Source organism: Enhydra lutris, unplaced genomic scaffold (genome assembly GCF_002288905.1).
Source record: "Enhydra lutris kenyoni isolate GAN:26980312 unplaced genomic scaffold, ASM228890v2 scaffoldscaffold88, whole genome shotgun sequence".
Classification (NCBI taxonomy): domain Eukaryota; kingdom Metazoa; phylum Chordata; class Mammalia; order Carnivora; family Mustelidae; genus Enhydra; species Enhydra lutris.
The window spans coordinates 569,434-636,972 of NW_019154172.1; the positions used below are offsets into that span (position 1 = coordinate 569,434).

Consider the following 67,539-nt stretch of genomic DNA (forward strand, 5'->3'; position numbering starts at 1 on the left):
ATAACTCCATTCTGTATGGAAATAAACCCTGTCCTGAGGGAGTCAGATTTTAGACCAGAAGGGTCAAGTAGAAGGCTTGTAAAGATCTTCTGCTGTGAGCTAGGGGCTGCCTAGGTCCCATGCCCAAGTTTGTAGTTAGAGAAGTTCTCAAGAAAGCCATACTCATAAATACTCCAAATCACAGACCACTCACACAAGGAAACAGGTATTAAATAATATAATATATGATGAATATTGCTTTTTATTGCTTTTATTCCATAATTTTTTTAGAATTCATAAAGACATAAAGCTCAAAACCAAATTATCCATTGCTTTCTCCAAATCATTCTCTAAAAATAACTTAAGCAACTCTTCAGGGTGGGGGTTGGAGCTTATGCCTCCTCAATGCCAAAACTGAAACAGCTCATCTGGAATAAAATCAAAATTCACCGCTATGGTTTCAAAGGCCCTCATTAGGTATCCTCAGTACCTAGGAAAAGTCCAGTTTTCCTCACCTCAGGGTTTAGTGTCTGCCATCTCAGCCCACAGGCTTCTTCAGGGTCCCTGGCTCTTTGCATCTTTTGTCTTCTGATAAGTGCTGGGGTCTGCCAGAGAGCCTTCCTTGACTCCCTACTTGTCTTCTGGTTTACTTCACTTCACCAATAACAGTTGAGAGCCCTTTTTGTATTTGTTCACCTGTTTCTTTTTAGTCTTTCCCACCAGAAAATAAGCTCCATAAGGAGGGGTTTTGCCTGCTATGTTTTCTGCCATGTTCCCAGAATTTGTCATAACCACCACATATACAAAGTGCTCTATAGATACTAGTTGAAGGAATGAATGAATGGTGAATCTGAGCATCTGGAGATAGCCACTATTAAACATTTTAGCATTGTGCATGTACATATGTGTATACAAACAAAATGGAAATGTGGCTTTGCTTTTCTTTGTAATGATTGAGTAATAGCTTATTTTGAAGACATCATTTACTTAAACTCTCTTCTTTACAACCTAATCAAAAGGAAATATTAGAATAATATGAAGGCAAGTACTCATTTCTGGAGTACTAAGTTTAGTAAGTTAAGTTAAGTAAGTTAAGTAAGCTAAGTTTAAGGAGTGTCCCAATTCCCAGTGGTTTCCTGATATGTACCTCCATCCCAGCTCCAAACGGATCTATTTATAATGTTAATTTTTCCATGTGCCTGGGGCTCATGGCAAAAAGACAGTGGTTCAATCTCTCCCCTGGAATACTATCCTCTACCCTTGTCCAATCTGTTCCCTGAACCCACCCAGGACCTCACACTCCCTGTAGCACAGGGATAAGCTATCTTCTGAGATAGGGAAAGCCCTCTTCACACCCTCTGCCTTCCCCCTCCCCCATGAAGAATTAACCAAGCATCCTCACATGGGCACCCATGACTTGCATTCAGATGCTGACCTCACATGGGAGGAATCTGCCTCTCCCCAGCTCTTGACAGTCAGTCCCAGGACAGTAGGCCTTGCTCAAGGAAGTCACACCGGTCTTATGGGTTTCTAGGGGCTTCTATCTGCCAGATCTGCCTCCCGCCCTCTGATTCACAGCATAATGAGAGCTTTGAGGGGAGAGAGTGTGTGTGAACCTTTGGCCACTGGGCAAAGCTAGGGTGTGAGGAGAAGGGTGGATCGGGGAGCTGAGGGAGTATATGTGTGCAGGGGACAGGTTGGAGAAGCCTCAGCATTTTAGGGGTTCAGAGGTCCCATGCTCTGCCCTCAGATTGCCCCATTTAGGAGCCAGAAATAGATGTATATGGGGGAGATTCTCTCCATGTCTGTGTGAGTGATCTCATAGGCCGCGGGTGCACATGATGAGTCTGGGTAACTGTCCAGCCCCCGCCCAGTGTAATGAGGATGAGCTCATATCCCATGACACATGGAAGAGGCCTTGACCCTAGCTCTTCCCTAACCCAGGAAGGCCCTGGATATTTCTCTCACAGAGGCAGAAACTGGCTGGGTTCTCTTTCTCTCTGAGGGAGACAGTCCATTTGAATTATTGCTTAGGTATAGGGGAAGTATTGGTTACAGCATTTTACTGCCTTGGAGGGAGGATGTCAAGGATAGCTCTTTGTAAACTGGCAGTATGGGGTGATGGCAGATGGTCCAAGGCAGGTGACTATGGTCCCATCTTAGATAGCCATGTCTAAACTGTTTCCTGGTGAGATAATGCCCCCACTCTCTAAAGCCGCTAAGTTGTCCTTGCTCCCCATAGGCCTCCTCCTCTGACCAGGTCACTGCCACTCACATCATCTCCCAATCTGCCACCCTCACTGATAGGCTTCCCACATGCCCTGATCCCTCCTTGTCTGCCTTCGCAGCCTCCTGAAACTGACCTCCTCTCCTCATTCTACTCTTGAGCCCATCTGCTGTTCTGCGAGCAACTAAGGCGAGGAAGGGAGAAGAGAGGGCCAAGAGGCTGATTCTTCCTCCCTGTGCTCTGGGTTGGCTAGGGTGATGTTCTCCATTAATCATCCTCTGGCTTCCCCTCCTTGTCCTGTGGGATTGCTAATTCCCACTTTCAGTCCCCAGTGCTAATGGCTGTAGAAAAGCAGTCACAGTTCTGCTTTTGGAACAGTAAGAGGAGCAAAGGCATAAAAGGCTAACAGTAGTGGAGAAATACAGATGCTCAATGCCCTCCCCCTCCAGCTGGCAGGGTGTCCTCCTCCTTGGGCTCACTGTTTGGGCAATCACATTCTTTGTAGTTAAACCTCTGCACCAGGATGCAGCAACGTGCCTGAACTAAGGGGACTTAATTCATAGGGAAGGCCTCATCTGGTGTCTGGTGCACAGGAGCTTCCTAACACAGCCTGGTACTGGCAAGGGGGCCAAGCCCCTGTAGTGACAGGTGGGCACTGAAGTCTGGAGAGGAGACATGAGTTGCCTAAGGACCCACAGATGGTCTTCAGTTGAGTTGGGCTGAAACTCACATGACACTGATCTCCATGTAGTGGACTCTCTTCCCCAGTAGGCTGTCTCCCCAGGTGCCTGAGTGTCTGGTGGCAATGACAGGTTGCATGAGATAACCTCAGATATTTTCCAACTTTGTGAGTCAGCCATTTACTGACTGATCCTATTGTGGTCAATTCTAAGTTTTCTGGAAGAAATGCCAGTCTTCTCTGGCTCAAATTCAGCCAAAATGTGCTTGGGTTGACCCTCATTAGTCCAGCTCTACTTCCTGGCTGGTGCTGATGTTAATTTTAGCCTAATCCAACCAGGAGGATGTTACTGTTGAAGGAAGGGCACTGGCCTTGAAGTAAGACAGGCCCAGGTTTGAATCTCACTGTACTTCTTGTTATCTGGACAAGTCACATTTACTCTATGGTCTTTAGTTTCTTTGCCTATAAAATGGAGATACAATTACCTCCTTTTCTTCCTGTAAGGATCTGGTGAGGGAATACATATGGCTAGCCCATAGATTGCACTCAAACTGGCTGCTTTGAAATGCAGTGTGTTACTGGCCTAAATATAGAGTTTAAAGGATGCAAGTTATTAAAAAACTGTCAGCTTTAAGTTTCTCATTTTGCCAGTGGGAAACCTGAAGCCCCAAAGTCCCACAGTACATGGGAGTAGAGTGGAGACAGAAGCCAGATCTCCTGATTTCCCATTTGTTCCTTCTGGCTGGCCTACTCCTGAGCCTCAGGTGTTGCTTCAGCTCAGCCTAGGAGATTGTGCATGTGAGGCCCCATGAAGACTGATTGTGTTCCCTCATACTGAGCTCACTGAAGAATCCAAATGGGAATGCATTCCTATGGCATGATGGTTCCTGGAAGAGCCTGGGGTCCTGTGTGGGCAGGGGAGAGGCAGCCAGCAGAGAGGCAGCCATTGGAGTCTAAACTTGATGTGGACAAAAAAAAAAAAAAAAAAAGGAATCCAGGTGACAACTGAGGAGTATACAGACAGCCCCATGAGGCCAGTGATGGATGCCAAATTCTCCGCCAACCACAGAGAATGCAGATGATGGGCAAAGAACATTTGGTATAAGACTTAACCCCAGCTGTGTGCAGGATCTGAAGGCAGTGCCTAGAAGAACACATCTTGTAGAAGGCAGAGAAGAAGAGTGACAAGGCTACAGGTAGAAGGAATAGGGAGGGATATCACAGAGCAGAGACAAGAGTCAAGTGCAGAACAAAAAGGGAGAGAGAGACCAAGCCCAGCTGTGTACCCTCCTGAGAAGGGGTGCCAATGGTCAGACAAGTCAAAGGAGGCAGGGACACCTCAGGACTTGGCCAACCTCTTGGTTTTACACTCCCTACCCTTCCGCCTCCCCTACTAATTAAGGAGTGATGGGGGTGGGAAACACCTGACCCTGCATCAGCTGCCTCCTGAGAGGAGTAATTGCTCTTAAAATGACTTTTGAAAGGGGTTGCATATATAAGGAGTATGTGCATGCACACGTGGGTGTGTAGGAGTGTATAGGAGTGTGTGTGAGCATGTGCAGGTGTGTGTGGTGGGGGTGACTTGGCAACATATCTGATCCTGGAGGAGAGGCTTTCACCAAGAGGAGTTAGTGCCTGCATTTCTCTGCGTCTCTTGGGTCCTGTTGAGCCCCTGTAAGCAGCCCCAACATGGCCTCTTTCCAACCTCATCTGTAATCTGTGTTTGTGAACAGTTCATCATGAAACTGTCCAACTGCTCTAGGCCTCCAGATGGGTTGGTGTGGTCCAGACTATATAACAATGCCTATTCTGTCCTCCTTGAACCATGCCTTCTCACTTACTATCTCCAGCAAACCAGGCCACAGTGCAGAGTCAGGGCAAGTGTTGGCATCTGGGGCCCCAGTGGGGCCAGTGTACTGGTGAGAGCCTTGGCATGCCACCCTACCCTCCCAGTCAGACAGGGAGATACAATAGCTGACCTTAGAAAACCCTAGATTTGGGGGGCACCCCACTTCTGCTCTCAGGAAAGTCCCATCTGATAGAACAACAGGTACAGAAACTGAGAGATGGGTGTACTCTGATGCCATGTCATGTGAGCACTCAGCTACCTGACCTGTGCATGGATGTAAGTGAGAACATACCAGGGCTATAAGAGCCTCTCTGGGGAGAATGTGAAGGAAACAAAACCCATAAGTCCTGCTGTGTATGAGACATAGTGCTGAATACTCCTTATCATCTAACTTAATCCTCCGCACAATACAGATGAAGGGACGAGACACAGAGTAATATAACAACTGGCCAGTGGTCCCACAGCTGACAAGCGCATCAAACAAGGAGTCTCTGGTCCCAGACCAACCTCTCTCTCCACCACTGAAGACAGAGATGCCCATTGAATATGATGGATATGGGAATCCTGTTGCAGTCCCACGAGGAGCCCACTGTTGTCACAGAGGAAGACCAGAGAGCTGCAAAATGGAGACAGGCAAGATGAAAACTGCAAGTGTTATTTGCCTGCTATTCAAGTTTTACTGGAAAGCCTGCTTGGCGTGGGATGGGGCAGGAAAGGGAAAGAGAGGTCAGAGGGCTTTGAGGGAGAAAGGTAGGTCCAGGGCTTCTCCTTACAGGCAAGTTCTTGCTTGCTGGTCTTCAGCCTTGCCTCCTCTCTCCCCTATGCCCTGGCCTCTGGTGCTTCTCCTCGGAGCCTGTGGACCCCGTCACCCCAGAGCTAACTCCCTCCCCAGTAAAGGATCTAGGCCTAAGATTTGGTGCTGGAGGGGCCTTCATAGTCAGCAAGTCCAGCCCTGGACTTGGAGCTCTGGTTTGGAAAGAATGACACAGTCTAGAGAGAGGAAGGATCATACTAGGGTCAGTGACAGATTTGGGCCAAGCCCAACTCTCCTGAGTTCACTTTTACTCATCTTTATGCCTTTGTGCATCCCATTCTCTTTGCTGATACACCTTTTTCACCTGCTTTATTGCTTTTTTGTCTGGCTGCTATTTATTGAGAGGTTCCCATAAGTGCATGTTCTAGGTACCAGGGTCACAACATCGAACAAAATAGGTGAATATCCCCACCATTCTAAAGCCATCATTATGTGCAGGAGGCAGACAACAAGCAAAATAAACATACACCCAGAGTATAAAGCATGTTAGAAGTACTGTGTAGAAAATAGGGCAAAAAAGAGGTTTGTGGAGTGCTAGGGGAGGGGGATGTGTTTTATTTTAAATGGAGTAATCAGGACAGACTCACAGCAACAACATGATGAAAATAACATCAGTGTGAGGATGTGGGGAGAGGGAAGAGCAGGGGCCATGTCCCTGAGGCAGGAGCCTGCCTGGCACGTTCAGGAACCAGCAAGCAAGCCAGTGTCTGGCAGGCCTGTATCTGGGCATGTATGAACAAGGGACAGAGATGTAAGAGATGAGAGTGCAGGAGCGGGTGATGGTGGGCAGTGCAGTAAATCATGCAGCAGCTTGGGCTTTCATGGTGAATGAGCCGAGAACCACAGGAGAGTGCTGTACAGAGCAATGGCATCATCTGACTTACTTTGAAAGGGGTCTTCCTGCTAAGGATGCAACAGGTTGAACCATAAAAGCCAGTTGTATTAACATAGTAATGGCTTCGAACTAGGGGGATAGAAGTAGAGGCAGGGAGAAGTGGTCAGATTACAGATGTGTTTTAACAATAGAATCAGTAAGAGTCTCCAACAGATTGGATAAAAGGTACAGATACGGGACGCCTGGGTGACTCAGTGGGTTAAGCGTCTGCCTTTGGCTCAGGTCATGATCTCAGGGTCCTGGGATCAAGTCCTGCATTGAGCATTGCGTAAGGCTCCCCACTCTGCAGGGAGTCTGCTTCTCCCTCTGCCTGCCATTCCTCCTGCTTGGGCTCTCTCTCTCTCTCTTTCTCTCTCTCTCTCTCTCTCTCTCTCTCTCTCTGTGTGTGTGTGTGTGTGTGTGAAATAAATACATTGTTTAAAAAGGTACAGATGGGAGGAGACAATGACTCGAAAGTTCTTGGTCTGAATGGATGTAAAGATGGGAGCTTTCATTCACAGTGACAGGGAAAAACCATAGGTTTTGTGGAAAAGATCAATAGTGAGCGCTTTGGGGTGTGTTAAGCTTGGGATGCCCATTAGACATCCAAATAGACAGATACACCAGTCTTGAGTTCAGAACAAGGATTCATGCAATGGTTGTAAGTTTGGAATCACCAGTGTATAAGTGGCATTTAAATAGTGAGCCAGGATGAGATCATCATGGGAATGAATACAGACAGAAAAGAAGAGAAGCTCAAGGACAGTCTCCTGAATCACTCCAGTATTAAGTGGTCAGATAACAAGAAACAAGTGAAGAAGACTGAAGAAAACTGGGGAAGAGATCCAGTGGAGTAAGAGATCCAGAAGAATGGGATCTGCCCATTCCCCACGTGGAAACGTGGCCATGGAGGGGAATGGACACCTGGGGATATGCTGTACAGATGAGAACGGAGAATGTCCACAGTGCTGGGCAACATGGAGTCTGTTGGTGACATTGACAAGGCAGCCAAAGGCAGCAGTGAGGATGAAAGCCAGATTGCAGTGACTTGAAGAGTAAAGGAGAAAAGGGAACAGTGAGCATAGACAGTATTTCCAAAAAAATGTAGTGAGGAGAAGAAAATGAAGAGGGTAGCAGCCAGTGCTGACTCTCTTTCTCCAGCTTCTAAACCCCACACCTGCTTTCACCCTTCCTCTGCTGGGGAGCTGTCACTGACAAATAATAATCCATGAGGCCCTGGCTGTGCTACAGACTGTGTTCATCTCAGGCCTTCACCCACTCCCAAGTTCCTACTTGTGGAGGGTTTGCATGGAGCCTGGGACTTTCTCACTTGCTCCCTATTCCTGAGGACCTCTTCTGCAGATGTCCCCACAACCTACTTCTGTACATCAGCTAGACCTCTACTCAAAATATCACCTCTCTGAGAAAGTTCCTTCTACCCTACCTAAAATAGATCACTCAGTGCACCATACTATCTGTCTCATTATAGCTCTCATTGCTTTCTGGACTTACACTATTAATCTATGTGCTTGCTTCACTAAAATGTAAGTTCAGGAGAGTGGAGCTCCTGACTATGTGGGCTTCCCAATTTCTCTGGCACCTAGGACCATGCTTGGCTCATAGTCCCACACATCCATCAGCTTCCTAAATACTTCTTGAGGGAACAAAACTATTCATGTTAAAAAGAGGTAGCTGCATTTTCCCATAAGTAAATTTAACATCTAATATCTACTCATCTTTCCCAATGACAGAAAACTTCATCTGTTCAAAACCTGATAAACTAAGCCAAGTCTGTGTTAACCTCAGGCAATGTAAGATCTCCTCTCCCACTCCTGCTCTTACCCCTCAGATTTATTTAAGCCTGCTTTCTGAAAGGTATAGTTTGACGTCTGCCATGAATCCCAAAAGCCTACTTAGAAACTTAAGAACGTCTGTTTTGAGGCTCTAGCCCTAGACCCTTACCTGGAGTGTGTGTTACAGACTAGAGTAGGGTGCTTTGTGGGAAAGAAAGGATGGGGTTGCAACATTCCAAAACTCTGCCTCTCCCCCATGTCATCTTTCCTTTGTTGGGCAGTGCTGACATTTATTTGGGGCTCAAACAAATGGTTGGTAAAACAGAATGAAGTGCCTCTTCTGGTGAAGGTAAGGTAAGAAAGAGCAGATTTGGGGTGCCTGGGTGGCTCAGTGGGCTAAGCCTCTGCCTTTGGCTCTGGTCATGGTCTTAAGGTCCTGGGATCGACCCTGCATTAGGTTCTCTGCTCAGCGGGGAGCCTGCTTTCACCTCTCTCTCTCTGCCTGCTGCTCTACTTGTGATCTCTCCCTTTGTCAAATTAATAAATAAAATCCTAAAAAAAAAAAAGAAAGAGTGTATTTACCCCTCTACCTTAAAAAGAGTTAAAAAGAAAAAAAAAAGACACAATACATGTGGCAATGGAAGTTAAGATACTAAACACATCAGGCAATGAAGGAAAAATAGACTTTTTCAGAACTTAAAGTTGAAATAATACCAGCAGACTCTGAACTATGGGAAATGTTAAAGCTTCAGGATAAAGGGAAGTGACACACTATGGAATTATGGATTCACGCAGCAGAAGAAAGAATCCTATAAATGGTAACTACCTGTATATAAACAAGAGTTTTGCTAACTGTTTAAACCTACTTAAAGAGTAGATAATTATTTAAAGCAATATTGAAAGCAATGCATTATGAGAATATAATCTGTATATATATAATGCATATGTATAACATGTAGAAGAGAAATGTATCATATCACTAGCAAAGGGGTCAGAAGGAGAGAAAGGGAATCATATTGTTTACAAGTTCTTACACGGCCAAGTGAGGGGTATAATGTGAGGGAGGCTGTGCTGAGTTAAAGATCCATTCCATAAATCCTAATGTAACCAAAATCACACAGCAAAGAGGTATAGAGAATAAGTCAAAAAATAGAGATGAACCAGGATTATATAAAAGACTCTGTACAAAATAAAACAGAAAATAAGTAAACAAGTGTCAGGACGTTAGATTTAAACTCAACCATATCAGTAATCACATTAAAAGCACCAATCTAAATAAATACTCTGACTAGAAGGCACAGATTGTCAGATTGAATTTTAAGACTTGACTATATATTAGCTGGAAGGAATCCATTTTAAATAAAAGGACACAAATAGGTTAAAAGTAAAGTGAGGGGATCAGATATGTCTAGTCTCCACCAATGAAAAGAAAGCTGAAGTGGGTTATTGACTTCTAAGTAGAATTTAGAGCAAAGAATATCATTGGGGAAAAAAGGTTATTTTTTAAAAAAAGATTTTATTTATTTATTTGACATAGAGGGAGAGAGAGATATCATAGTTAGGCAGAGAGGCAGGCAGAGAGAGAGGGGGAAGCAGGCTCCCTGCTGAGCAGAGAGCCTGATGCAGGGCTCGATCTCAGGACCCTGAGATCATGACCTGCGCTGAAGGCAGTGGCTTAACTCATTGAGCCACCCAGGCACCCCTCAACTTGTCAAATATTTAACAAAGAATTATGGAAGCTAGAAAAAGAAAATCATTCTTAGGGGTTTTCACAATGCCTTCAGAAACCAGTAAGTTTTGTTGAGGCTCATATGTGCAGCCTTCCTTCCAGGGATGTTGTCAAGGTCAGGACAGATAGCAGCCATCTGGGCTCTTTTAAAGGGAATCCAGTTATCAATTCCAGGCAGGGTTCCAGTGTTTTGGCCATTCTCTTGGAGTATGTTGACCATCTAGTGAGTTAAGTCTTTTTCTATTTAGTAAATTTTCTCTTCCATATATGGTATAAATAATATCTTACCTGGAAAGGTAGCTGTGACTCATGGTTGACATACTTGTCTTTTTAAATTGCAGATCTATTATATATTTTTAAAAAAATCAGTCCTTAGAGATAATGTAATTCTTGATTTGTGCACTAAAATAGAGTTTGTAGTCTAATGAGTTCTTTTCCTTCCAGGGTCAGCCTTTACAACATCCAAGAACTTGTCTCTCAGCTCCTGGGTGTCCTTTTCATCCAGTTTCCCAGGATTTCAGCACCCCCAGCCCCTGACTGCACTGGGTACCAGCACAACATCCATAGTAACCCCCATTCCTCACCCTATACAGGGCTCGTTGCCACACTATGGCCGACTTGGGATGCCTCTGAAACCATCGGGTTTGCCAGCTCAATGCAGGAGAGTAGCCTGACATTCCCCTCATTCCACATGCCCTGGTACCATCACTACTTACAGCAAGGGTCCTATGCTGCTATCCAAGGACTGCACCATTCCTCTGCTGTGATGACACCATTTGCATGACTCTTCTAAACCTAGGAGAATCCAGATCTAGAATGTGCAAATGGGTATAGAAATACGGGGCAGGGTTGTGTGGGTGGGATGTCATGGGTTAGAGCAGGAGCTCTCCAGGAGACATGGGACCTATTAAAGAGGAGAGCAGGACTCACAATTAAACCTACTGCTGAGGGAGTGCCCCACAGACTGGGAGTCATGTGTAGTTTGGGGACAGCTTAAAAGGTCATTTTTTAAAGATTAAGAGGCAATTTATGAAAAGGATATAATAAATCTAAGTGTTTATGCATCTAACAAGAGATTTCCAAAATATGTAAAGTAAAATTATTAGAATTACAAGAAAAATAGAGGAATTTATAATTATGGTCAGAGATCTCAATATGACTCATTTAATATCTGCCAAAACAAGGGCTATAAAATCAGTAGAAATATAGAAGACTTGAACTGCACTGCCCAACAAATTAACCTAATCGATACTACTGATTACTCCAAGCAATGACAGTAGAATGGATTTTCTTTTCAAGTGGACATGGAGTATTTATCAAGATGGAGCATACTCTGGTCCATAAAACAAGACTTAATAAATTTAAAAGGATTCAAGTCATACAAACTATGTTACTTGACCATAGAGGAATAAAATTAGGAATAATAGAAAGATCTTTTTAAAATCTTCCAACATGGGGCACCTGGGTAGCTCAGTCATTAAGCATCTGTCTTTGGCTCAGGTCATATCCCAGGGTCCTGGGAGGGAGCCCCGCATCAGGCTCCCTGCTCGGTGGGAAGCCTTCTTCTCCCTTTCCCACTCCCCCTGCTTCTGTTCCCTTTCTCACTCTGTCTCTCTCTGTCAAATAAATAAAAATATCTTTAAAAAAATCTCCCAACATTTGGAAAATAATAATTTAAAATAGTTATAACTAACTCATGGATCAAAGGATAAATCAAAAGGGAAATTAGGAAGTCTTTTCAACTGGAAAATAGAAACAACATATCAAACATTTTTAAATGTAGCTAGAACAGCACTTAAAAGAGAATTTATAGCATGAAATGTACATATTAGAAGAAGAAAGATTTCTAATTAATGGCCTGGGCCATCATCCTAAGAAACAAGAGAAAAGAAAAACAAATTAAATTCAGAGAAAGCAAAAGAAAGGAAATGATACAGATGAGATCAGGCATCAGTAAAATAAAAACTGAAAGCAACATAGAAGACCAATGAAACAAACAAACAAACAAACAAACAAAAATGGTTCTTTCAAAAGATTGATAAAATCAATAAAGACACCAGAGTGGAGCATAAGGAATAATACAGAGTGCATGGGGAGATGGAGAGGAGAAGGGAGTTGGGGAAAATCGGAGGAGAAGACGAACCATGAGAGACTGTGGACTCTGAAAAACAATCTGAGGGTTTTGGAGGGGCAGGGGTGGGAGGTTGGGTGAGCCTAGTGGTGGGTATTATGGAGGGCACATGTTGCATGGAGCACTGGGTGTGATGCATAAACAATGAATTCTGGAACACTGAAAAGAAATTTAAAAGATAAATAAAAGTTAAAAAAATATACTAGACAGACTGAGCAAGAAAAAAAAAGAGAGAAGACATAAATGACCAATACTAGGAACAAAAGAGGTCATCTTATTACAAATTCTATAGGTATTAAAAACAATAAAGGTAGACTATCAAGAACTTTATCACAATAAATAAAATGCCATAAAAACTTTATGTCAACAGATAAAATATATTTCCTAAGAGACAAAAACTAGCAAAGTTCATTCAAAAGGAAATAGATAATCTGAAACACTCTAAATCAGATAAAGAAATTATATTTTTAATTAAAAACCTTCCCACAAAGAAATCTCCAGGCACAGATGGTGAATTCTGCCAAATAATGAAGGAGGGGCACCTGAGTGGCTCAGTCAGTTAAGTGTCTGCCTTTGGCTCAGGTCATGATCCCATGGTCCTGGGGTAGAAGTTCCCCACTTGGCTTCCTGCTCAGTGGGGAGCTTGCTTCTTCCTTTCCCTCTGCTGCTCTCCCTGCTTGTGTTCTCTGTCTCTCTCTCTCTCTGTCAAATAAATAAATAAAATCCTTTAAAAAAATCTAAGGAAGGAATTAAACCAATTCTCTCATAAAGTGCTCTAGAAACTGAAGGAAAGGGACTACTTATTTTATAAGAAAAAAAAAAGACTATAGACCAATAACCTTCATTAATATAGAGGCAAAACTTAGGCATCTTGAGGGAAGAGTCAAGATGGCGGAGAAGTAGCAGGCTGAGATGACATCAGATAGCAGGAGATCAGCTAGGTAGTTTATCAAACCATTCCAAGCACCTACAAATCCAACAGGAGATCGAAGAGAAGAAGAGCAGCAATTCTAGAAACAGAAAATCAACCACTTTCTGAAAGGTAGGACCGGCAGAGAAGTGAATCCAAAGTGATGGGAAGATAGACCCTATGGAGAGGGTCTGGCTCCCTGCAAGTGGAGGAGCAATGAAGCACAAAATCAGAACTTTTAAAAGTCTGCTCTATTGAGGGACATCACTCCAGAGGATAAGCCGGGGTGAAGCCCACAAGGGGACAGCATGGTCTCAGGTCCCAAAGGGTCACAGAAGGATTGGGGGTGTCTGAGTGTCACAGAGCTTGCAGGCATTAATTAGAGCAGGGAAGCTGGCTACAGAGATAGAGCCTAGGAGTGAGCTCTCAACTCAGGGTTACCTTAAATTGTAAAGAGTGAGGTCACTGCTCTTTGAGAAGGGACCCCACAAGATCTGGGGACACCCCCCTGGAAGAGCAGTAGAGATCTGCAGGGTTTGGAGACTCTGGGTGGGGCTGAGTGCCAGAGACAGAGATGCTTGGTCACAGGCTGGGTGAGCTCGGAGCGCAGCCAGAGGCCAGGGAGACAGGAGTGATTGTTTTTCTCCAAGGGCACACTGAGAAGTGGGGCCTGAGCTCTTGGTTCCTCCAGGCCAGAGATTGGGAGTCTTCCATTCCTCCAGAACTCTATGGAGAGCATTCAGGAAACAAAAGCTCCCGAAAACGAACCCGAGTGGATTCTTAGCCTGGCCCCTGGTAAGGGTGGTGCAATTCCACCTTGGGCAAAGACGCTTGAGAATCACTACAATAGGCCCCTCCCCAAGAAGATCAGCAAGAAATCCAGCCAAGACCAAGTTCACTTACCAAGGAGAACAGTGGAATTCCAGAGAAGGAGAAAGCAAAGCATGGAATTCATGGCTTTCTCCCCATGATTCTTTAGTCTTGCAAAGTTAATTTTTTAAAATTTAATTATTTCTTATGCCAAATTGTTTTCAACTTTTACTCTTTCCACTTTTAACATTTTTAAACTAGTTTATCTTAATACCTTTCATTAAAAAAAAAATCTTTTGAACATTCACTATTATAGTCATATTTTATCCTTCATTGTATCTAACTTTATTTTTTGTATACACACAGGGTTTTTTTCTTCTAAAAAATTTGGGGTACAAATTCTTCTAATAGATCAAAATATACCCTAAATCTAGCACAGGGCTTTATTCTAGTCTCCAGCCTGAGCAAATTCTCTCCACTTTCTGTTTCTTTATTCTTCCAACCAACTTATCAACTCCTTTTTAAGAAATTTTTTTAAAAATTGTTCATCTTTATAGTCATATTCCATCCCTTCATCGTGTTTGCCCTTATATACGTTTTCATTCTTTAAAATTTGGGAAGGTAGTTTCTTCTAAAGACCAAAATAATCCCAAAATTAAGTGGGTGACCCTGTTCTATTTACCAATCTAATATATATATTTTCTTTTTTACATATTTTCTTTATTTTTTTCTTTATTTTTTTTCTGAGCTACTTTTTACCACCTTTCTTCTGCCCATGATTTGGGGTCTCTTCTGATTTGGTTAAAGCACATTTTCCTGGGGTCTTTGCCACCCTTTTATATTTTATTCACTCCTTCATATATTTTTATTTGGATAAAATGACAAGGCAGAAAAACTAACCAAAAAATAAAATAAATAAAATAACAAGAGGCAGTACTGAAGGCCAGGGACCTAATCAATATGGACATTAGCAATATGTCAGATCTAGAATTCAGAATGATGATTCTCAAGGCACTAGCTGGGCTCTAAAAAGGCATGAAAGATATTAGAGAAACCCTCTTGGGAGAAATAAAAGCCCTTTCTGGAGAAATAAAAGAACTAAAATCTAACCAAGTTGAAATTAAAAAAAAAAGCTATTAATGAGGTGCAATCAGAAATGGAGGCTCTTACTGCTAGGACAAATGAGGCAGAAGAGAGAATTAGTGATATAGAAGACCAAATGACAGAGAATAAAGAAGCTGATCAAAAGAGAGACAAACAACTACTGGACCATGAGGGGAGAATTTGAGAGATAAGTGACACCATAAGACAAAACAACATTAGGATAGGTGGGATTCCAGAAGAAGAAGAAATAGAGAGGGGAGCAGAAGGTATATTCGATAGAATTATTGTAGAGAATTTCCCTAATGTAGTGAAGGGAACAAGCATCAAAATCCAGGAGGTGCAGAGAACCCTCCTCAAAATCAATAAGAATAGGTCCACATCCCATCATCTAATAGTAAAATTTACAAGTCTTAGCGACAAAGAGAAAATCCTGAAAGCAGCCCGGGACAAGATGTCTGTAACATACAATGGTAAAAATATTAGATTGGCAGTGGACTTTTCTGCAGAGACCTGGCAGGCCAAAAAGTACTGGCATGATATATTCAGAGCACTAAACGAGAAAAATATGCAGCCAAGAATACTATATCCAGCTAGACTATCATTGAAAATAGAAAGAGAGATAAAAAAGCTTCCAGGACAAACAAAAACTAAAAGAGTTTGTAAACACCAAACCAGCTCTATAAGAAGTATTGAAAGGGGTCCTCTAAGCAAAGAGAGAGCCTAAAAGTAGTAGATCAGAAAGGAACAGAGACAATATACAGTACTAGTCATCTTACAGGCCATACAATGGCACTAAATTCATATGTCTCAATAGTTACCCTGAATGTAAATGGGTTAAATGCCCCAATCAAAAGACACAGGGTATCAGAATGGATAAAAAAAAACAAATCCCATCAATATGTTGTCTACAAGAAACTGATTTTAGACCCAAATACACTTCCAGATTTAAAGTGAGGGGGGGTGGGAAATAATTTACCATGCTAATGGACATCAAAAAAAAAAAAAAAAAAAAAAGCTGGGGTGGCAATCCTTGTATCAGATCAATTAGATTTTAAGCCAAAGACTATAATAAGAGATGAGGAAGGACACTATATCATACTCAAAGGGTCTGTCCAACAAGAAGATCTAACAATTTTAAATATGTATGCCCCAAATATGGGAGCAACCAAATATATAAACCGATTAACAACAAAATCAAAGAAACAAATTGACCATAATACAATAATAGTAGGGGACTTTAACACCCTCCCCTCACTGAAATGGACAGATCATCCAAGCAAAAGATCAACAAGGAAATAAAGGCCTTAAATGACACACTGGACCAGATGGACATCACAGATATATTCACAACATTCCATCCCAATGCAACAGAATAGAGACTCTTCTCTTGTGCACATGGAACATTCTCCAGAATGGATCCTATCCTGGGTCATAAATCAGGTCTCAATCAGTATCAAAAGATTGGGATCATTCCCTGCATGTTTTCAACCACAATGCTCTGAAGGTAGAACTCGATCACAAGAGGAAATAATGGAAAGAACCCAAATACATGGAGACTAAGGAGCATCCTTCTAAAGAATGAATGGGTCAACCAGGAAATTAAAGAAGAATAGAAAAAAAAATTATGGAAACAATTGATAATGAAAGCACAATGGTTCAAAATCTGTGGGACACAGCAAAGGCAGTCCTGAGAGGAAAATATATAGTGATACAAGCCTTTCTCAAGAAACAAGAAAGGTCTCAAATATACAACCTAACCCTACACCTAAAGGAGCTGGAGAAAAAACAACAAAGAAAGACTAAACCCAGGAGGAGAAGGGAAATCATAAAGATCAGAGCAGAAATCAATGAAATAGAAACCAAAATAAATAAATAGATAAATAATAGAACAAATAAAGAAAACTAGGAGCTGGTTCTTTGAGAGAATTAATAAGATTGATAAACCCCTGGCCAGACTTCCCAAAAAGAAAAAAAAAAGGACCCAAATAAATAAAGTCATGAATGAAAGAGGAGAGATCACAACCAACACCAAAGAAATACAAACAATTGCAAGAACATATTATGAGCAATTATATGCCAAGAAATTTGACAATCTGGAAGAAATGGATACATTCCTAAAGACATATAAACTATGACAACTGAATCAGGAAGAAATAGAAAACCTGAACAAACCCATAACCAGTAAGGAGATTGAAGCAGTCATCAAAAATCTCCCAACAAACAAGAGCCCAGGGCCAGACAGCTTTCTCAGGGAATTCTACCAAACATTTAAAGAAGAATTAATTCCTTTTCTCATGAAACTGTTCCAGAAAATAGAAATGGAAGGAAAACTTCCAAGCTCATTTTATGAGGCCAGCATTACCTTGACCCCAAAGCCAAACAATCAAATCACATCCCATCAAAAAAGAGAATTACAGACCAATATCCTGGATGAACACAGATGCGAAAATTCTCACCAAAATACGAGCCAATAGGATCCAACAGTACATTAAAAGGATTATTCTCCATGACCAAGTGGATTTATTCCAGGGCTGCAAGATTGGTTCAACATCTGTAAATCAACCAATGTGATACCATACATTAATAAAAGAAAGAACAAGAACCATATGATACTCTGGATAGATGCTGAAAAAATATTTGACAAAGTACAACATCCTTTCTTGCTCAAAACTCTTCAAAGTGTAGGGATAGAGGGCATATACCTCAATACCATCAAAGCCATCTATGAAAAATCCACCACGAATATCATTCTCAATGGAGAAAAACAGAGCTTTTCCACTAAGGTCAGGAACACGGCAGGTATGTCCATTATCACCACTGCTATTCAAAATAGTACTAGAAGTCCTAGCCTCAGCAACCAGACAACAAAAAGAAATTAAAGGCATCCAAGTTGGCAAAGAATAAGTCAAACTATCACTCTTTGCAGATGATATGATACTATATGTGGAAAACCCAAAAGACTCAACTCCAAATCTGCTAGAACTTGTACAGGAATTAGTGAAGTGTCAGGATATAAAATCAATGCACAGAAATCAGTTCCCTTTCTTTACACCAACAACAAGACAGAAGAAAGAGAAATTAAGGAGTCAATCCCATTTACAATTGCACCCCAAACCATTAGATATGTAGGAATAAACCTAATCAATGAGCCAAAGAATCTATACTCAGAAAACTATAAAGTACTCATGAAAGAAATTGAGGAAGACACAAAGAAATGGAAAAATGTTCCATGCTCCTGGATTGGATGAAAAAATATTGTGAAAATAATAAATAAATAATAAAATAAACAATCTACACATTCAATGCAATCCCTATCAAAATCCCAGCCACTTTTTTCAAGGAAATGGAAGAAACAATCCTACAATTTATATGGAACCAGAAAAGACCTTGGATAGCCAGAGGAATATTGAAAAAGAAAACTAAAGTTGGCAGAATCACAATTCCAGACTTCAAGCTCTATTACAAAGCTGTCATCATCAAGACAGCATGGTACTGGCACAAAAATAGACACATAGATCAATGGAACAGAATAGAGAGCTAGAAATAGACCCTCAACTCTATGGTCAACTAATCTTTGACAAAGCAGGAAAGATTGTCCAATGGAAAAAGACAGTCTCTTCAACAAATGGTCTTGGGAAAATTGGACAGTCACATGCAGAAAAATGAAACTGGACCATTTCCTTACACCACACATGAAAATAGACTCAAAATGGTTGAAGGACCTCAATGTGAGACGGAATCCATCAAAATCCTTGAGGAGAACACAGGCAGCAACCTCTTTGACCTCAGCCGCAGCAACTTCTTCCTAGGAACATCGCCAAAGGCAAGGGAAGCAAGGGCAAAAATGAACTATTGGGACTACATCAAGATCAAAAGCTTTTGCACAGCAAAGGAAACAGTCAACAAAACCAAAAGACAACTGACAGAATGAGAGAAGATATTTGGAAACATCATATCAGATAAAGGGCTAGTATCCAAAATCTATAAAGAACTTATCAAACTCAATACCCAAAGAACAAATAATCCAATCAAGAAATGGGCAGAGGACATGAAGAGACATTTCTGCAAAGAAGACATCCAGATGGCCAACAGACACATGAAAAAGTGTTCCATATCACTCAGCATCAGGGAAATACAAATCAAAACCACAATGAGATATCACCTCACACCAGTCAGAATGGCTAAAATTAAGAAGTCAGGAAATGACAGATGCTGGTGAGGATGCAGAGAAAGGGGAATCCTACACTGTTGGTGGGAATGCAAGCTGGTGCAACCACTCTTTAAAACAGCATGGAGGTTCCTCAAAAAGTTGAAAATAGAGCTACCCAATGACTCAGCAATCACACTACTGGGTATTTACACTGAAGATACAAATGAAGTGATCTGAAGGGTCACATGCACCTGAATGTTTATAGCAGCAATGTCCACAGTAGCCAAACTATGGAAAGAACCTAGATGTCCATCAACAGATGAATGGATAAAGAGGAAGTGGTATATATATAAAATGGAATACTATGCAGCCATCAAAAGAAATGAAATCTTGTTATTTGTGACGATGTGGATGGAACTAGATGGTATGATGCTGAGTGAAATAAGTCAATCAGAGAAAGACAATTATCATATGATCTCCCTGATATGAGGAAGTTGAGAGGCAATGAGGGGGTTTGGGTGTTAGGATAGGAAAAAATGAAACAAGATGGAATCAGGAGGGAGACAAACCATAAGAGACTCTTAATCTGACAAAACAATCTGAGGGTTGCCGAGGGGAGGGGTGTAGGGAGAGGGTGGTGAGGTTATGGACATTGGGGAAGGTATGTGCTATGGTAAGTGCTGTGAAGCGTGTAAACCTGGCAATTCACAGACCTGTACCCCTGGGGCTAATACACTATATGTTAATAAAAAATATATAGAGGCAAAACTTAAAATTTTAGCAAATCAAGTAAAAGAACATGTAAGAAGGATTAAACAACTCAATCAATTAGGGTTTATCTCAGAAATGCAAGATTGTTTTAACACTCAAAAATCAATCAATTTAACTCACCGTATTAATGGACTAAAGAAAAAACTATATGATCATCTCAACAAATACAGATATTTTTTCAAAATCCAGCACTCATTTTTGCTAAAATCACTTAGCAGAGTAGGAAGAAAATGAACATCCTCAAGTGACAGGAAAAAAAGAAATAAAATGTATCCAAATGGAATTTACTTGAAACCATTAAAAATAATAAGAAGAATGCAAGATTAATATAAAAAATTGTGTTTTTATGTACTAACAGTGAATAATCAGAAACTGAAGATAAAAAATACCATTTACAATATGATCAAAACATAAAATATGTTGGAAAATATGACAAAATATGTGCAAAAGTTGCTCACAGAAAGCTACAAAATTTAAAAAAATTAAAGATGACCTAATAAATGGAGAGGTAATTTAAAATTTATGAACTGAAACCTCAATATTGTTAAGATTTGCATTCCTTTTTAATTTAATCTATAGATTTAATTCAATACCAGTCAAAATTTCAACAGGCCTTTCTTTTCTCTTTTCTTTTCTTTTCTTTTCAGTTAGTAGAAATTGGCAAGTTTTTTCTAAAATTCATAGGGAAGTGCAAAAGACCTAGAATAGCTAAAACAATTTTGAAAAAGAACGAAATTAGAAGACTTACATTATCTGGCCTTGAAACTTACTATACACTATATAAGACAATAGTGGTAGCATAGACAAATAGATCAGTGGAACAAGATAAGAATTCAGAAATAAATGCAAGCAAAAATGGTCAGTTGACTTTTGACAAATATGCACAGACAGCTGAGCAGAGAAAGGGTAGTCTGGAGCAATGGTATAACCTATGCTGTCCTCCATACTTCCTTCCCCTACCCCCACAGAGAACCTAGAAGGGAAGGGAAAAAAAAATCTTTGTGTCCTAAGATTAGGCAGCAATTTCTTAGATATGACACTAAAAAACAAGATTCATAGAGAAAAAAATGGTTCCATTTGATTTTATCAAAACTAAAAACTCTTTGAAACTGTTTGAGAATAAAAAGATAAGCCCCAAACTGGGGAAAATATGTGCAAATAACTTATCTGATAATGGACTTGTATCAAGAATATATAAATTTCAAAAACTACTCATAATTCAGTAATAAGAAACCAGAACTCAATAATAGAGGCAGTATTTCAGCAAATAATTCACTAAGGAAGATACATGGAGGCAAATGAGCAAATAGATGCTCAATGTCATTAGCCATTAAAGAAATGTAAATTAAAGTCACAATGAAATAGCACTATGTATACATTAGAATGTCTAAAACTAGAAAAACTGAGCATACAAAATACTGGCAAAGATGTGCTGCGGCTGGCATTCTCACATAGTTCTGGTGGGAATGTAAAATGGGACAACCATTTTGGAAAACAGTTGGGTGGTTTCCTTTATTTTTAAGATTGTATTTATTTATTTGGTAGAAAGAGAGAGAAAGCAGGAGTGGAGGGGAGGGGGAGAGGGAGAAGGAGAAGCAGACTCCCTGCTGAGTGGGGAGCACAAGGAGGGCTTCAATCCCAGGATCTTGGGTGGTTTCTTAAAAAGTAAAACATACACCTACTAATAACATAGACATTTTGCTCCTACAGCTTTATCCAAGAGACATGAAATATATGTCCATCCAAAGACTTGTCATGAATGTTCACAGCAGCTTTATTTGTAAGAGCCAAACCTGGAAACAATTCAAATGCCCATCAATAGATTAATGGATTAAAAAATTGTGGTGTATCCATACAATGAGGGCATTTACAACTCAGCAATAAAAAAGAATGAATAATTGATACATGCAACAACTTGTTTGAATCTCAAAGTCGTTTTGCTGAGAGAAGCCAAACATAAAAGAGTATATACTACGGGGTGCCTGGGTGGCTCAGTGGGTTAAAGCCTCTGCCTTCAGCTCAGGTCATGATCTCAGGGTCCTGGGATGGAGCCCCACATCAGGCTCTCTGCTCAGCAGGGAGCCTGCTTCCCCCCCGCCCCGCCTGCCTCTCTGCCTACTTGTGATCTCTCTCTGTCAAATAAATAAATAAAATCTTTTAAAAAAAGAAGAGTATGTACTAGATGATTCCATTTATAGAAAATTCTTGGAAGACCAAACTGATTTATAGGGACCAAGTGCAGATCAGTTGCTTTCTCGGGATTGATGGGCAGGGACAGTCGTGAGGCAGGAAACACAAAGGAGCACTAGAAAAAGTTTAGAGGTGATGGATATGTCAATTACACACCAAAAAGTCGATTAACATTGAAGTTTACAAGTATGGTGACTTGGGCTGGTTTCTCTATTTCTGCCTGCTCACCTAGATTAATGGAGGTGTGTTTTGGAGACAAATTACTGGAACATGTGTGTTCTTTGCGGGGAAGTCAAGGCCTGATGACAGAGGTTTGAGGAGAACCATGCATTATGTCTTCACCATGTGTCCAACCCTATGTTAAGCACTTTAAAGGAATTATCCCTTTCAATTCTCATAAAATCTCTATGAGGCAGTAGCATTACTCTCATTTTACAGATAAGGAAATGGAGCCTAAGACAGCGACCAATGTACTCTAGGTCCTAAGAGCCAGCACTGATGCCCCATGGCTGCACAGCTGGTGCCACCGCAGAGTTTGCCTGCCAGCCTTACCTCTCCCTAAAATCTCTGGGATGGGGGAGGGGAATCCCTCCCAGGCCATGCTCTGGGACCCAGGGGCACTGGTACTCTTGCACCGACTATGGCAGACTGCCCCACTGTACTTGGGACTGTAAGCATCCCCAGAATGCAAGATTTTCATTTTAAAACAAGGACGAGTCAGTCACCCTAACTCAGGTTCCACAGAGGCCTGTTTCTGGGCTGTGGTTTACTGACTTTCATTTTCATGACATGTCCAGAACATTTTCTTGGACTAAGGCCGGACGGGTGAGATGGTGTCACAGATTAAAGAGAAAGGGAGTCAACGTTCTTTTTAATGCTCTTTTATTCTTGTGCTTTCTAATGTGAGGATCACTAGGAAATATGATTCTAGTCTCTTCAGCCTTCCATTTCTAATTAGGGGCCTCCCTATGCTGGGGGCCTCTGAAGGGAGATAAGGGCTTCTACTTGCACTATGTGGTTGTCACTGAGAGAGAGCTTCTTTAAATGTAGGTCTAGACTGACCCCACCAAGTGATGGGCATGGGCCCTCTATTTGTTTGGCTTCTTCTGCCCCAAGCCACCTAGGTTGGGCCCCTGTTTTGGACTTACGGGCTGCTGTTGGGTTTGGGAGTTCTTGTTCTGAGTTTCAGGTGATGTGGGTTCAGGCTCCTTGCTAAGGCAAGTGCATTCAGGCTTGGGCTCCAGACAGCAGCACTTGGCCTGAATGCAACACGGGGGCTTCTGCGGGAAACAAGGGAGCTTGTGTGGACAACACGGGGGCTTCTGTGGGCAGCACGGGGGCTTCTGAGGGCAGCGTGGAGATTTTGGTGGACAGCATGGAGGTTTCTGAGGGCAGCATGGAGATTTTGGTGGACAGCATGGAGGTTTCTGCGGGCAGCATGGAGATTTTGGCCGGCAGCACGGGGATTTTGGCTGGTCACACATCTTCTGAAGTTTTGAAGGTCCTAAGAAAAAAAAAAAAACATTTTCAAAAGGAAAGCTGACTGCCTGTTTTCATTCCTTCTCTGACCCCCAAGAGCATCCATCATCAGAATGAAAACCGACACCGGGCTGAGAGGACAGGGTTGGATGCTTCGGAGGGCAAAAGCTAGTCCTTCAGTTCCATAGTTTTCCATGGGTCAGTGCACCGGTTCCTCATCAGGTGACCATTTTCCAGATGGAAATGGAAAGACCAGGCATGTAAGAAAATTGCCTAAGTTCTCCTAGCTAATGAGGAATAAGTGTGATGCTTAGTAGCCTGAGTTTGGGTCTAGTGTCAGGCACTTCACAAACATTGCCTCATGAATGACCACAGCCAGTGGTGAGCTGTGAGCTTTCTGCTAGACACACACTCTTGCGTATCAGGTGCATGTGCTTCTCCAAGCACCTGTGTGTGCGTGTGTCTGACCTTGCAGAAACACAGGCATAAGGAAGAAAGGACGTGAGGTTTCTGATAATGGCCATGTGGTTGAAGCAAGCAGAGATTTCTGTTGACTTGTTCATTATGCTCTAATGCCAGAGCACGAGTGACCAGCTCACAAGGTACTTGTTTCTGCCCTGGCCTCGGTATTTCCTGCCCATGGACACTTCCATATTCTCCATTCCATTCCTGCCCTACTATCCTGCTAGTCCCTCCCAGCCCCACTCCAAACGTTCCACCTGATGCTTAGAAAGTCATATCTTTCATCTGTGTTCTGAGGATGGAGTGACTCTGTCCCCCTAAAAATCCCCCTTACACCAAAGACCCCCTGAGGATTACCAGAGTGGGACAGAAAGCTGTATCGTTCCCTCCTTGCCACAGAAGTCTGCTTTTGCTCACCAAAGATGTGCAGGATTCTCAAATCAGGTGGTTCCTAAAGGACACCTGTCAGAAGACCTACTTCACTACAAACCCAGGGCTTTGGCTGCCTCAGATGCTAGGTGTCAGGCTCTCAGCCTTAGCTCTTTCCATCTGCAGATCTATCTCAGTCAGCTCATGTGTATAAGTCATATCCCCTGAGCCAGGCGTGGCTGACACCTCCACCCACTGAAAATAGTAACTTTCAAAGTGACAAGCTGTGTGCTGCCCCAGCCCAAGCTCTCTGCACCTCAACTTTTGGAACCAGCAGAGCCTCATCTCAAGGTTTCTCTGGGAAAGAGTCCTTGGCATATGCCTGAGGAGCCTGCCACTATGCTCCTTGCTGCTGTCTGAGGAGGGACAGACATCTCTTCAGGGTCCAGCATGTTGTGAATCTCCTGAACTATGGCAGCAGGCATGAAAGAAACTTGAGGATGATCACCTAGCAAGGGCCCCTGCCACTAGGTCTACTCCATCCACACTCTCAAGTCCTTCACAGTTTGGCTGAAGTGCAAACTGGGTCAGCATCAGGTTCTCACCTGCTTAGGGAAAGTGACGGCTGGAGTTGGGTGTTGGCCTCAATTCGTTTGTGACTCTATGCCTTCTAGTCACTTAGGAATTAATTCTGTCTTTCAGGAAGGGTTTTCTACTAAGTTTTAAGACAACAACGCTGGATCCGAAATCCTAAGGGGTGGGAGTGGGGACAAATCATTCAGTCTCTCCTTCCAGGTCAAGAAATGCCAAATAAAGCTGAGGTGGCAGAGATCTGCTCTGTTGATGTCTTGACCTGCCTGGGACAGAAAAGGAAGGAGAGAGGCAGAGCAAGGGAGACACACCGAAAATGAACACAGGATGGAGACATCAGCAGAAAAATGGGGAAAAAGAGGGGCATAAAGGGCCATAGGAGTTTTGCACTCTGCCTCCTTTGCAGCCTTAGAAGCTGTTTGGTGGAAAACCTGTGTGTGCTTGGGCACCTGTGGCCGTGGTGGGGTGTGCATGTGTGTAGGGAGCCTGGTATCCTCTGTGTCTCTGTGTCATTTGGGGCCAAACCTAAGTCCAGGCTCTGAGAGGTGGAAAGGGAGGAGGGAGTACCTTTCTTATTTTCTGTCGCTTTTCTCTGTCTGTGACTGTTTTTGCCTCCTTTATGACTTCTCTATGCCTGTCTGTGTATCATTGCTTTTCACACTCTCTCTTACTCTTCTTTTCTGTTTTTGTGGTTTACCTTTCTCCTCCTGAAGGGCAGTGTTCCTGAATTGATAGTTTGGAGCCTCCTGTCTATCTGGAAGGCCAGCTCCTTAGGCTCCATCCTTCCAAATCCAGTCTGGGCTATGATACAGAAGCAATTCTCATCCAGGTCACCAGAGGGCACCCAGAGCTCTAGTCCAGGGGTTGACCTAGGGGTCCCCACAGACATCCCCTCTGAGAACATCCCCTAGGGACAGCCCCTGGGAACAGGTCCTGAAAGGGGGAAGGTTGCCATGTCAAAGATGGGGAGGAGGTGTGGGAATCAGTTTTCTGACTAGGCACTGGGAAGAGAATGACAGTTGCCTCAGGTCCTGCCTCCTCCTGAACTAGGGCTACTACTTTCATTGCCTTGCTGCTTGGAGAATATCAAGATTGCCTTCTCTTTGACCCACCACCCCAGCCTCATCTCCAGCCACTGTCTCTTTCCTGCTCATCAGACTGTCCCAGAGCAGATCCCTGCTAAGTTCTGCTCACCTCTGTCCGGACCTTCGCATGTGCTCTTTCTGTGGTCTGAAGACCCCCACCCCTTCACTACCTGTGAATCTCAACTTCAAAATCACTCCCTGGAGGAAAACTTCCCTAGCCCATAGGATGAGTGCCCCCAGTGTAACCTCCTGGAGGTCCCTGTGCTTCTCATTACATTCTTACAAAATTGTGATTTCCCTAATTGTCTGACTTCTCTAGTCATCCTTACCTCCTTCCTACCACCATTCTCGGCATTTAGCTCAGTGTATGATATATGGGCTTCAACAAATGAGAAATGACAAGAAGAGAGGATCCAAAAGACAAACTTTCTCTGGGTTACCTGGTCTGGCTACTTCTCTTCAGTTTCTTCTCAATTTATGTTGGTCATGGTTGGCTTCACAGAAAAATGGTCTTCCCTCGACAGGTTCCAGCAGATATGACCTCCTTTCAGCAGTCGAGTGAGTCCATGACTGTAAGAAGCCAAATGGTTTCTCTTCCCTCCCAGTACCCAGATTCTGAGGTTCTAAGCCTCTGTGACACTGCCGTTCTTCTCTCCCCAAGATTCTGGTACTATGACTGACCCAACAGCACTCCCTGCTGGCAGGACCTCTTGACTCCTCTTGTTTCTTTTCTCTCCTAAAGCACAAAGGGAGATTAATAGTTAACATACAATTATTCAGTCACCTAAAACGGAAGCTCATGTTTGTATATACCGTCGACTATCTACCAGGTTCTATCCTAAACGTGAAGTGTATAAGCTCAATAGAATATAGTTCACATGCCCAAATCTCTTTCAATTTAGTATAGAGGCAATAAACAGCATCAATCCTCTATCATGAGAATGATTTAAGGGGAAGCCCCGGGTGTCATGGGAATAGAACACATGGGGTCAGGTTTGGGATCATGAATGGTTTCTGGAAGGAGTATGTTTTGTGAGATTTAGCTGCCGTTGGAGATAGGAAGTGGGACATGGAGGTGTGTGTGTGTGAAAGGGTATTTCTTTGAACAACACAGACTAGGTATGGGGGAAGCCCAGTGTGAGGGGACAGAGTTGGGAGAAAGAAGAAGAGGTCCAGTAAGCTACGGAAGCAGGTAGAAGCTGTATTTACGAGGGCTTTGTACACCACAAGAAAGAGTTTGGACTTTGTCCTGAGGGCAATGGGAGCCATCAAGGGGTTTTTAAACAGGAGAATCAGGAGCCCTTGCGGGACGAGGACACTGTTTTATTCATTTTGATATTCCCACCATCTAGCTCAGCACAATCATACACACACACACACACACACACACACACACATACACACGCACCTCCTGGGGCCCTAAGTCCTGGCTGGGACACTTCTCCAGGGTGTCTTCTTGACCAGCGGCCTCACCTCCTCCAGGTCTTCACTTGTATGTCACTTTCTAAATGATACATCATACCCCAATCTTCCCATTTAGAATTACTGTCTGCCATCCTTTCCCTCTAATCACCCTTACATGGTCTATTTTCTTTTCCTCAGGGGCACTTTTCATGTACCTGCTCCACACCGTGCATGCGATGCCCTATACATATGATGTACTATGCATACAATACAATGTATTTATTGTGTTTTTTGTCTATTGTCTTTCTTTTCTTACTAAAATTAGTCATCTCCAAAAGGGTGAAGTTGTTTTTTTCTACTGACACATCTCACACTCCTATTATAGTTCATGTCACTAGGAAACTTTGAAACACCCAAACAATATTAATTGAATGTATAAGTGATGATAGTTACTCTGTGGATCATGATTTGCCTACCCTAACGCCAATCTTAACTTGTGAAGTTAAGGAATTCTTTTTTTATGTCTGTTCTCAAAGTATCTTCCCAACTAGCACAGTGGGCTAAATTTGGTGGTGAAGAAAATGGAGGCCAATTGGCAGGAATTCACAGTGCAAAGACTAATGGAGCAAATCTTCATGGTGCTCACTTCCAGGTTCCAGTCACTGAGGGCTTGCTTTCCCCAAGTGTTCTCTGATAGTATTCAATATTCTCATGTAATACTTGGTTCTAAACCCAAAAGGTCGAAAGAATATACTGTTATTCTAATTCCTTCCGCTAAGTGATCAGTTTCTCAAATATACGTTCAGGGATATTGTATGTGCAATAAAGGCACACACAAACATATGTATCTTTGCCTCTTTTAACAAAACAAGAGAAACTCCACATTGTTTTGCTTATTTCCTTTGCAACGTATGTTGAAGATCATTCCATTTCATTATATAAAGAATTTCTTCATTTGTTGCTCACCCCGAAGAATAATCTAGAAATACATGAGAGTTCCCAGTCTGGGCTCTTGCAAAGCATGCTGTAGTGAAGGTGTTAAGTGCACGTCATTTCCAAGAGAGGATGGGAGAGGGCATATAGTTCTCTAGGTGCAATTGCTGGCTCAAAGGATAAAGCTGAGAGATATTGTCAAATTTTCTTCTATGGAAGTTTTACCAATTTATAGCTCCTCTCAGTGTATAAAACTGCATATTTCCCCACTAACTCAACAACACAATGTATTATTAAATTTGCGGTTGTCTTCCAATCTGATAGGTTAAAGACGGCATCTCAGAGTATTTTGAGTTTTTTTAATAAGTCAATTCGATTAGGTTTAGGATCCACAGTATTTCTTTTTCTGGAAACTGCCTGGTCATGCAATTTACCTGATATTTAATTGGATTATTGATCATTCTATTATTGATTTGTGGTGTTCATATTCTTACAGTAGTACATAGTGTTCATTCCAAAACTGGGCTGTGATATCTAAAATTTTTTCTAGTGTGTTTTTTGACTTCTCAATTTGTTGTTGGCTATCAGACACGTGAAAAAATGTTCATCATCACTAGCCATCAGGGAGATTCAAATTAAAACCACATTGAGATACCACCTTACACCACTTAGAATGGCCAAAATTAGCAAGACAGGAAACAACATGTGTTGGAGAGGATGTGGAGAAAGGGGAACCCTCTTACACTGTTGGTGGGAATGCAAGTTGGTGCAGCCTCTTTGGAGAACAGTGTGGAGATTCCTCAAGAAATTAAAAATAGAGCTTCCCTATGACCCTGCCATTGCACTACTGGGTATTTACCCCAAAGTTACAGATGTAGTGAAAAGAAGGGCCATCTGTACCCCAATGTTTATAGCAGCAATGGCCACAGTCGCCAAACTGTGGAAAGAACCAAGATACCCTTCAACAGATGAATGGATAAGGAAGATGTGGTCCATATACACTATGGAGTATTATGCCTCCATCAGAAAGGATGAATACCCAACTTTTGTAGCAACATGGACGGGACTGGAAGAGATGATGCTGAGTGAAGTAAGTCAAGAAGAGAGAGCATAACAAATAACATGGAGGACAAGGGGAGATGGAGATGAGAAGGGAGTTGAGGGAAATTGGAAGGGGAGGTGAACCATGAGAGACTATGGACTCTGAAAAACAATCTGAGGGTTTTGAAGGTGCGGGGGGTGGAAGGTTGGGGGAACCAGGTGGTGGGTATTAGAGAGGGCACAGATTGCATGGAGCACTGGGTGTCGTGCAAAAACAATGAATACTGCTACGCTGAAAAGAAATAAAAAATAAAAAAAAAAGAATAAGTATGCCTAAGTGATTTGTGGCCATACATTGCTGTGGCGACATCTATATGTATGAGTGTGTGAATGTGCAAGTGAGTATAAGTGTGTGAGTGTGGGTGTCTGTGTCTGTGAGAGAGAGAAAGCATGCACACCAGTATGGCAGTTATCCATTTATTACCTCTCAGCTCCAAGGGCACCCTTTAATAAAAGCTCTGTGATAAACAATGCAGTTCCCTTGAACACATCTCCTTAGAAGTAAGCAGATGGCAAAACTTCTCCATAGAAGCCGCTGGAGAAACAATGCAGAAGGGAAAAGTTCCCTGTAGTTTTCCCCTTAGGGGAGACCCAGGAATGTACAGGTTAGTGTGAGGACATCTGATGATGCCTGTCCCAGCCATAGGCCCAGACTGGGATCCCTCTGCCACTTAAACAGCCTTCACATGAGGGCAATCTTTTCACGGGCCCCTCAATTTTGAAAAAAAAGTTCCCATGATGACTGAACACCCACAGTACCTGTGGTACCTGTGTGAGTGTGGGAAAGGTGTTGTCCACACAGCTGGTACTCCTTCACCAAGCCCCTCTATTGCTGGTTGCTCTGAAGGCCTTCTGTCCCATGGTGGCCCAAGCTCCCATCTTATACACAGGCCACCTTGGGTTCCTGATGAGACATTAGGAGACATCCGCATCTTCCCCTGTGCCTGGGAGGTTGGCTTGTGTGCCCAGAAACTTTAGACCAGCTCTGGTTTGGTTAAAGCAGAGAACTCTGGTGGTTGATGGCTGAACCACTCCTTTCTGATCACATCATGTCCTTCTAGATTTGTCCTTCTGTGGGTATTCTCCCTCAGCCTTTTCCTTGTAGGTACCTCTTCTCTTACTATTGCTAATAATTCTTATATTGAACCTCCCGTGTCTAATCTACTGGTTGGCTTCTTTCTCCTGATTGCACCCACTGCTAACAGTCAAATAGTCTGGACTTAAAGCTTACTTCTGTAATTTACCAGCTCCATGACCTGGAACAAATTGTTTAAACTCAGATTTCTATACTGTAAAATGCAGACTGTGCTCTTTTATAGGGTTTTATAGAATATTTTAAGCTTTTAGCAGAATGCTGGCAGAGGGCTAGCAAGCATTGCTAGATATGGCCACTTAAGGACACGGAAACACTGAAAGAAAAGAAAAAGGTCAAATAAGGAAAACAAGCCATAAAAATACCAGATAGAACAAAAGACAAAAAGAAATGTCAACATACATACATCAAACAAAATGCAAAAGATATCAGTAGTCAATGTTCTCTAATTTTTTGAAAATAACATTTTATACAGTACAACTTAGAAAAATTTCCAGATACATTATCTCACTTAATCTTTAAACTAAACCAACATAGTATGTGTTGTCATTGGTGATGGTATTGTTTCCATTTTCAAATGTCTAAGATGAGGCTCAGAGGCATGGTCAATATCACACTGCTGGCTTGTAAATGGATCTGCCCCCAGAGACTATGACTTTTCTGGCACTGCCCTCTTGTGGTCCAGTACATACCAATACCTGATCCTTCAGGTACCACACCACCTGTTGGCCCTGCTGGGGGGCCTGCTGGAGGTTCAGCTCTGTCATTGCTGCGGTTTCCACTTACAGCAATTCTAAAGAAGACTACACAACACTGAAGGGAGTCCCACATGATTCAAAGAGGAAATATTTCTAATATTATCTATCCCATCTTGTAGATTTTTATTTTTTGTTCTGCTTTACATTGTACTTAAAATTAGTATGGTAATACGTGTATAGAATTTATTAATAAATCAACACTCGTGTTGTTTACTGATAGAGTTTTGATGAATGTTGCTCTAGAGCCACACTTCTCCAAATTATCTGAGTAATATTTTAACTTAATAATGAAAGAATGCATTTAATTTTGTTCAAGAAAAACACATAATGCCCTCTTGCATTAGAGAAAAATAAAAGTCCCACAAATTTATTTTCTTAGTAACACATCAAAGCGGAAATACTTGTGTAGTAAAATGCCCAAAATTTAATAACCTCGAATAGTATCTCAAATATATACTGATACTGTAAAATATGATAAATAACATTAATGAGTCTTCCCATCCTTTAGACAATATACATCAAGGCAGAGATTAACCAGAAATTCTACATGTGCCTTAGTGTCCAGGTTAAAGGTCATGTCCTCCCAGGTCAGATAATCTGTCCGTGACTTCTTGGCTTTCTCTGATTAGGCATGCCATTTTCTTAAATGCAGATTGCATACTAAGAACAAAAATAATATAAATGTCATTAATATTACAATGATATTTGTACAATTTACAATATTTGCAAAAAAAAAGTATTACTTCCAAATTTAAAAAATAGACTACCTTTTGACATAGCATGGAATCTCTAATATTCTTTGGAAGCTTTCAAATATTTCAAATATTTTAACAACCATAACAATTTTCAAATAAAATCAAACATTGGAGCCATTATATAAATAAATAAATAAATAAAATAAAAAAAAAGAGTTTCAGTTAAAAAAGATAGTTTATTTATTCATTTAAGTTTCTTTTTACATTCAAATTTGCATCAGTTAATCAATTAAAAGAAATTGGGTTATTTTGACAAACATGCAAAAAATTAATGGCTTGCAGAAGACAGTTACAGCCTCTTTATTGGTTTTAGCATCCACTCCATTTCTGGGTTTTTTTCTGGTGGGACAAGATTGGTAAGATCATAATTACTGCTTTACAAATGGTAACCAGGACATCTGCTCAGAATTGTGCAGCCTCTGTACTGCTCAGCGCCAGGGGGTGCCAGGGAAGCCCACCCAACAGCTAGCACCAGCAGTTGTTGGGGTTTGTTTGTTTCTTTGCTTTGTTTTCAACAGCTCCATTTTCAACTTTAGTCTATTTTTCTTTTTCTTTTTTTTTTTCGAGATTTTATTTATTTTAGAGAGAGTGCATGACTTGGTGGGGGGGGCAGTGAAGAGGGACAGAGGATGAGCAAGAGAGACACTCTTAAGCAGACACCACTCAGCTCAGAACTCATCTCAGAGCTCCATCTCGCAACTCTGAGACCATGATCTGAGCCGAAATAAAGAGTCCAAGGCTTAACTGACTGAACCACCTAGGCACCCCTCAGCCTATTTTTCTATTAGATTAATCCCAACATTTGAAAAAAAGAGTCACAGAGGTTTTGGAGACTGTCAGTAGCAATATCAATGACTGAATAGGTCTTTCACTGCAAAGTGTAAGTCAAAAGAATACTAAGTGTAGTATGTCAGATGATGTACATAAAAACTGTTGAGGAGAGAATCTACTGTATGAAAGGGTGTGAAGTGATGCACTATAGTATGATAGAATACTCTGCAATGCTATTCTTAACATGTTGAGAATACTTGGTCCTTTGTTCTTAGTTTTGAAGGAAATTCCCAGTGGCAACCAGCAGGAATGGTGGCAGCGGGGGCAGCCAGGTTTTGCTCACCCAGCCAGTTACTCCCCAGCACTGATGACCTACTCCATTCTGCCTGGAGGATTCTTGGAACTGACCCCATCACACTCTCCCTGTCCATGTGTCTCAGTGGGACTATTCCTCCCTTCTTCACAGGTTACACACACCTTAATGGGACTCTATAAGCTCCACAGTCCTACATGGGAATTCTGTCTTCTTCCCATCCACACACATTACTCTCACTGGACCTAGGAGTGGGTCAGATGTCCCTGACACCACTCCTTGCTGTCCCCTATTGCAGATACTTAGGACCTCTTGTCACTTAGGACTTGGCCCACAGTTACCCTATCCCCCACTATTTCTGTTGTGATCCTCAGTGATTTTAATATTCACAAATATGATCCCCTTAATGATTTACTTCATAATCCCTTGAGCTCTACACCTCTAATTGGTTTGTCCTTCACCCTACTTATATCCATTCTTATGTCCTATCAATGTAGGCCTCATCCTTATTAACAACAGCAACCTCTCCATAATATATATATCACATTCAAGAAACTCACCCTCTCAACCTCACCTGCTGTGTTTCCAGCAATCCCAGATCCTCTAGGATCTCAACTATGAGAGGTTTTGACCCTGCCAGAAGCAACAATGCATTGGTACTCTACCACATTGACTGAGCATCATTGCTTCCCATCTTCATTTCTGTCCTTGCCCATGAGTCATTGACATCATCATCCACTGGCTTAACCCACATCTCTCTTGTTCTTCTCTCCATCATTAAATTCTACTAGCAAAACCACAACACTGGCTCCAACTGACTCTCAGCTACCACAAACCACAGAGTGATTGCATGAAAACACATAGCCAAACTGAACTGATTTCACTTCTGTTTCATGAAATTGATCATGAGCGTACCTGACAACCTCACTGCAGGTCTCAAGTCTGTCCACTCATCACTGTCCTGGACAACTCAGCCCACATCCCAGCTCTCCTCAAACTCCTGGCACTCCTTTCCTGTCCTCTTTTTCAACAGAAGAACATTCTTTCTGTTTCATTGAGAAAACAAAAGCAATCAGAAGAGAATACCCACATGCTCTTTTCTGCTAATCTACCTGCATTTGTACCTGCATGGTACTTTTGTTTTCCCTCCTGCTACCATGGAACAACTGCCCACTGCTCCAGTCTGGGGCCTGTCCCTCCACAGATGCCCTGAATCCCACCCCTCTCATCTACCCAAGAGTATCCTACAGGCAACCATCTCCTCTCCTATACTGGATCATTTCTATCAGCATGTAAAAATATCACATAAATACATATGTATATAAAATATCTATCTCTGTCTTTCTCTGTGTTTTCCTTGATCTCACTTCCGCTTCAAGTCAACACTCAGTTTCCTGTTTTGTGTATCATAAAACTCCTCAGAATTCTTGTTTCCAATTCTTCTTTCAACCTAACCACCCAGCTTGCATCCCTACCACTTCCCCCAAATGCCCTTGTCCAAGTCCTGCTGGTCTCCCTGCTGCTAGCTATGATGGGTGGGGCTGGCACCAGAAACAGTATCTGGCTGGAGCGGGCACTAACTCTTTCTGAAGTGCTTCCTCTGCCTGACTCTGTGAACTCTACTCTCTCCTGGTTCCCACCCTTCTCACTGACCACTCCACCTCAATTTCCCTTGAAGGTCACTTGTCCTGTCCCTGATTTCTAAGTATTGGAGCTTCCCAGAGCTCAGTCATTAAAGATCTCCTCTTCACTCTCCAGGTGTTACCACCCTGTCTCAACTATAAGATGATGATCCCCAAATTACTCTTTCCAGGCTAATGTATCTAAGTGTGCCTCTCCCCTCAAAACAAATAAACCCACAGAATCCATTTCTCCTAAAGTCTTCCTCACCTCTTAAAAAGTAACTCCATCCTAAAACAAAACAAAACAAAACAAAATAACTCTATCCTTCCAACTGAACAGATGAAACAATCTCCAACTCTTCTTTTTCATATATGCCCATATCTATTTAGCAGTGAATCTATTGGTTTGGTCCTTAAAATATATCCAGAATCTGAAAACTTTCCATTAGTTCTAGCACAAATACTCTGTCCATGCCACTATTAGCTCTTGCCTTGATTAGTGAGGCCTCCTACACGAGCACCCTGATCTGCCCTTAGTCTCTATAGTTTATTCTTAACAGAACAGACAAAATTATGCTTTTAAAGCAAAAATCAGGTAATAGTACACCTCCACTCCAAACCTTCTAATGCATGCCCATTCCACTTATTATAAAAGCCAAAATCCAGTGAGCTCATCATAAACTGAATGTAAGTTATTTCTATAATCCTACTTATATCCAGGCACCCACCCACCCCCCATCTAGCATCTAGCATCCAGTGTCTACTCATGGCTCCTGCTGCTTAAAATGTTATTACTCTAGATATTCATGTGACTCACTTCTTCACTTCCTGGAAAGGAAGACTTTATTACAAAGGCATTCCCTGACCATCCTGTATAAACTGGCAGGCCTCTCCTAGCATTCTACATGCCCCAAACTTCCCTTTATTTCTCCTCTGTACCACTTGGTGACATCTAATATATTATATAATTAACCAGTGTACTGCTATTGTCTGCTTCTGTCTCCAGGCTCTGGACTCCATGATAGCAGAGACTATTTTCTTTCTGTTTACACCGATATCCTCAACAACTAGACTAATGTCTACCACACAGTTGGTGGTTAATAAATATTCATTTAATGCATTACTAAAATTCAATTTCTAAAAAGTTGAATTTACTTTTATCTATGTCGAGTCAAAAGCTTTCATTTCATTAAGAGTATACTTATATTGATGAACTCTGTGTAATATATGGAAGCATTGAATCACTATATTCTATACTTGAAACTAATTTAACACTGTCTGTTAACTACACTGGAATTGAAATTTGAAAAAAAAAAACTTTAATTTCATTGTTTGTACCTGCTTTTCTGTTTTAAATGTAGTGACATTGCAATACTGTAAGTGTTGAGCTTTTTCAGTTTCTTGAGCTAATCTGGAAAATTTGACAACTGATACAACTATAATATATTCCTAAGAACTTTGCCAACCATAATATTTATAAACAAACAAAATGATCATTTCTTATTGCATTTGAAATATTTATGCCAAGGTATTGCCTCTGTATTGGCAATGATCTGTGATATAAAAAAATAAATGCCATTTCTTCTCATTTCATAGAAATACTATTGGAAATTTGGCAACTTAAAATAAACTTTTGGGACTTCATCAAAATCAAAAGCTTCTGCACAGCAAAGGAAACAGTCAAGAAAACAAAGAGACAACCCACGGAATGGGAGAAGATATTTGCAAATGACAGTACAGACAAAAGATTGATATCCAGGATCTATAAAGAACTCCTCAAACTCAACACACACAAAACAGACAATCATATCAAAAAATGGGCAGAAGATATGAACAGACACTTCTCCAATGAAGACATACAAATGGCTATCAGACACATGAAAAAATGTTCATCATCACTAGCCATCAGGGAGATTCAAATCAAAACCACATTGAGATACCACCTTACACCACTTAGAATGGCCAAAATTAGCAAGACAGGAAACAACATGTGTTGGAGGGGATGTGGAGAAAGGGGAACCCTCTTACACTGTTGGTGGGAATGCAAGTTGGTGCAGCCTCTTTGGAGAACAGTGTGGAGATTCCTCAAGAAATTAAAAATAGAGCTTCCCTATGACCCTGCAATTGCACTACTGGGCATTTACCCCAAAGATACAGATGTAGTGAAAAGAAAAGTTTTATAGCAGCAATGGCCACGGTCACCAAACTGTGGAAAGAACCAAGATGCCCTTCAATGGACAAATGGATAAGGAACATGTGGTCCATATACACTATGGAGTATTATGCCTCCATCAGAAAGGATGAATACCCAACTTTTGTAGCAACATGGACGGGACTGGAAGAGATTATACTGAGTGAAATAAGTCAAGCAGAGAGAGTCAATTATCATATGGTTTCACTTATTTGTGGAATATAACAAATAGCATGGAGGACATGGGGAGTTAGGAGAAGGAAGTTGGGGAAATTGGAAGGGGAGGTGAACAATGAGAGACTATGGACTCTGAAAAACAATCTGAAGGGTTTGAAGAGGTGCGGGGGGTGGGAGGTTGGGGGAACCAGGTGGTGGGTATTAGAGAGGGCACAGATTGCATGGAGCACTGGGTGTGGTACAAAAACAATGAATACTGTTATGTTGAAAATAAATTTAAAAAATGAAAAAAAATTAATTTTAATGAATGATTGTCATCAGATCTTGTTTTACAGTATGTCAACATTTTATTAAATCCATTTACTTTTCATGCAACACACTATTACCTCAACATATATTAGCAATAGTATCTATACAAAACACATACAATTTTTCTTGCCTTTGCTTTTGCAATATCAGTATGAACATTACATTTTCCCTATATATTTAACAATGTATTAAAAATCTGATCTTAATATGTAAAGATATTTTCTTCTGTTGAATATTTGTCAATCATCTTTATATCTACTTGCCTAAATGTACTGAAGCAAAATAAGCAAAATGGAAAGTTTCTCAACAGCTATACTCCTGTTGAGTTTTGTTGTAAATATCTCATGATCTTACCTTTTAGGATAATTCATAAAGTATGGCTTATATCATACTGGAATCTTTCCTAACTTCTTTATGAGCAAGTGATCCAGCTGTGTTTCTGAATCAGTCAGTCATAAAATAGCCTTCTTACAGTGTCAATATCATGTGATTTTTAACAAGTTGTTCTGTAGTGGTATATGTTTTTCTCTTATGTAAATTGTGGAAACCCACTTTCGACATAACATAAATGTATTTTCATTGTCAGATTTAAATTTGTTTGTACTTTTAAAAATAGCATTAACTATTTGAAGTAAATATATATTATACTTTATAGCAAAATTATAATTGTCAGGAAGAAGCTGACATAAACTATCTTGTGAAATTTCAGTGCATAGAACATGTCAGACATTTAACTTATTCCTACTCACTGTGAAAGGTACATCCTGATGATAAGAAACATAATTATAACGTACTACTTTAGGGTAAATTAAGGTCAAATTTTAGGCCCATGACATTAATTTTACATACTATAATTAATATGGATATTGCTAGTTGAAAATCGCCTAGTACCAGTACTGTATAACTTGTCCTATCTGAAGTCTGGACATTCTGTTGGGTACAGCAGTAACTATTCTTTTAAAATTTTCTCTGTTTAATCAGTAATTCATTTGTAATATTATTTAATCTTTATGTAAAATAAGAATTTATAAATATAAAGTCAGATAAGAAAACTTACATAGGATATAGATTAGCGTTAGCATTATATTATTATATATGACATATGACTTGTTTACTAGCTATTAAAATAATTTACCATGAGACACTGATGCACCTGGACTTACTTGGTATCACATTTAAGGCAATGAGTTGTGGTACAATTTTGTGTGAGTAAAATTGTGTGTAACTAAATACGGTATATAAAAGATGGGGGTAGGGCACCTGGGTGGCTCAGTGGGTTAAAGTCTCTGCCTTTAGCTTGGGTCATGATCCCAGAGTCCTGGGATCGATCCCCACATCGAGCTCTCTGCTCAAGCAGGGAGCCTGCTTCCCCCTCTCTCTCTGCCTGCCTCTCTGACTACTTATGATCTCTGTCAAATAAATAAATAAAATCTTTAAAAAAAAGATGGGGGTAGATCCAACACAGGTCTACACTCTTTAATTTTTTAGAGGGTTAATTAATCACATTCCTTTCTTCTCCAAACCCTGAATCAATTGAGAGAGACATTGGTGTTAAGACAGAGGGTTGGTAAAGCTGTGAAGAATGTAACTTGTGTTGTGGTCAAAATAGAAGCTATAAATAATATTGATTTCAAAGTCTAAGCCTTGGGGCCTGGATTGGTACAGAACTGGTCCACAGAGACACTTCCTCAGCCACCAAGAGTGAGCACAGCAGAAAAGTGCACACACAATGGTAAATCTCTCACCATCTCACCTGTCAAATCATTCACCCTTTCTTCAGAGGTAAGGAGTGAGTTTGAGATATGGATGTTATTCCAAAAAATAAAGCTAGAATGTTGGAAAAAAATATTCCCCCTTAAATCAATAAATATGACTAAGACATTAAATCACACTAATTTTTTACAACATTTTTACTCTACTCCGACATCTGCTAGTTATGCTGATGACCCAGATTGCCAGGAGAGCCTGATGACCTTCAAGGTATTATCATTTATCACTGGTTATTTAACACTTCTAAGTAAGTGTGCTGAATGTTATTACAGCATTTAAAATAAATAAATAATTCCTTACACACACATACATGTAGAGTTTCCCTCTCAAAGACATGTCAAGAATCTCTGTAATACCTCTCTGGATGCCTGCTGTTGCCTTTGTCAGAGGTTGAACACTACTGATCATGAAATTTTCTTCCCTGGCTGAAGGTTGATTGGGATGTAAAAGAAGGTGATCAGGTCCACCTTCATGCTAAAACCCAAAGCTGGGTTTTAGTGACAACCCAAAGTGACATGGATGCCCCTGGCCAGCCATGACTTCTAATAATTTATTTTGCTGCAAGAGGATGGCCAGAAGCAGTAGCCCCCTAGCCCATGTCATTTGCTGCATGGAATACAAGAATAAAAGAAACCACAAAAGGTAGATAACAAAAGTTGACCAAGAGATTTGTGGGTAGATTCTGGTTCCTGTGTGAAGAGAAGTAGTGAAGGACTCAGTCATGTGGATATGCTCAAGGAGAGTATTTGTTGTAGGTTTTGAACTAAGATCTAAAAATTATGAGTACCCATGTGCCATTTTTCTTAAGCATGGGATTCCCTTAAGTCAGAGGGGTCTGGAGGCTAAATTCTGGGGCTGCGGAGCACAGTGTCCTTAATTGGTAAGAAGAAATCTCACAGGTGGTAGTGGCAGCAGTAGTGGAACAGGGTGGCTGATGTTTTGGGAGCACCCCATGACTCCCCTCTGGATCTTTCCAATGGCTCAGGTCTGAGATATCCCTTAGTGGGAACTTCCCATCTGGCTAGCTCATTGTGGGGTCTGCTTGAAGAATCCAGGTTAATGGGAGCTCCCCTCAGCTGAGGATGGGGGCATAAAAAACCACCAAAAAACTCAGAGTGCAGGAAAGACAGGCTTTATTTTTTCATGTTGACAAGATTTTGGAAATCAGAGTTTTCTGTAGCATTCAGGTCTCCTTGATGTAGGACCAAAGTCAAGGCCACAAAGTCTGAGGTTCTCAACAAAAAGAGTAGCCCTTTAAGTACATATCTAGGCAACTTAGTTCAGGAGGAGAAGGGAGAACAAGATGAGAGTGAGAAAATATGTCAACTCCAGGCTTGTCTTTGGCCATGGATCTTTGGCTCCTCAAAACCTGAAGGTCAGCTGCAGCCCCCAAATCCATGGCAACAACTGGAGCACCCAGAGGACTCCCTCTCCCAGCTGGAAGGCTGGGGCTGGCCTAGACAGACTTCTGGAAACCCATGATACCCCAGAGAGCAGCAGCTTCCGAAGCCAGTGATACAGCAATTGGGGACACAGCAAGAGGGAGCAGGTGGGGGGCAGGCAGCTGGGTAGGGAGCTGGGCAAGGAGCAGAGGCCTGCAGGCCCTGGGAAGCCTGTGGGGTCTGTGGGGCCTGTGGGGCTTGAGGTGGCCACTTGGGTGAACACTTGGGGAGGCACTTGACAGGGAGCTTGCACCTCTGCTGGTTTTGCTGGCAGGACATCTTAAAGAAAGTTCAGTTACTCTAAAAAACAAAGCAGATATTTTGAAAGTTCAGTGACTATAAACTTTATTGTATCACCATTTTTCTCCAGAATCTGAAGTTCTGTAACTGATTCTATGCCTCCAGGACCCATAGCTTTACAGTGGAGAAACCTAATTTCCTGGCATAGGAGAAATCAGGCAGGGGGTCAGTGCAAATTTGGTAATGCCTTCTCCTACCCATCCTGATCCTCCCAAGACTCCTGACTTCCAAGGCAGCAAGTTGCATAGTTTGGAAAGTTTCAAATTATTTTTATGATGTACTCTAATTTAGACATTCTAGAAACTACATGGTTAGCCTGAGTCCATGGTTATATCACCCGCCTTTTTCATCTTTTTTTCTTTTTTTCTTTCTTACATCATGGGCTCTGCCTTCAGTTGTATTTTTTGACCCTGTTTGGGTGTCTCTTGTCCTACAAACTAGCTTCCTCTACTCCAACCCCAACCTCAGTTAACATTCATCCCTTCTGAGATGGCTACTTCTGACCCAACTGATGATTTCCTTTAGCCTGACCTTCCTGCAATTACCAGTTAGTTCCCATTCTCTCCATCCTGGAGTGGCTTGTCCCATTCAGCTGAGGTGTGGCAATCCCAGCTATCCCCCAACTGCCATCAAATCAGTAAGGACACTTACCTTGTTTTCCCAATGTCAGGCAAGCAATGGATAGGTCAAATGAAGTGAGAAGGCCTTTTATACACATCCTGCACCCAACTCAAGGGAATGAGCCACAATAATGTGAAAGCTCTTCCCAACCAGGTGGTTATGACAGCAACTTCCCACATTCCTGTGTTTCTCTGTCATTCTGCCACTTTATCACACCAGATTGCTACTGGATCTTCATGAGTATCTTCCCAGAGCATTCCTTCCCTCTGTAAAACTTGAAGTATTTCCATAAAAATAAGAAGATCATGATTTACTAGGGAATTTACAATGGCTATGCTTGGGACTGAACTTAGGGTTTCTGTAGGAATCCAATGCAAGCTTTAGACGAAAATCTAAAGTCACAAGTGTCGGATCAACCTAGGACACAGGTGGGAGTTTCTGTAGGTTCTATAACCATTTGGAATCAATAATCTCAGCACCCCTGGGTCACTACTGATTCAGATCCTAGAATGTATAAGACATTGACTAACAAGATAGCATCATGGATAAAAGGCCCTGCTGTAAAGAATCTTAGCCCAGTACCTGTATTCTACACATTGATGAGGAACTGAGTGCCAGAGAGGACAAAGGAGATGCTCAAAGTAGTGCAGTGTCTGAACTGGTAGCTAGGCACCCTTTTTTTACTTTAGTCCCTTCTTTTCAACCTGCCTGGTCATGTCCACTGGAATCTACCAACTCTCTGCCTGCCAGATAACTTCTTCATGACACTTCCCTCTCATTTTGCAAGTTTATCATTTCAACCACTTTTTTTTTTTTTTACCAATAAAACAAATTTTCTTGCTCCTTTGGCTTATTAATACCCTTGACTGACAAAACCCCAACTCTGGTTGATTCTTCCCTGCTATGCCTAGCTGTTACAAATGCAAAAACAAAATTAAAAAAGACACTTTGTCAGGTTGGCACCATCATAAGATCTTAACCTTCCATCCAGACTGAGCCCAAACATGACTCAGTGATTCCATATACTTCTCTGTGTTTACTACCCTCCCCCCCACACACACCATGCCTTTTCTCTTTCCTGGAACTTTCCAGGTCTGTCTCTAAATAGATGTCTCTAAATAGATGATACTAAAAATAGTAAGTAAGTAAGTAAATAATACTACTTCTATTCCAAGGGGCAGAGAGTAGCCGTCAAATATGAGACACTTCTACTTCTCATTACCAGGTCTTTAAGCCTACTTATATCTGCAACCATCCTTACGCTCTCCTTTTAGAAGAGGAACAACCTCATTTCTTTTCTAACACCTGTTCCTGCTATTTTGTATGTACTTTATATGTTCAGTTTTGGTTATATTAGTTTTTCCTGCGAAATGTTGTCATGGTGTCCCATATTCCTATAATACCACACTTGTATTTATTTTTCAGTATCGCTCATCCTGGATAGAATGAAATCTCCATGTTCTTAGCACCTGCACAGTGCCTGACATCTTGAAGTGCTCAAAAAATATTTGTTGAATTAATGAGTTATTTGTGGTTGGGACAAAGGTCTCCCTCCTTTCACACCTTGAGAGAGAGAAGTTTGGGAGGCCAGGCCAGCAGTAAGCACAAGTTTGGGTGGTACTCTCAGGGTGGAGTTGCTCATATTAACCAGCCTCAAGAACTTTGCAGGGGAGTCAGACAGAGCTCCAGTTCTGGCTCTGCTACTAACTCTGGGTTTCAGAGGAGACTGACCAGATGATTTCAGTATATAATCAAATCTATATTTGCATTTATGAGCATCAGACCTCCAAGGAGCTAACACTCAGCCCAAGTGCTGCCTTTCCTGGTTTTTGCTTTTCCCTAAACATATTTTATCTGGAGGTTGGGGTGGGGATGAATTCAACAAAGCAGAGGCAGCTGGTGACTATATGAGGATGTGGAATATTTGAAGGTAAGTCACGTCACACTATGAGGTAGCAACTCCATATAATCTATTTAGTCAATTCCAGTTGTCAAAGGAAATTACTTACTTAACTTCTTGCCTTGTTGCACCAAAGCAGAACATTATGCATGTATGTGATTCACCTAATTGTGCCTCTCCTAGCTGTGAGTGTGAGCTCCTAAAGCCCAGATCAGAAGAGATAGGCAAAGTTATGCTCCTTCCCTGCATGGCCTCAACTAAAATATTACAAATGATTTTTAAAAGTTGTAAAACATTGTTCTATTGTATTGATCCAGTACCTCAATGAACTACTGGTTCAATGAAAAAAATTATTTATCCCAACAGAAATTCCTTTCTTATAGTAACTTTGCAAATATCGCTTTAAGGACATTTATTTGCTGAATGATGGTTATGTGGATTTGTGAATTTAGAGCAGATTAAGATACTTCTTTGTCTTAAGATGCAAGTGGGGGACGCCTAGGTGGCTCAGTCCATTAACCATCTGCTTTCGGCTCAGGTCATGATCCTGGGGTCCTGGGATCAAGACCTGCACCAGGCTCCTTGCTCAGTGGGGACCCTGCTTCTTCCTCTGCCTCTGCTGCTCCCCCTGCTTGTGATATCTCTCTCACTATTTCTCTTTCTCTGATAAATAAATATAACCTTTTTAAAAAAAGATGCAAGTGGGATAATACAAGGAAAATACAGGGAATTAAAATTTATTCTCAAACTCCCATCCACAAACATGTTATTTGCACTATCACAATACATCAGCTCTATGAGTTTCTTATTGTTAATCCCATTTTACAGATTAAAAAAGACTGAGGCTCAGGAACAGAGTGGCCATCAGCCAGAAGGTGAAGGATAACTAGACAGAGGGAAGAAGAGCACAGGTGGAGGCATGGGAATGTATAGGGGCATGATCTTTTCTGGAAAAAAAGTGGGCATAATATTTGGTAAGAGCATAGTGTTGGGACACTAGCTGGGCAGAAAGGAAGGGAGAGTCCAGAATATTAAGAACTTTACTTTTTGGGTTATGTACTTTAGCCTGTAGATTAATGGCTTCCAAATTATATTCCTTGGAACCCTGTTGTCAGGGATATTCAAACATCATTCTTCTAAGAGTCATCCCTCTGGGCAGTATGAGCTAATCTGTGTAGCTGTCCTTCCAGCTGCCTTCCCCAGCTCCTTCCATTGTCTATCATATCAGCTCCATGTCTTAACATGGCATGGAGCCTGGAAGATGGGTCTTGGAGTCGTGGTACTGACATCTGAACCATGGGTAGGTTATTTAATGTTTTTGAGCCTTTTTTTAATCTTTAAAATGGGATTAACAAAAATAAAATAAAATGAAGAAATAAACTAAAATAATAAAATAAACTAAATAATAAAATTAAATTAAATTAAACTAAATTAAATTAAAAAGTGGAATTAACAATAAGAAATTCATAGAGTTATTTTACTGTGACAATGCAGTAATGTTTGACAGATAGTAGGTTGGAAATACACTTTAATTTCCTTCTTTTTCCCAACATCATCCCCCATCATCACATGGGAGGCCCTAAAAATTTTGAGTCATACTTTAAAATACCATAAATCCTTAGTTCTTGACTATTTAGGCTGCCTGGGATGGGGAGGCTAAGCAGACAATACTCTGGGCCTTCCATTTCACTCCTATTATAATTTGACTGCTTTATGTATCGAACATATATATTCCATTTAACTTGAAAACAGAATCATGATGCTTTAAAAGGTTTGACCAGGGACAGTTGGGGTATCCTTGACCACTTAAGCAAAGGAATAACCTGATGAGATTTATATTTTAGCAAGATCATTCAGCTCAGGTGGCCTTAGGTGTGGTGATTTGGTTACTCAAGGTGCTGAAGTCCATTGTGAATGGCCAGGATACAAGTTTGATGTGTGGATCAGATCTAGACTTGAGTGAGTTCTTACTAATGTACTTGTAGACAAATAGACCAGTTGGAAGGTGATTGGAGGGCCTTTACTATGCTGAATCCAGTCTGCATACAGCCCATGCATTCCTGGATTCTGTACTTACCTGCCCAAACACTTCCACAGCTTCCTGCCTACTTGGCATTCAAGCATGCTATGGATTCCTGTCTGTCTAGGTGTGCCACTTAATAGAAGGGTGAGGGCAGCATTGGCATGCATGAGATTTTTATCACACTAATTCCCAACTGATGAAAGAAAGGAAAACAAGGATCTTCCTTCTGTCCAAGTAGTCAGACCTTTGAACAATCCTCCTGTGGGTCAAAATCCCAATGTGCAAGCAGACATGTGGGTTTGACCCTGGTAAACTGCACTGGGAGAGGACTCATGGTCCTCCCAAGGGCAATGGAATTTTTTTCTTTTCTTTTTTATTTAAATTCAATTAATTAACTTATGGTATATTATTAGTTTCAGAAGTAGAGTTCAGTGATTCATCAGTCTTACATAGCAGTGTTCATTACATCATGTACCCTCCTTAAATGTCCATCATCCAGTTACCCCATCCCCCCTCTCTTGTCCCCTCCAGCAACCCTCAGTTTGTTTCCCATGGTTAAGAGTCTCTTATGGTTTGTCTCCCTCTCTGATTTTGTCTTTTTCTTTTTTTAACAATTTCTTTTTTTTTAATTTAAAGATTTTTATTTACTTATTTGACAGAGAGAGAGAGATCACAAGTAGGCAGAGAGGCAGGCAGAGAGAGAGGGGAAGCAGGCTCCCCACTGAGCAGAGAGCCTGATGTGGAACTTGATCCCAGATCCCTGAGACCATGACCTGAGCCGAAGGCAGAGGCTTAACCCACTGAGCCACCCAGGCGTCCCTGATTTTGTCTTGTTTTATTTTTCCCTCCTTTCCCAAAATCTCCTCTGTTTTGTTTTTTAAATTCCACACATGGGTGAGATCATATGAAATTGTCTTTCTCTGATTGACTTATTTCACTTAACATAATACCGTCTAGTTCCATCCACACCATTGAAAATGGCAAGACCTCATTTTTTGATGACTGACTGGTATGCCATGATATATATTATCACATTATCTTTGTCCATTCATCTGTTGATGAAGATCTGGGCTCTTTCCACAGTTTAACTATAGTGGACACTGCTTCTATGAACATTGTGGTGCAAGTGCCCCTTCAGATCACTACATTTATATGGGATAATACAAATGGTGGGGTAAACATCTATTAGTGCAATTGTTGGGTCATAAGGTATCTCTGTTTTCAACTTCTTGAGGAAACTCCATACTGTTTTCCAGAGTGGCTGCACCAGCTACACCCACCATAGTGTAAGAGCATTCCCCCTTCCCCGCGTCCTCACCAACAACTGTCATTTCCTGGTTTGTTAAATTTAGCCATTCTAATCAGTGTGAGGTGGTATCTTATTGAGGTTTTGATTTGTATTTCCCTGGTGCCGAGTGATGCTGAGTACTTTTTCATGTGTCTGTTGGTCATTTGCATGTCTTTTTGGAGAGATGCCTATTTATATCATCTGCCCATTTGTTGATTGGATTATTTTGTTCTTTGGATGTTGAGTTTGGTAAGTTCTTTTTAGACTTTGGATATTAGCCCTTTATCTGATAAGATATTTGCAAATTCTTCTCCTGTTCTGTTGTTGTCTTTTTGTTTTGTCAACTATTTCCTTTCTGTGCAAAAGCTTTTTATCTTAATAAAGTCCCAATAGTTCATTTTTGCCTTTTTTCCCTTGCCTTTGGAGATGTGTCTAGCAAGAAGTTGTTGCAGCTGAGGTCACAGAGGTTACTGCCTGTGTTCTCCTCTAGGATTTTGATGGATTCCTGTCTCACATTGAGGTCTTTCATCTGCTTCGAGGCAATGGGACTTATACCTGACCTGTTGAAGGACTGACACAGCTTGTACTTCTCTTGCAGTGGGAGGAACAGTCATGATCTGCATTCAGTGACCTGACCCTATGGGTCTTAATCCATCCCAACTAGTGGATAAAAGAAAGAAGACAAGACCAACTCAACATAACACATTCCCATCACTTACATGAGGTGGCCTCAAAAGCCAGTCACCCTCCCTTGTCTGTATAGTGTAGGCTAGAGACATAGGCCCACCATGTATAATGTGATGATTAAAACAAATGAGGAAAGAAATCAACACCATGCCCAGCACTGAGTAAGTGTTCTGTAAGCTGTAGTTATAATATAAGTGTTATAATTATTCACTGTTGTCCCAAGAATTTCCCAGCTTCTGTGTCCTGTTCCTGTGAGACTGGGGGGGATACACAACAATATCATCTGTTCTGGCAGTACCGCCCTTATTGTCTGTAATGTATCCAACTGCAGAAAAATCCCTTGGATTGAAGTAGCAGGTCATCCTTATAGCACAGGCCCAGTCCTGACACTAACCAGCCATGGGTCATTTGCTTCTTCTGGGCCTCAGGGTCTCCATTTGTGGAATGAGTGTTAGCCTTTGTTGTTTTTTTCTTGATCTCTGACTTAATGATGAGAGTTCATGTTCAGGGCTGCCAGATCACATTAAACCTGGGTGACTTCCTGAGCTATTGTCCTTCATAACTGTGAGGATCCTTCTACCACATAACAAACCTAAGGATTCCTTCTTTCAATCCCAGGCTCCACCCTGGACCCTCAACTGACCTCAGTGAGTGGGGCAATAGCTAAAAAATTATGTTGTGTCTTGTGTCTACAAATGTCACTATCAAACAATACCTTTCAGTTCTAAGATAGGAAGGGATGGAGAGAGGACACTTTGCCTATCCTCTCCCTCTAGACACTGATCCCAAGAAGATATTTCTAAATCTTCTAAGAAATAAGACCCCACAGCCTATAATGTCAGAGCTTTCTTATTCCTATGTAACTTCATTCCTCTCTTCTGATGTTAGAGGTGGGTTCCTCCCAGCAGAGTGAGCAGGACAGGCCTTTGGCTCCATCATCCTCCCATTCTAAAAGACTGCTTGTACTGATAATATCTCTGACTCAACACAATGCCATGCTAATGACTACACTATCATTTTCTCCACTGTGCCAAGGGAAGATAACTCAATAGACTATATACTTTGTCCTGCAATTAACACGTCTTCAGAATCTTCAGAGAAAGACAGGGACTATGAAACTGTACAGCTTGCTTCCAGTTGGATCAGTAGTGTTATTCCTACCCAGGAAGACCAGTGCTATAAAATATGAACATAGGAGGCAGGCATTAAGAAGACTTAGGTAAGTTCCTCAGACTTTTTGGGCCTGCACTTTCACCTATGACATCAGGACCTTCTGCTCTGTCATTCTGTGAACCTATACTTCTCAGCCTTTTATACTTTTGAAGAGAGTGGTCACCCACCTCCCCTCCCCCAAAAATTTGTACTACATTTCAGATGTTTTGTTTTCTCCTGTCAACAACCCTGTTGGGTGGATATGAACACATACGGAAAAGTTGAGCACTAGAGAGTTTAAGTGCAGGTGCAGATCACATAGTCACTCAGTTCTAGAGCAATAGAGCTAATCCAGCAAGGATTACATGAAACAAGGAAACTATTCTTTCAGTCTTGCTCTGAGTGCTGTTATAGATCAAGGACTCTAAGCCTGGTTGTACCATCTGAAAAACACTTTAAAAATCAGATTCCTGTCCCCAATTAAGACCTATTATGTCAGAGCGCCTGGGTGGCTCAGAGGGTTAAAGCCTCTGCCTTCAGCTCAGGTCATGATCCCAGGGTCCTGGGATCGAACCCCCCCATTGGGCTCTCTTCTCAGCAGGGAGCCTGCCTCCCTCCCTCTCTCTCTCTCTGCCTGCCTCTCCCTACTTGTGATCTCTGTCTGTCAAATAAATAAATAAAATCTTAAAAAAAAAAAAGACGTATTACGTCATAATCTCCATGGACTGAATCCTAAGAATTTGCATGTTTAAATTGACAGGGGATTCTACTAGTTTGGGAACTATAGTCCTAGAGTGTTCTGGTAGTACCACAGAATTATATCCAGTACACAGAAGATTCTAGTACTATTTCCACAGACTTTGACATTCCTCCAAGCTCTTCCAGGGTTCTTCATAGATAGTTAAAAGGTGTAAGGATTACAGACAACTCAGAAAATCATTCAGCCTTGGAGGGGTCTTAGCAAACATCTGGTGTAGTTTTCTACCTGGTGGTTCCATACCCCCTCCCATATGTCTAATGATGAGCTTTCTGTGCTAAACTGAAACACTTTTAGTTGGAGAACTCACTAGCTCACAAAGCAACCCATTTCTTTCTAGACTGATATCTTTATTAGAAATTTTTCTTTTCTTTTCTTTTCTTTAAAGATTTTTTATTTGACAGACAGAAATTACAAGTAGGCAGAGAGGCAGGCAGAGAGAGAGGGGGAAGCAGGCACCCCGCTGAGCAGAGAGCCCGATGTGGGGCTCGATCCCAGGACCCCGGGATCATGACCCAAGCCGAAGGCAGGGTCTTTAACCCACTGAGCTACCCAGGCACCTCTAGAAATTTTTCTTTAATAAAAGCATGCATCAGAGAGTAAAGAAATAATGAGAAGGCCTCAAAAAAGCAGTTCTTGACATATAGTTGGCACTTAATTACTTGTTGAATGAGTGGATTGATTAATAATGAAATATGCCATTTACCTTGGTTATATGCCTTCCTTCCACAAATGAGAGTTGAAGATTCAGATAACTCATTTTACTCAATTCATAAAGTGAAAATAGTGGCAGAATTAGGACTAATATAAGGTCAATTGATTTCCAACTCAGTGTTTATGCTTGAGGTTGGTTGGGGAGGTGAGGGACATAGATAGCAAGAGAACCTATTCATTCCAACGCTGCCTTCTTGGGGGCACAGTATCAGAGCTAAGTGTCTGCACTCAGATCACCTGGCTTTTAATTCCAAGTTCCCTTACTTAGTGGTTGTACAACATTAGGCTTGTCACTTGTTTTCTCTGTGCCTTGACTGCTTATCTATAATGGTGATAAAAATTGTATCTATTTAATAAAGCTGTTGTGAGGATTAAATGAGTAACATGTGTACAGTGATAGAAGAGTGTTCCTCCACAGTAAGCTCTGTGTAAATACAAATTGCTGACATTGCTCTTTGTGTTATTGTTGTTATAATATTTATGATAATAATTATTATTTGGTTAGTTCATCATCCTTTGTTATACTATTTACATAATAATTAATTGTTGTTATTTGGCTAGTTCATTGTCTTTTGTTGTTATAATATTTATAATACTTTATCATTATTATTAATCATTTGGCTAGTTCAATGCCCCTCAGTGATGAGGATCTATATTTTTATTTCTTCAAAGATTTGTGAATGCCAAGAAAATGTGTCAGTGACTTGGGAAAGCTGATTTCACAAACTTCTTCCTGTCTCACCCTAAGGACTACCACCACCTTCTACAGAAATCCCATGGGCCTTGCATGGGTTGGGGTTGTAGCTGTGACAATGGATACTGAGATGGATCAGGCAAGAATTTAAGGTAGATTCCAGTCAAATATTTGGGAAATAATTTTCATATATCAAGGCTATTATATTAAGCTATAATGGGGAAATTTCCCTACAATTCACTCACCCAAAACCTATGAGAGCAAACTATGTACCAGAGAAACCAGTATAGTTAATGCTTGATCCAGGCAGGGACTGAGTTTGCATGGGGTTTAGGGTGTGTCAATCACTTCTTGTCCTGTGGCAATCAAAACAAAACAGAAAGAACCTGTCAGAGATAAGGGTAGAAATTCCAGAACTTTCAATCAGAATAATGAAGACAACTAAAGGCACATGTAGAGAGGGCCTGCCAAAGCTCCAAGGGGGGGGATGGCAGATGCTAAGTAGAGAAGTGTAGAAGTTAGACTGTGTGTGTGGGCGTGGGTGTTGAGGGGATCCTATACTGGTCAGGTGTTAGATAACGCCTGAGCAGGGGATGAACAAAGCAGTAAACAACACATTTATCTAGGCTCCTTTATCTTATCTCATACCAACATGAAGAATGAAGGTTATTTTGTTGGTCACATTTTACAGACAGGTGAATTCTATCCCTGGTGAACCAAGTTCTTACTAGAACTGGAAGATCTTCTGCTTTTAGGCATCTGCCTTTTCCTTGGCTGACCCTTTCTGTCATTTCATAAGCAGCGTCTCATTTTAATGCTATGCACTTTTTTCAGTGGGAGACAAAACATTAGTGGTTTGCCATTTTCTTCTGTGGCTGTGTTCTAGCAATGACTTTAAGTATATAGCTGACCACTGCAAACAATTTCCTTCAGACATCAATGTTAGAAGTGCAAGACTTCCCTTGAAAACTATGTATGTTAGAGCATTTGTCTTTCTATATATTCTCTCTGCCAAGAAGTTCAGAACTAATCATTAGTGTGAGGTAGAGTAACTATGTGGGTCACATACTGAATATTTATGCCCTTTTATTGACTCATAGCCTGTCCCCCATTGCTTTCTGATTTTCCACATGCAGTTTCATGAAAAAGATTCTATGCCTTCACCCACTCTGGTTCATAGGGAGAATCCAAACCTGTTCTAACCTGTGCCCAGGTATGGAGTGTGGTTTCTCCTGTCTATAGCCCCACACTGGTCGGTGTTCATGACTTCATGCTTTATGCCCAAAACATGTAATGGAAGCTTGTTTGTGGGAAGAGGAAGGTGAGCAGAGCCTCTGTTTGGGCGATGATCTCTAGTGGGTGGAGGTCCTCATGAAAGATCATCCATTTCAATTCAGTCCCTTGATGCTGAGGAGGTCCTGTCTTTCCTCTGACCCATCCTTATCCAGCCTTCAACATTCTCTCCTCTTTAATCAGCAGTCTTTATAGCCTTTAGAGGCAAGAAAACATTGCTCATTTATCATGCACTGACTCCTAGGCATCTCAAAATTTGTTTTCAAAATAGAAGACACCATATCTGGATACTTGGATTAAACAAATATGTCATTGTGTGGCGGATGGCAGGAGCCAGATTTCTCATGGAGAGTTTATAGATAGCAAGAAAGAGGTGTTGGCTAAGAAAGAATTCATTGATAATTTAAGCAAACAGGCATTTATTTGGGCAACTAGAATTGCAATTCTGGAGACAGATTCAGGTAGAAACCTAATTCATGTTCTGAGAAAGATCAAGAATGGGCAGACTTATAAAAGCAAAAGATCATGAGTACAGTTGTCATTTATGTCCTCTCTGTAAAACAGGGATTGAAACCAGGTTAACTGGAGTTGGTTGGGTTAATATGCAAGTAAGGGATTGAAACTTGTCAAATCACATTGGCTCCTTTGCAGGGAAGAATGTGAATAATTTAGGTGTCATAGTGAGGAGGGAGTTAAGTTCAAGCTGAGGGCTTACAGCTGGTAAAAAGTTAGTTTGTCCCATGAGGATGTACATAAATTCCTTTCTCTATGGCCTCCTAGCTAAGCTTGCTTACTCCATTTGAATCTCCTTTCACAAAGCCTAGAATAAACCATGATTGAATTAGAGTTGCAGACATCAATATGAACTCATGTTCAGCTTATTATAGACACAGATGGATAACTATGGAAATAGTTGTAAGTATGCGTGCAGACACTGGTTAATATACACATATATATTTCCAAGCTCTGTCTATTGAGAAGACCTGGAAGCAATGACATCCCAGGAGCAATGAAAAATCAGCTCCCAGATCTTGGTTTACAATACAGTTCCCCAATAAAAGAAACCAGGATCTATAAAGAACTCCTCAAACTCAACACACACAAAACAGACAATCATATCAAAAAATGGGCAGAAGATATGAACAGACACTTCTCCAATGAAGACATACAAATGGCTATCAGACACATGAAAAAATGTTCATCATCACTAGCCATCAGGGAGATTCAAATCAAAACCACATTGAGATACCACCTTACACCACTTAGAATGGCCAAAATTAGCAAGACAGGAAACAACATGTGTTGGAGGGGATGTGGAGAAAGGGGAACCCTCTTACACTGTTGGTGGGAATGCAAGTTGGTGCAGCCACTTTGAAAACAGTGTGGAGATTCCTCAAGAAATTAAAAATAGAACTTCCCTATGACCCTGCAATTGCACTACTGGGTATTTACCCCACAGATACAGATGTAGTGAAAAGAAGGGCCATCTGTACCCCAATGTTTATAGCAGCAATGGCCACAGTCACCAAACTGTGGAAAGAATCAAGATGCCCTTCAACGGACAAATGGACAAGGAAGATGTGGTCCATATACACTATGGAGTATTATGCCTCCATCAGAAAGGATGAATACCCAACTTTTGTAGCAACATGGACGGGACTGGAAGAGATGATGCTGAGTGAAATAAGTCAAGCAGAGAGAGTCAATTATATGGTTTCACTGATTTGTGGAGCATAACAAATAGCATGGAGGACAAGGGGAGTTAGAGAGGAGAAGGGAGTTGGGGGAAATTGGAAGGGGAGGTGAACCATGAGAGACTATGGACTCTGAAAAAACAATCTGAGGGGTTTGAAGTGGTGGGGGGTGGGAGGTTGGGGGATCCAGGTGGTGGGTATTGGAGAGGGCACGGATTGCATGGAGCACTGGGTGTGGTGCAAAAACAAGGAAAACTGTTATGCTGGAAAAAAATTTTTTTTTTAATTAAAAAAAAAAAAAAAAGAAAGAAAGAAACCAGGGCTTACAAAACAAATAGCTGAATCTAGGTCTGGAGCAAAGATTATGCAAAATAAGCCTGAATCATGTAATAAATAGTGCCCTAAAACAAAGAAGTGTTTAAAAGAGAAACCACTGGAGGTGTGTCAAAGGGATGCAGGAACTGATTGAGAGGGATCCCAAAGCTGGAAGGGTATGAACAACAAAATAGAAAGCAGAGCATTGGATTACAACCCAAAGTATAAAATAAATAGATATCCAATATCTGTGAGTCAATACTGATATTAATAAATGATAAAGTTTAAGAAAAGAGAAACAGGAGAACAAACAAATCTTTCTACAGAAAAATCCCAAATAATTTATAGTAGTGTCCCCTCAAGAAGGTGGAATATAAGTCCCTACCTCTTTGAATGGGCTGCATTTAGTGACTTCCTTCCAAAGGGAAGAATATGTTAAGGGAAAGAAAAAGAGCACCTTTATGGTGGAAAATCTGCAAACACTGCCACAGCCAGATGGTCAGTCAATTTCGACAGTGATGGCGTGTTGACAGCACGTACCCCTGATACAATGGCTTTACCCCTGTGATCTGTCTTCCTCCCCCAGATCTGTAAACCCATTATAAGCAGGAGGAAAACACCACACAAATCTCAGTTGAGAGACATTCTACAAAATACCTAACTGGCACCCCTCAAAACCCTCAAGGTCACCAAAAATAAGATAGGTCTAAGAAACTGTCACAGTCAAAAGGATCCTATGGACAAGACAACTGAATGTAATATGGTACCCTGATTGGAATCCAAGAACACAAAAAAGACATTTGGTAAAAATTAAGGAAACCCAAATAGAATATGGCTACGGACTTTAGTTAATAATAACATATCAATGTTGATTCTTCAATGATAATAATTGTACCATGCTAATATAAGAGCTGAACCACAGGGGAAAGTGGATGCAGGGAACATGGGAAATTCTCTGTACCATCTTTGCAACTTTCCTATAAATCTATGACTATCCTGAATTTAAAAAGCCAATTTTAAAAATTAAGTGCACGACATGGGTTACCTGCGTGGCTCAGTTGGTTAAGTGTCTGACTATTGATTTCAGCTCAGGTCATCATCTCCGAGTTGTGGGATGGAGCCCCACTTTGGGCTCCGTGCTCAGAGCAGAGTTTGCTTGGGATTCTCTTTCTCCCTCTCCCCGACCCCACCTGCACTTGTGCATGATCAAGCATGCTCTCTCTCTCAAATAAAATATTCAAAAACAATTAATTGCATCCCAAGTATAATTACAACTAACTTTTATTGAGCTAAATACATCAAAATATGTCACCTATAATATCATATATAATTCCTTCTACAGTTTCAAGAGGGACATATTATTATTTTGCCTAATTTTTAGATGAGAAAACTGAGGCATAGAAAGGCACAGAAACTTGCATAGGATCTCAGGGTTTTCAAAGATTTGAAAAGGGTTTCATCTGACAGAGGTCTGAATGTGTACTTGTTCTGTTAAGGAAGGTTTGGCCTAGGACTCACATAGATGTATGTAAAAACAGGATGTGATTTTATAAAATAATGTAATACATTACATGAAAATTAAAAATCAGGTAATCTGATAGGTTGTAATATGAAAAAAATAAGTTTCATTCTGAATAATCTGTGCATGCACTTATTTCTTTGGGTCCTTTTAGATGTATCTATTCACTTCCCTAATGAAGCACAATGAATAGCTCATGTTTGTCATCCCTTCTCTCCCTTCCTCTTATTTAGACATGTTTTATTTTTCATGCTGCTATTGTTTACCTCTATAACTTTAAATACTGTAACTCAAACCTTATTTCTTCACTTGCCAAGTTGAGGCAGCATTTCTTGACTTGCCACTAAATAAGAGATGAAATCAGCACGACAAATTTGTTTTGTCTTCGGATGATTTTGGTTTCATATTTTATTAATGGCAGCTTGACAAGAATAAGTAAAGGCAATAACTTTTTATTATTATTTGTGCTTTATTATAGAGCATATAGTATGTAGTAAAGGAGGGTCTGTCAAACATTGTAAAGGAAACTGCTGAAAATGTATTGGACCCAGGGTGTGGGCTAGGCTGGCATCCCTAGTGGTGACCATTGGCCAAGCTAGGGAGAACATGTTTCTTCCAACCGGAGATCCAGGAAAGCAGGACACTCTGAGGGAGGGTGTGAGGTCACTGGGCTCAGTTCAGTTCCCAGGTGAGAATGTCCCTTCTGGAAGGCTGCAGTGGAAACTGGTGAGGACAGAGTCCTATAGAATTAGTTACCCATGTTTCCCCATGTGAATTGAACATGGCTCTTTCAAAGTCACTAAGGGACCTTAAAACATTTCACAACTTGCTTTCTAAAAAAAAATTCTATGTTCTTCATTTAGTCCATATAATATTGAAGTACCATTTAAAAAATTAGACAAAAAAAGCATATTAAATATCAAACGTCAAAATGAAATTTTCTAATTAGAAAATGTTAAAAATGTAGAACTACTTGACATTTGTTAAAAGTATGATGTTAGATATAGTAAAACAAAACAAAAGCAAAATAAAACAAAACAAAACCCTGGTGGTGCCACTTACCTATTTCGACTATCCCTATAAATGTAAGATTTTGGATATAGGACATTTTGTACAAAATGTGAAGTCTGCATTTTTAATCATATTATAAAACAAAGGTAAATGTACAATATTAAAATGAAACCATACTGAAACCACACCAAAAAAGACACTCATAATATTGACATTTATGATGTACAGACATATTTTGAAAGTGTGAGGATGTCAAATGCAGACTTTATGAAGAAAACTAATGATCAAATCACTGTGTTTTTTTGATGTAGAAGTTTCAAAATCAATTTGATACAGACTAAATAGTGTAGTATGCAATAATATATAAGGTGAACAATTATTGAAGGGAATCCAAGTACTGATTAGGGAACCTGAGGTGGTCAATTATTAAATAGTACTCTTGTCAAAGAAAATTTGTTTCTGTCAAAACTTTTCTTTAAAATTGTTATTTGGTGAATCTACATGTTCAGTAAAGAACAGAAATAAAAAATAGGAAAAAAAGACATTCTTACATATTAAGCTTTGCACAATCAACCAAATATTGATTTTTTTTCTTAGGGAAAAATTAGATTTTTCCCCCAGAATTCTCTCACACAAACATAACTGAACATCTAAAATCAAGGATATTTAAAGCTTATCAGCTAAGTATGGAATTTCAAGCAATGGTATGTCAAAATTCATAAGGCCTTGCTTTATTCAACAAATATCATCCTTTTTCCCTCAATAGGAGAAAGCATTTAATTTTTTTTAAAGTATAGATTTCATGACAGTAAAATAGGTAGATATTTTCCCAGTTTCTCAGAAAGTGTTTTTTTTTTCCTTTAGTTAGAGTAATTTTTTAGAATATTTATTTATTTGAGTGATAGAGGGAGAGTGTGCATGTGGTGGTGGTGGTGGAGGGAAGCAAGGGGAGAAGGAAAAAGAATCTAAAGCAGACTCCCTGATGAGCACAGAAACCCATGCAGGACTCTGTCCCAGGACCCCAAGATCATGACCTGAGCTGAGGTCAAGAGTTGGACACTTAAATGACTGAACCACCAGGTGCCCATAACTAGAGTAATTTTTTGACATAGTACTCACTCTTGCTCTTGAACAAAAGAAATCCCTTCCTCCAAAATGATTTTCTTAAATGGAGACATTTTCATTGCCTCTAAGATGCAATCTTCCAGGAGAGTTTGAAAAAAGTCTTCATAGTCTTTGACAATTTTAGAATTCCAATTCTAAAAATTTATCTTAGGAAAATTACTAAGAATAATCACCAATGAGAATGTTTATTTTACTGTTATTTAGACAGCAAAAAGGTGGAAGCAATGTAAGTGCCCCAAATCAGGAAACTACACAAATCATCGTGCGTTCACAGGATGGACTATAATAGTGTCGATCAATATTTATTAGCACGTAAGTGTATTAACATTGTACTGTTAAGTAAAACATCAGGTTACAAAGTATTCTGAAATGATCCTATTTTGTGTTTTTTTATGAAGTTTGGAAATAGATCCTGAAATTATTAGTAGTTATTTTAGGGTGATAAGATTTTTGGTTGGTCTTCTAAAGATACAAATGTAGTGATCTGAAGGGGCATGTGCACTCAAATGTTTACAGCAGCAATGTCCACAATAGCCAAACTATGGAAAGAACCTAGATGTCCATGAACAGATGACTGGATAAAGAAGATGCGGTATATATATACAATGGAATACTATGCAGTCATCAAAAGAAATGAAATGTTGCCATTTGTGACGACATGGATGGAACTAGAGAGTATTATGCTTAGCGAAATAAGTCAATCAGAGAAAGACAACTATCATATGATCTCCCTGATATGAGGAAGTCGAGAAGCAACATGGGGGGTTTGGAGGGTAGGAAAAGAATAAATGAAACAAGATGGAATTATGAGGGAGACAAACCATAAGAGACTCTGAATGTCACAAAACAAATTGAGGGTGGCTGGGGAGAGGGGGCTAGGGAGAGGGTGGTTGGGTTATGGACTTTGGGGAAGATATGTGCTTTGGTGTGTGCTGTGAAGTGTGTAAACCTGGCGATTCACAGATCTGTACCCCTGGGGCTAATAATACAGTATATGTTAATAAATAAATTAATTAATTTAAAAAAAGATTTTTGGTTGGTTTTTATCATCTTCCTTATGCTTATTTACAATAAAACATCTTTATACAGGTGTGCAGCATTTGTATAGTGAGAAAAATTACACATTCAAAATTATAATTATATAAAATTATGGTCTCTATATATGCTTATATAGAGATATAGATCATAGCAGAGGCAAAAACAAGGTTCCAGCCATCAAAAGGATTGCTAAGATGTGAAAATTGACATCTTGTGTTTTGGGAATCATAGACAGGCTGATTCTTTGCTCTGAGGCTGGGAAATAGAATCTGCTGGACTCGGTTAGAAACATATTTTTAGTTTCCCTCAGAAAATGAGAATCAACTAAAAATTATTACCTAGAACTTATACTGATATGCAACCGTGTTGAGCCTCAAGCCCTGCCAGGTACCTCTGCTTTATCTCAGGTCCTCTCCGCCCCAGGACAATAGTGCTTTGGGAGTTGCAGTTTCATACCTGGCTTATGAGCTATTTCATATGATCATCTCACTCCCGGCAGTCTAGCCAAGTTGAAACCCATGTCATGGAAAAGTGTCCCACTTGCACATGAAAAGTATCATTTCTACCTGGAAAGATCCTCATCCTTGTTCCATCCCCAACACCAAAGTCTGCTTATCTTTAAAAGCCCTGTTGAAATGCTGCCTACCCTGGAGGTTGTTCTTCCCCAAACAATATGTTCTCTCTGCTTCAGAGTTCTCCTTCCAAGGAAACCATTTCTGATCTATACCATCAAGATGAGTCTTTCCCTTCTGTCCTTGACCTTTTATACTCTTTTCCCCTTTTGAGTTCACACAAAGTGAGAAAAAAAAAGAAGTATGTCAATCAACTTAAAATTATATTTATTAGTCTGCATATTTCAATACACAATGTACATTGTTTCTCCCATGAGATTGTAAGCTTTTCTAGAACAGGGATAAATTTCCTATTATATCTGGTAACACAGAGCACAATATAGAGTAGGTGCTCAGCATGCTTGTCACACAAAAGTTTTCAATGTAAGGATTCTGCAATGACATAGGTTGATGGCTACAAGGATGCTGAGACAGAAATCTCAAACCATGTGTCTCTGAAGCAATACCAGTCAACATCTTGGAAGGAAAGAAGGGGCAGCATCCACCTGTAGAAGCCTTTGCCCCTCAGGTGACCTCAGGGATTCACAGCAGCCAGGGCTCCAACTCCACGTTGTTGGCTGAGCTGAGTGCATAGAAGACAGAAGTAGGAGTGCAGCTTATGGGGACCAGGAAGTGTTTCCCAGCCCTAAATAGAGGGGGCAAGCCTGAGCTTCCCAGCATCGTGAATTCAGAAAGGTGGATGAGAGAGAGCCACTATACTTATGTCCCTCTCCTTAGGGCTGGTCACCTCAGCACTCCTCCTCTTTGATGTGGTAGACTGTGCCACCACTGAGGCAGCGGGGCTTCTTGTGGTGAGCCCTCTGAGAGCTGCCAGGGCTCTGCTCCCTGGGCTTTTGGGAACCAGAATTGTAGCCTCCTGAACAGAGGTCACAGCAGGGAGCAGAGCAGGGAGCCAGGGAGGCGTTTGGGCACTGTCGAGGTGAGCATTTGGGAGCACTAGGGGGCTCCCAGGATTCCTGCTTCTGTTGTGACATCAGTGGACTAGCGAGTGGAAGCTGGAAGGCAAAAGAGAATTCAATTAAGTCAGGTCCTTGAGTTATCTGTTTCTTTTCTCCATGGGCTGGATCTGTCAAAATAGAGCTGGCATTTACAGTCTGCTAAATCCATCCTAGGAGGGACAGAAATGGATCTGAGTGGGTACATTTGAGGAGTAAGCCATGGTGGGAACTCCCAGGGGACCCACTCACCAACAACCAAGCTATTAACTTAATCCTCTTCTTAAACTAAGTGCAGCTGAATTGGGCAGACTGTCTACTTTCCCAGACCAGGGTCCACCACGGTCAGATGTAAAGGAATAACGAATCTCTACTCTTTTTCTTCATTCAGTCTTACTTTGTCCTGAGATTCCTAAGCTTGGGTATATCTTCTCTGCTTCTTTAACACTCTGACTTCTATTACTTTTTTCCATGTTAAATCATTTGAGGTCTTTTGTAGGGACCACTTCCCTTCCCTTCTCCCTGCCCCGAAGCTCTCTTACCTGGCTTATCTACTCCCTGGGCAGAAGCAGAGGAGAGATCAGGCCTGCCTTGGCCACATCTGAGTGAGGGACATGCAAGTGTTTCCTCACCCAGAGGTAGCCTCACCCTAGAGAAGGATGTTTGGACAAATCATTCCAGGAGGAGGAGTCTGGAGGCCTTTTATCCATCCTCCACTGAAGCCTTCCAGCTACATATTATTGGAGGGCAGCTGTGCATGGACTATTTATGCAGATGTTTCACAATTCCCAGGTCTGAATTCCTCAGTGGAATGCAGCAGGATGTGGGCCAAAGGGAAACCCTTGCAAATCAGTGAACAGAGACTGTGACCTTCAGTGTGGCCTGAGTGGAGTGGGTACACTGGCTAAGTCTCTGTGGACTGAAAGGGATCTGATCACTGTGGAGATCTCTCTAGAACTGATGGGGAAGGACCAAGTTCAATATCACCCAAGTCTGATGAAAACCCTTCTTTCCAACCCCTCTCTTCATCCATGCCTTCTACCACTCAGCTCAAGGCCACCACCTCCATGATGACTTGCCTGGTCCAACAGGCCACGTCCGAGTCCTCCCTACTCTGAATGTCAGAGACACTTCTCACAGTCTTTATAGCTGCTTATGACCAAGGTGACCTACATATTTGTCCTATCACCTTTTTTACACAATTCCTTGATGACAGGACCTTGTCTTTCATCACTTCTAAATTCCTAGGACCTGATACTGTCCCTGACATAAAGAAGATGCTCATTAAGAATGGAGTAATCTATATGCCATTAAAATAGAGTATTTTGGGAGAACAAAAAATAGGGAAAAAACAAAACGCACTCATTTTTGTTCTGTGGCTCAAATCTCAATCTCTTGTGTTCACCATCCACACCTAAGGATTCTGGGAACACCCTTCCATAAACAGTACAGAGAAATGGGTGGGCGTACCTCACCTTACATATCAGGCTGAGGAAAGTGTGGAGAGTAAGATATTCATAAACCCTGCTACCTCTTCATGCAAAGGGGAGTTTTTATGTAATTATTGGGAGACCCCAAGGAAAAGCTTTCTGCAGCATGAAAAAATTTTCTTTATCTTTTATGAAAATTGATATCAGCACATTTTGCCTATGCTTAGGGTGGGAACAGTCTCTTTGAAATATGGTCCCTCACTTCTGGAGGTATCTCTCTCAGAATTGCTGCACACATGCCAGCTAAGTGAAAAGGTCCTATTTAAACTCCTGTGGTAGGAATAGTGTCTTTCTTGCCTCTGTGTTCTCAGTGCCTACCACACAATAGGTACTCAGGAAACAGGTGAATAAGTGAAAAAGATGAGCAAATAGAAGAAAATTCTGATTATAGGGGCTGTCTTCAAAGACTTTAAGTGATACATAGGACAAAGGAGAACAAGGTTGGGCTGCACAATGACAGATAAGGACCTAACCAGTGTGGAGAGTGGGACAATATCAGAGGAGAAGCTACTGGAGCTAATCCAGCAGGACATGACTATCAGGGTCTACCTGCTTCATTTGGGAAGGCTACCAGGGGGAAGCAGTCTTTGACATGTAGTTTGGTTGAAGGGAGAGGAAATTCCTTGTAAGTGAAATAGAGATGGTATGGGTAGTACAATGAGAATAGAGAAAAGGATAGACAATAGAGAAGGTGGGAGATGGTATGAAGTCTATTAGAACAGAACCCTGGGACCACCTGAGTTAGGTGCTTCAGAGATCTGACCCCTTCTTCCCTTACTTCCTTCACCTTCCACTATCTACCCTTCCTTTTCCCTTCTCCTCCTTGTCAGGTATCAAAAGGAACCCTACCTGCTCTTCAGAAAGTTGTCATGGACACTAAGCACTGGGAGAGCAGAATAACTCTTGTCTTATTGTACCAGTGGCTCCTTTTCCCCAGCTGGACTCATACCACATAAGCCTGCACTCTGACACTTTATGCATCTCAAATGTGTTTCTTTAGGGTTAACTAACAACTACCCAACCCCTAACCAAGGGCTAAGGACTCTTCTTGGAGGTTCCTCTCTGGGCGAACATCCCTGCTTCCTCTCCAGGTCCCCCAGACCACTCCTCATAATGCTTGCCTCCTGAAGTTTCAGAGTCCAGTCATTTTCAGTACAACAAAGTTCATCATGCTGTTGGGGACTGACCCACCTGAATTAACACTTTCAGTGGATGAAAGCAGCATCTAGCTTTGCCCATTCCCTGAAGTAAGCCACCTTGAAGTCCCTGAGTGGTCCACCGTCCTACTAGACTTCCAAGTGCAGTGAGTTTCATGGCAGATCTCAGACATGGGCCTCCTTCCAGTGCCACTCCATTTCTCCCTGGCTCAGGTGTCTATAGGCATGACTCTCTAATTTGATATTTGCTAAGAACTTACTGTGTCCAGGATACAAGAAGTAGTAAGAGCCCTGTCTTGTGCTTCAGAGCTTTCACTCTAGAGATAATGCAGACACATTACACATTAATAGATAACATAAGACAGTATGTGAAAGATGACCAAACAGAGAGACAGGTAAATTCTGATTGCTGAAAATGGAACTAGTCAGCTTAAATATACCAGAGTGATAGTATTTTGAATGTTGTTGCTCCTGCTATTATTAGCATCTCATACTAGTCTGGGGACAAAAGCCCATCTCCGAGAATTATCCACCCCTTCTCATTCCCAGTCCCAATTTTTGACCCTATTCCTCTAAGCAATAGATGTTTCCTTTGCTCTTTCCTCCTTCCCTCCCTCCCTTCCATCCTTCCTTCCTTCTTTCCTTCCTGCCTTCCATCCTTCCTTCCCTTCTTTCTTTATTTCTGGCCTTTTTTTTTTTTTTTTTTGTACTTGATTTTCTTCTAAGAATATCCTCCCCTCTACTCTTTACCTTTGGAAAATTTTCCAAGCACCAATATGAACCCTATGTCCTCTGAAATGCATTCCCTGATAATGTCTGACCAAGAGAAACTTCCAGAGGCTTTATTGGTTGTCGTACATGTAATTCATTATTGTGCATATTTTTATGTGAGATTGAAAACATTTCAAGCATGAGGATATGTATCATATATTTCCTATCCTTTTTCAGTGTATGCAGTGGGTCAATGCACATACCAGTTATTAGGTCTTCAAAAATCCCTGCAGTAGATGGCTTTTATGATATTGAGGTATGTTGCCTCTATCCCTGTATTTTGAAGAGGTTTTTTCTTTTTTAAAGATTTTATTTATTTATTTGAGAGAGAATGAGTGAGAGAGAGCATGAGAGAGGAGAAGGTCAGAGGGAGAAGCAGACTCCCCAAGGAGCTGGGAGCCTGATGCGGGACTCGATCCTGGAAGTCCGGAATCATGACCTGAGCCTAAGGCAGTCGCTCAACCAACTGAGCCACCCAGGTGCCCTGAAGAGTTTTAATCAGCAAAGGATGCTGTATTTTGTCAAATGCTTGTTTCTCCATCAATTAAGAGGATCATATGGTTCTTGTCTCTTCTTTTGTTAATGTGATCCATCATGTTGATTGATTTGCAAATGTTGAACCATCCTTTCATCCCAGAAATGTACCCCACCTGGTCATGGTGAATAATCCTTTTAACGTACTGTTGAATCGTATTGGCTAGTATCTTGTTAAGTGTTTTGGCATCCATATTCATCAGGGATATTGGTCTATAATTCTTCTTTTTGAGGGGCTCTTTGTCTGGTTTTGGGATCAGAGTAATGCTGGTCTCATAGAAGGGGTTTGGAAATTTGCCTTCCATTTCAACTTTTTGGGAACAATTTCAGTAGAATGGATATAATTTCTTTTTTAAAATGTTTGGTAGAATTCCCTTGGAAAAATATCTCGCCCTGGGCTCTGGATTTTTGGGAGGTTTTTGAATACTCTTTCAATTTTTTGCTGATTATTGGTCTGTTCAGACTGTCTGTTTCTTCCTGTTTCAGTCTTGGTAGTTTATAAGTGCCAGGAATGCATCTATTTCTTCCAGATTGCCTAATTTGTTGGCATATAGCTGTGGTAATAAGTTCTAATAATTGTTTCTAGTTCCTTGATATTGGTCGTGATTTCTTCCCTTTCATTCATGATTTTATTAATTTGGGTCCTTTCTCTTTACTTTTGCATAAGTCTGGCCAGAGTTTTATTGATTGTATTAATTCTTTCAAAGAACCAGCTTCCAGTATTGTTGATCTGTTCTACTGTTCTTCTTGTTTCTATTTCATTGATTTCTGCTCTAATATTTATTATTTCTCTTCTCCTGCTTGATTTAGGCTTTATTTGCTGTTCTTTCTCCAGATCCTTTATTTAGGTTTAAGGTTAGCTTGTGCATTTGGGATTTTTCTAATTTTTTTAAAATTTTTTATTTTTTTAATTAACATACAATGTATTATTAGCCCCAGGGGTACAGGTCTGTGAATTGCCAGGTTTACACACTTCACATTACTCACCATCAAGCATACCTTCCCCAATGTCCAAAACCTAACCACCCTCTCCCTACCCCCTCCGCCCAGCCACTCTCAGCTTGTTTTGTGAGATTAAGAGTCTCTTATGGTTTCTCTCCCTCCTGATTCCATCTAGTTTCATTTTTTCCTATCCTAACCCCCAAGCCCCCTTGATACCTCTCAAATTCCTTATATCAGGGAGAAAATATGATAATTGTCTTTCTCTGATTAACTTATTTCACTAAGCATAATACCCTCTAGTTCCATCCACATCGTCACAAATGGCAAGATTTCATCTCTTTTGATGGCTGCATAGTATTCTATTGTATATATATACCACTTCTTCTTTATCCATTCATATGTTGATGGACATCTAGGATCTTTCCATAGTTTGGCTTCTGTGGACATTGCTGCTATAAACATTTGGGTGCACGTGCCCCTTCGAATCACTACATTTGTATCTTTAGGGTAAATACCCAGTAGTGCAACTGCTGGGTCATAGGGTAGCTCTGTTTTCAACCTTTTGAAGAACATCCCTGCTGTTTTAAAGAGTGGTTGCATCATCTTGCACTCCCACCAACAGTGTAGGAGGGTTCCCCTTTCTCTGCATCCTCACCAGCGTCTGTCATTCCCTGACTTGTTAATTTTAGCCATTCTGACTGGTGTGAGGTGATATCTCATTGTGGTTTTGATTTGTATTTCCCTGATGCTGAGTGATATGGAACACTTTTTCATGTGTCTGTTGGCCATCTGGATATCTTCTTTGCAGAAATGTCTGTTCATGTCCTCTGCCCATTTCTTGATTAGATTATTCGTTCTTTAGGTGTTGAGTTTGATAAATTCTTTATAGATTTTGGACACTAACCCTTTATCTGATATGTCGTTTGCAAATATCTTCTCCCATTCTGTCAGTTGTCTTTTGGTTTTGTTGACTGTTTCCTTTGCTGTGCAGAAGCTTTTGATCTCGATGAAGTCACAATAGTTCATTTTTGCCCTTGTTTACCTTGCCTTTGGCGATGTTTCAAGAAATTGCTGCAGCTGAGGTCAAAGAGGTTGCTGCCTGTGTTCTCCTCAAGGATTTTGATGTTTTTCTTTCTCACACTGAGGTCTTTCATCCATTTTGAGTTTATTTTCATGTGTGGTATAAGGAAATGGTCCACTTTCCTATTTCTGCACGTGGTTGTCCAATTTTCCCACAAACAATTGTTGAATAGACTGTTTTTTCCATTGGACATTCGTTCCTGCTTTGTCGAAAATTAGTTGGCCATAGAGTTTCTGGGCTCTCTATTCTGTTCCATTGATCTATGTGTCTGTTTTTGTGCCAGTACCATAGTGTCTTGATAATGAAAGCTTTGTAATAGAGCTTGAAGTCCAGTATTGTGATGCCACCAACTTTGGCTTTCTTTTTCAATATTCCTCTGGCTATTTGAGGTCTTTTCTGTTTCCATATAAATCTTAGGATTATTTGTTCCATTTCTATGCAAAATTATGGTATTCTGAAAGGAATTGCATTAAACATGTAGATTGCTCTAGGTAGCATAGACATTTTCACAATATTTGTTCTTCCAATCCAGGAGCATGGAACATTTTTCCATTTCTTTGTGTCTTCCTCAATTTCTTTCATGAGTACTTTATAGTTTTCTGAGTATAGATTCTTTGCCTCTTCGGTTAGGTTTATTCCTAGGTATTTTATGGTTTGGAATGCAATTGTAAGTGGGATTGACTCCTTAATTTCTCTTTCTTCTGTCTTGTTGTTGGTGTAAAGAAATGCAACTGATTTCTGTGCATTGATTTTATATCCTGACACTTCACTGAATTCCTGTACAAGTTCTAGCAGATTTGGAGTGGAGTCTTTTGGGTTTTCCACATATAGTATCATATCATCTGCAAAGAGTGATAGTTTGACTTCTTTGCCAACTTAGATGCCTTTAATTTCTTTTTGTAGTCTGATTGCTGAGACTAGGACTTCTAGTACTACGTTGAATAGCAGTGGTGATAATGGACATCCCTACAATGTTCCTGAGCTTAGCAGAAAAGCTCTGTTTTTCTCCATTGAGAATGATATTTGTGGTGGGTTTTTCATAGATGGCTTTGATGGTATTGAGGTACGTGCCCTTTATCCCTACAATTTGAAAAGTTTTGATCAAGAAAGGATGCTGTACTTTGTCAAATGCTTTTTCAGCATCTATTGAGAGTACCACATGGTTCTTGTTCTTTCTTTTATTAATGTATTGTATCACATTGATTGATTTGCAGATGTTGAACCAACCTTG

General features: G+C 40.9%; 1 protein-coding gene across 1 annotated transcript; it reads right to left on the minus strand.

Moving 5' to 3' along the window:
* Nucleotides 1-23,237: 23,237 nt before the first annotated feature.
* LOC111161986 (late cornified envelope 6A) lies at nucleotides 23,238-60,372 on the minus strand. The gene is given in 2 exon segments (XM_022526114.1): nucleotides 23,238-23,437; nucleotides 60,126-60,372. Coding segments are annotated over 2 exon segments (447 nt in total).
* Between the last annotated feature and the right edge of the window lie 7,167 nt (nucleotides 60,373-67,539).